Source organism: Liolophura sinensis, chromosome 1 (genome assembly GCF_032854445.1).
Source record: "Liolophura sinensis isolate JHLJ2023 chromosome 1, CUHK_Ljap_v2, whole genome shotgun sequence".
Classification (NCBI taxonomy): Eukaryota; Metazoa; Mollusca; class Polyplacophora; order Chitonida; family Chitonidae; genus Liolophura; species Liolophura sinensis.
Window position 1 is genome coordinate 61,548,492 of NC_088295.1, and position 72,089 is coordinate 61,620,580.

Sequence of the window (72,089 nt, forward strand, 5' to 3'; positions counted from 1 at the left end):
TAGCTGGATATGAACTCATCGCCCGCATTAGTGAGAGGTTCCTGTTTCAGTACGCTTCCAGTTTACTGGAACGGAATTAGGTTAGCTGATAAGAGTTTATTTCATATAAAAACTAAATAATGAAAATATTTCCAATCAATAAAAGTATTTTTAAATGCATTTCCACACATTCTAAAAATTACGTGGAGATGATGGTGTACTCCGTCTTTACAACCACACATGCACGTAGGACTGTATATGAGTGTATCAAGATATTCAATTTTTTTACATACTTCATCGATAGCCCCGTAACAGCTGAACCCCCTAAATAGGTTTGTGTTGCGGGCTATCAAATTATACGTACGTTCTGTAAATTTCGTCCCGATTTGGTCATTCTCATAGTAAAACCGGTCTCCCTGTTTAAGGTAGATGAACTGTATAACCGTGATACAGGCGGCGGTCGGCCCAAACACCCCACCTGCGAGTCGTTTTTCTGACGACATTCCTGTCCAGGCCTCGATGTCATCCGGGTCACTGGAAGCAAAGAATGAATTATACATTTAAGAGGATCATTCTCCCATGCAGCATTTATCACGAATAAACCTTCTGAAAAGCAAGAGCGAGAACATAAACATCTGATGAATGAGTGAAACCTCTTTAACACTACGTCTCCTTCGTGGATACGTATGCAAGAGTTCAGAGGAAAATTAATGACTCTTCTCTTTAATTGAGTCAGAAGGTGTTAATGTTTTAATTACATCTATTTGTGAACCTTATGGTACCAAAATTTTGTTTCTTATAAAACGTGTTTAGGTGCTTTTATATACCCAGACTTTAGATACTGGCAAATACAGCAGTATTTTTCCTAGGTCCTCCATCATGAAAATAAAGTTAACGGAAGACAAATTTAGTCTCAAAACTTATTCTTGTGAACGTAATAAAAATCGTGGCAAAAAGTAAAAGTACCAGATAAGTAAAATTTTCTGTCGATGCCTAACACTACCATATGAAGCCAGATATACATGTAACTTAAAATGACGCTAAAACGAGCTAAAACGCTGTAGAAAATGGGCAATGTTTTTTCTTTAAACACTACCATGCTATGATATCATCCAAGGTTTTATTTTAAACACTATCATGCTCTGATATTATCCATGGTTTTTCTTCAAACGCTACCATTATCTGATGTCATCCATGGTTTTTCTTTAAACACTACCAGGCTCTGATATCATCCAAGGTTTTTCTTTAAACACTACCATGCTATGATATCACCCAAGGTTTTTCTTTAAACACTATCATACTCTGATATCATCATGGTTTTTCTTTAAACACTATCATGCTCTGATATCATCCATGGTTTTTCTTCAAACGCTACCATTATCTGATGTCATCCAAGGTTTTTCTTTAAACACTATCATGCTCTGATATTATCCAAGGTTTTTCTTTAAACACTACCATGCTATGATATCATCCAAGGTTTTTCTTTAAACACTACCATGCTCTGATATTATCCAAGGTTTTTCTTTAAGCACTACCATGCTCTGATATCATCCATGGTTTTTCTTTACACACTACCGTGCAATGTTCATACATGCTTTTTTTTCTTTAAGCATAACCAAGCTATGATATTGTCCAGACTTTTTATTAAACACTACAATACTGTGATATCCATTTTTTCCCTTTAAGCACTACCATGCTACAAAGATTAATAACGTTTTCTTCTTTAGACACTACCATGTTCTGATATAAACCGGTTGAAACTTACGCGTATGCGGAACTCAGTTTCTTTCGCAGCCTCAGCGGTATGATGTTCAAGACCCCATCTGGGACGCTGAGAACGATTTGGCGCGTCGAAACCCACACAATTCGCGCATGTCGTTGTAAGAGGGTAGTCCGTGGTCTCGTCCTCGCTGGATATTTGTGGCGGCCAGGTCCCCACCACTTCCGTCGGAAAACTGAAACAAATGGTTGGTCACCTGATCCGTCTTCAACCTGTCCATCTTCTGTTGCTGGTTTTGGACTAAGTTATTCAAAAAAAAAGTCCACTCCTTGGGACGACTTGTAAATGGCGGCGGGGTTAAAGAAGTGGTTCTTGAGAAATTCACCAGGGGCTAAGCTGCTAGCGATGTTGCTGTGGCCGGACCTGTAGCCTGCCGTCATGAACTCGTTTCCTCACAGCCGCGTTTACAGAGCGATCGTAGCCCTTGTAGTAGCCGCCGTACTTGGGATAAAGTCCTGAGAAAAGCGGTGACCTGAGGTGTTATCAGGGCAGACAGATACTCGCCGTACACGATGTGCTGGTACTCGGCGATCACGATACGTCTGGACTCTTGGTACAGTTTTTCGTCGTCCCAGCTGGGATTGAGGGCTTTCAGCTTTCTGGCCACCCTGTTGTGCTCACGCAAGAAGACCGTGTGTATTGAAATCAACATAGGGTTCTGGTTCACACGGGTATCACCTGCAAAACAAAAATCATCAGTGCAAACTCTCTCTTCATCTCGAGAATACAGAAGATTCCAGGGATCGCTTTCACAAGAACTGTAAGCCAAGTTAATTGTAACCACCATGGCGATACATGTTCAAAGTATATGTTGCCGTGGTACAGTAGTTACCGGTCATCTTAGGCATTGATAACTTTGTGCAAGAGGACAATGCTTTTATATTTCAGTTCAGGTCGCATGTATATCAGGTAATAGTTTCAAACAACAACGCATTCTTCAATAATTTGCAGTTGGTGCCAATATTCATTTATTTTTTTGATTGGAGTTTTACGTCATTTATTTTGTTTGATTTGAGTTTTACGCCGTACTCATGAATACTTCACTTATACGACGGCTGCCAGCATTATGGTGGGAAGATACCGGACAAAGTTCGGGCGACGCCCACAACCATTCACAGGTTGTTGACAGACCTTCCCACCCATTACAAAAGAGGAATTCAGCATGAGCTCGCCTTGAACTCACAGCGATGGAAGTGATGAGATCAGTGCCAATAAACCAGATAACTGTTTTGTGTGATGTCTCAGTGCGCATGTGAGTAAAGTGTCATAGGTGGGATAAACAAAAGCACATGATAATCCGAGCTCTTAACATGTATTTTCTAAATTAAAGCAACCCTCAAACCCATGTAAAATATCAGATGTCACAACAAGTGGAAAAAATTAGACAGATTTTGCTGAACTGTGTGTAACTGTTGAAATGGCGATCGTGCTCACCGGAAACAGCTATCCAGCTTATAGTTAAAAGCAGATATAAAGATTAATTAGAAAGCTTTCACGGCTAATGTAATTCGCGCAGCATGCTGTTCATTCCTGCTTCTGCGATTTTTCTTCTTTTTTTATCATCTTCTTAGGCTAACTGGTAACATATTACGAATCACCATTTCGCAGGAAATGATACCCCAGTATAACCAAAATTTACTTTTTTTCTTTCTTAATTTCTTAATTTGCTTATTTATTTATTTATTTTCTTTTTTGTTCTTTTGTTGGGGTTCTTATCACATTTAAGAATTTTTCGTTTCTGAGATGATATGGCGGCCAGCTTTTTATGGGTGGTGGAAATCGGTGTGCCTGAAGTAAGCTGTAGAACGTTGGTGGTGATAACCATCGAGCTTCATGCAAGACCACTCAAAAGACCGCTGCAGACAAATGGTTGCAATCAAGGCCACATGATTGAAATTTCCTGTCCGAGAATGTATTCTCATTTAACGCACCGGCTTACATACGCCAAACTATCCTAATGCAAGGTGCATTCGTGTGTCGAAGCATTGCTGTTAAGTAATACCCATCGTCTACAGTGTTCACACTCCTAACGAGTGCATTGATAACATAGTACAGCAAAAGTCACCAAAGAGATGCTTCCCAAACAAAACTTGTTACGCAAGTGCAAACAGAACGACAAACACACCTGAAATAAAGCAGAAGTTGGTGCTATTTTGAGGTGTTCGGCATAAAAAGTTTCCTCGGTCAGGGCTCTGAGGCATAAGTTCGCGACCATCCTGTGGAGCTGCTACCGTCTTAAGCAGGCCTGAAGAATCAAAGAAGCGTGATTATGTTACTGCAGACATTTAGTGTAAATAGATCACTCGAAATATTTTCTTGGTAATAAACAACATTTACAAAGGCAAAATATCGTAAGTCAACCACTAATGAAACAAATGCAATTCAGAATAGTGATATTCTAATCTAGGCACAATGACTGGTTATTGTTTGACGTGTTTTCAAAATAAATTTCTTCATCTATTACAGCTATCAGATGGTTTCCTTTTTTCAACGTGTCCACAGCAATTTGCAAATTGTGCCGGATAACGTATACGCGGTGTTAAATTGCAAAAGTCATAAACTAATCCTAAATCAGTGAAAATTTGCAAATAAACATATAAATACAATCCGTTACCATGTGGTAAACGTTTGATTAGGAATCGATTTATTGATGGCAAAGTCATTTTTACCATCGGTGAATGTCCTAATATTCATCGGCTTTGGCTTTATCGCTGGCCATACACCGCAGAGGCGTCCAGGTAGTGCGTCACTCGGTTCCTCTGCTGACGATAAGCTGAAAGGAAAATTTATATATTATTTGATGTTTAATCGTTTAACGCTACACTCAAGATTTTTTCAAAATTCTATTATGGTGGTTAGGTTTTATGGGTGGGGGAAACTGAGTGTTCATTGTAAGCTTGCAAGTTTCTGGCGCAGTTTACGTCTCAGGTTTGACAAATGCAGGATCGATAGCCATATTGGCTGAATATCGGAACGAATATGCATCTGGACAACGAATGGAATGCAGCATAACGAATGGAAGACTGTCAGTGAGACTAACGATACCAAGGTACCATGTATAATATAAATTAGCGTGATGCGAGATAGAATACTAATTAAAACTAATTAGCCAACATCAACTTTTCAAGACTTACACACAAAATTCTTCGAAACCAGTTAACTACATATTAGCTGACTTTTTCAGACTTTGCTCATAGGAAGAATGATTTGTTCAATCAAATATTCATTTATTTGATTGGTGCTTTACGACGTATTCAAAATATTTCACTTATATACGACAGTGGTCAGTATTATCGTCCGGGGGAATTTAAGCCCACGGCGGCAATCCGCAGGTTGCTGGAGGACCAAATACCAAAAAAACCCCAACAATTAAGAAATGAATCTTAGGACAGGCCTTTGTAAACCACATGTAAAAATCGTCTTATTTTGTTGCTGTTCCTTTTTACATTCCATGTATTTGATTTTTTTTTCAACAGAAATATATAAAGCCAAATAAATGATATACTAGGCGGGATTCACGAATCATATTTACTTATAGATGGCTAAGGTAGAGATGGTTTGACTGATAGATATCTTTATTGGCAATACTTACTGTTGTCACAAAGTACATCTGTGGTTGGAGCGGCCCGGGCGAAGTTAATACACATATTGTTGAAAGCCCCGAAAAACGGATCATCTCTGGGGACTGGAATCGCTGCACAGCCCTGACTACAACACAAAACGGGCTAATTTTGGTGGAGTGAACGAAACTGCTTGATTGATTGACTGACTCATTGATTGATCAGTTGTTCATGCATTGATTGATTGAATGATCAAATGATTGGTTAATTAATTAATTTGTGTCACCATCCTCTGGTAAATAGCTAATGAACTTTTTCAAAATGTGACACAAATTTTCGGGCAAATGATCATCAAACGGAACTTCATGTAAGAACACATAAACGGCAACGTGTTCTTATCCACACGTCCCATCGCTATTTGCCACAAAATTGGATGTGCAAGACTGAGTTTGAATCAGCATTTCTTCATGCAAGCGGACACGCAAGTCTTTTCAAATGCACTGTAGGTCTACATAAAATGAGGGTAATGGCTGATGAAGTGATATCAGAGGGTAAGGCCCCAGGGTGGCGAAAGTTTTCTTAGCATTAAGTCATATATAGTCTTAACTTATGGTATTATTACGCAGCTGAGATTTGATTTATTTATTTATTTGATTGGTGTTTGAATTTAAGTGTTAGTTTTCATTTTGTCAAAATGGTCTAAGGCAACTTTTGATACTAAAATAATACTCCTTAAGGTGAGTCAAAATTTTAGCGCTGTAAATTGTTTTGAAGTTACGACTATATCTGATTTAAGTCTCCAAGACAAAATTGTGATAATGGTAGTATGTGGTGTTGGACACCACTGACATAATATGAATAAGGCATCCTACTTAATGTATATGAAATTCAAAGTAAATCCTGTTCAAACCAAAATTTGCAACGTTGCGACACCAAGCCGCACACGGTTTCGTGTCGTCTTACACTCCCGCTCTCTGTTAAGCGAATGTTAAGAGATAGCATGTTCATATTAAAAGATGAAATGTTAAAAAATTAACCGGTCGACATTGGAGGGATAACCTCGTCCACAGGCTAATTAATCACTCCCAAATAAAAAAGAAGGTAGAAAGAAGAAAAAACTTTCATTAAATTCGACACAGAATGTACCACCTCGGTTGATTTGAACGACTTACCAGAAAACGTTTCTCCCTCATATTTGCATATATTCAAAACAATAAAAAAAGTATTATTTATAACGCTATCAGTCAGAAATTGCTTTAATAACTGACAGTTCTGAATATATATTCCGATTTAGTATAACCACTAATGTTGACTTTGACCGAGCATATGCAGCTTTAAACTGAGTATAAATGTAATAATTATAAGGATGTGCCTTCAGGTTTACCCGGCTTTCGACCTAATCGAATTATTTCGACACATTCACATGTACACGGCTGGGTAGGTACAAGTCACAGGATTTACTGACAAGATTCATTTTATGCACATGTCCGGTTTCGGGACAAATGATACTCCACGGCGGACTGAGCCCCCTACATATCCGGCAGGGTACACCGGTGTAGCTGACAAGTGGGCTGAAGGCGTACGCTGTGCAAAGGCTATACACACTTCTGCGATAATACAGACGGTATTCGGTTCCAGAATATAATTAAACCAAAGTATAACTTTTTCATTTTTTGTTGGATATGCGAGGGCTTGACATGTAAATTTTCAAAAAAAATAATTAAACCCAACTAGAGCTTTCTCATTTTTTATTGGATATGCAAGAGCTTGATATAGATTTTCAGAAAAAAATCGAACTAAAGCATTTTTAGAGGATTTTTGCAGTTGCTGGCGATTTTATTCAACTGTTTGATAACTTCCTATCCTGTAACCTGCGGTATAAGCGGATTACCTGAGGTATGTTTAGCGCTTCCTGATTTAGTAGAGATAATTCAGGCGACATAGCGGGGCAAGACGACGGACATGCTGTACACAGCTGGCCTTAAAACCTTAAAATCCTTCATGAAATATAACGTTGTCAGGAATTTCTTATCCCAGCGAACATATATCCGTTTACTTAACTTACCTAATAAGATTAGGATCGTTGTCAACAGTCATGTTACCCGTACAACACCGAAGGATTCTCCCACTGGACGCTAGATGCGGAGACAAAAATGAAGACATGCTCTAATAACACACAGAGATATCATTAACAAGGTGACATTGCTACAGCAAAAGCCCGAGACAAGTCACTAGCAGACTGATATTGAATGTTTATTTATTTATCTGATTGATGTTGCTAAAGAATATTTCACTCATACGAGGGCGGCCAGCATTATGGTGGGTTGAAACCGGGCACAGACCTGAGGAAATTTCCCGGCCATCCACTGGTTGCTTGAGGATCTTCCACTTACAACCGGATCCGCCTCAAAGTTTGGAGAACCGGGATCAAACCCGAGACGGGTCATACCAAAGACTTTAAAAATGGCACTTCTTGCTGCCTCGCCTGGCGCTCAGCACTGAAAGGTTGGAGTAAGGAAGCAGGACTGATTGGCCCGATGTAAATATAACATAACTGGGTGGGGTGTTCTGCCAAAAGAAGACACAGTATATGCCCACACAACTAATGGCTCCTCGTCGTCAAATGATTCGAAAAATTTGAAGTAAGATGTTAAACTCCAAGCATTCATTCATTTTTTAACTTAAAACCAGAGAGGAAGCCAGAATTAGCTGGATTGAGCCGCGCTGGAACGCTAATGGATATAACTCTGATGATATTAATAGTGGTTGTTTTCATCTTTAATTGGAGAAAAAAGTAATAGCATGGTACATTACATGTACACCAAGTAACTTACTGACTTCCGTTTGATAGGTACATGTAGAACTGGAGAAATGTGTGTTAGCATTGTACAGTACACGTAGTTAGATTTAGAGATAGCAAATAGTTAACCGACTTGGATCTGATACGTATATGTAGAATTGGAGAAAAGTGTGTTAGCATAGCACAGTACATGCAGTTAGATTTAGAGATACCAAATGACCTATTGACTTGAGTTTGATAGGTACATGTAGAATTGGAGAAAACAGTGTTAGCATAGCACAGTACATGCAGTTAGATTTGGAGATACCAAATGACCTATTGACTTGAGTTTGATGGGTACATGTAGAATTGGAGAAAAGTGTGTTAGCATAGCACAGTACATGCAGTCAGATTTAGAGATACCAAATGGCTTATTGACTTGAGTTTGATGGGTACATGTAGAATTGGAGAAAAGAGCGTTAGTATAGCACAGTACATGCAGTTATATTTAGAGATACCAAATGGCTTATTGACTTGAGTTTGATGGGTACATGTAGAATTGGAGAAAAGAGCGTTAGTATAGCACAGTACATGCAGTCAGATTTAGAGATACCAAATGGCTTATTGACTTGAGTTTGATGGGTACATGTAGAATTGGAGAAAAGAGCGTTAGTATAGCACAGTACATGCAGTCAGATTTAGAGATACAAAATGGCTTATTGACATGTTAATGTGTTAACATAAGTACAGTATAGTTAAACATAGAGCATTAATAGCTTTTTGACATGGATATTGTAGATACATGTGGTAATGGAGATCCACAACGTGTTAACACAGGTAATTAGTTAGATTAGCGATATTAATGGTATATTGAAGGATATAGTCCAATATTAACTTAATAGGTAGATATGAGATATCAAGCGCGAGTTAATGTTGATAAAGTAGGTCGAGTTAGACTTAGATATCTTCATAGCTTATTGACGGATGAAGTAAGCAGAGATGAGATATCGAAGGCACGTTATCATGGATAAGCATAAAGCAGTTAGATTTAGAGATATTAATAGCTTGTTGACATGAATTCAGAAAGTAGAATTGTAGATATCAAACGGATGTTTACATGGATATTATTTAAAGATACGTCAAGAAGGCATTCAGGTCGACATAGTACAGAAGCCCAACAAGAAATATGAATGACTGTTATTTGCAATGTAAAATATTTTGCGTTTTCCTTATGCAGTCAGTAATTTCGCCTTAACGAAAACATCAAGGTTTAACGCATTTTGTCGTCAGGCTACAAGTTGTGTGAGGACAACTCAATGCGTGAGGACGACAAAATGCGCGAGGACGACTTAATGCGTGAGGGCGACTCATTGCGTAAGGAGGACAAAACGTGTAAGGACGACAAAATGCATGAAGGCGACATGATGCGTTCGGGCGATATAATGCGTTACTGCAAAGCTTATAACTTACATCTCGAAATGGCATTTTGGTTTAGATCATGACTGATGAACTGCCCGAATTCCATTGTGATGAGGTTTACGCCTGTCTGTAAGTTTGCGGCACTGCTGGCTTGGTGGTACTCCGTGCTCAGTACCCGTGGACCAATCAAATTCCCCGATGACTTGTGAGGTGTAACGCGCATGCTCCCCGTACCTGAACATAGCGATTAATTAATTCATTCATTTGGTTGTTTAAGACCATACTCAGAAATATTGCATTATTGGATGGAATAAACTGGTGTGATCAGGGGTAAATATCGACCGTAAGGATATTGCTGATGACTCTTCCCACATATGGCGAGCAGAAAATTTGATGGAAGACCAGCACTAAATGATCATCATGGTGTTTATATGAGGCCATCATCGAAATGTCATTTATACTCCTTAGTCTATCGACCTTCAGTTATTTCTGCAGGCACACCATGTTCTGGTCGTATGACAGACGAAAGATAAAACGAATATAACAATTCGGTGAAAACACCTGCAGACATACGTATATTGAGTGATAAGAAAGGCTCTATGTAAATTTTCACATGATAAATCCACCTTACCTCAAAGTACGTGTACGACATTGAAATTAAACGGTGTTGCACTCAGCCGGATTCCAGAAAGAGAATGCCAGAGTGTCAATAGTTATAAAACTAAGCAACAAAAGCTCATTCAGCGAAGATACACGTTCTCAAGTGAACTTACATCTCAGTATCCGATGTCACCATCATGTGTCAACTATGCGTTCTCTTTTTGTGGACAACATATTTTTAAAAGTTAACGTTAAAATATACAACTCACCGTCTTCATATTTAGGGATAAGAAGACGTTCGAACGGCGTGTCAGCCCGACCCCAGAACGGGTTAGCCAGGTTGTTACAACTTCCGTCAAATGATCTGTACTTGTAGGTGGAGTCACATTTGATGACGTCATCATACGGGCAGTCCGTTTTGCCTGACGTGTCGGTTCCAGCTACTGGAGTACCTGATCCCGTGTTTAAGCTGAAACATTTGAAGCATGGAGCGATTAATTAACCGTTGAATTCACTTCATTGATTATATATCTGGGTGGTAAATAACGCTGTCTAATGAAGCGGGCCTCTCGATATTTATTAGTTATACTCATCTTTATGAAAGCGAGTGTTACCATCTTAAATAGCATTAAGCCTTAGAATGTCTTTTGCAACCCTGTTATGTAAAAACACGAAAAACAAAGAAAAACAGCTGACCATGGCTCACAATGGGAAGAAATTGTGGTGTGTTACGAACGAATATCGTAAAATAACATTTTCAACCTCATGGAACTATGGAATTTATACATTTTGCAATCAATTTTAAAAAGCTTACTATAAGGACCTGCTGCTCTAAACTATGAAACTATGTTTTTGTTTTGTCACATCATAAATAAATATGTATTTGGAACTTGATATCAATTTCGTTGTTTTCTTCATAGGCTTGCCTATAGCGAGCAAAGTGTTACACCAGACAATTGTTTCACGAACATAGAAAAGGGATTTTATTTACTTGAGGCAGCTACCCAACAGAAATCTTTATTTACCCTTTAGACAACTTCTGGATTATTGGTCGCAAGCTCAGATGGTACAACACCTGTGGTGGCACGGTTTCTGATTGGTCAGTGAGTTGGAAGTGCGCCATAATCACAGCTGCTGCTAAACACCAGTGGAACACCGCCATCTTGAAATCCTGTCGTGTTTTCGCAATCGCTGTAGCGGTGAAAATATTGTAGAGATTAATGGTTTATTTTTAAGATCGAGTTATTAATTGATTTTTTCTCGTCATTTCAAGACTGTGCAGATTTTTATTCAATTTAGTGGCGTTTTGGCTGTGTCGGTCCTAAGTTTAATCGTTCTATTCGAGACAAAAATATTTCAGACTGTATGTATCGGGAGAACACGATTGACATATATATATATATATATATATATATATATATATATATATATACAAAGACAAAATCTTTCTATATGACTTAAAAACTCCCTCATACACAAACTCACATGAAATATATCTAACTAAATATTATGTATAACCAGATCTTTTGGAGGTTATATGTATTGCAGAATAAATTGTCTCCATCGACTGCGGCTTTACGCCAGGAAATGTGTCAGGTAACTGGCGATGGGCGATGGTTTTGTCCAGATTGTGCGGGGGCAGGGGCAGTGTTCTTCATGGAAAAATAATGGAAAAATCTTTTATGAGTAAATAAAATATTTTTGATGCGCTGACGTGCCTGATGGAACACCGACCAAAACCAATATAGACTATATTCTTTAGCCAAGATTTAAACACCGCGTAAGACTTCAATCAAATAAATAAATAAATAAGTAAATAATGCCATCATTTAGTTAGGATAAATGCACTGGATCTAGTCCAAATTTAGTGAGAAATCGTTATGTGTAGGTCATGGTGCCTTCAATCCAAAATAAACTTCGACCTTACCTTCCAATGTGTTCAAACTTCAGGATCTTGTTAAAATACCTGGCGGTATTGTTGTCCTAAGCAGGTATATCTGTTTCCGATTATCGCGTCAGTCTCTTTTAAAGCGATTTACAGGATCCATTTTTTGCCCTAATATTCCTGTGCAAAAACAAGTACAGAGAAAATATTTGCAACTAGCAGATTTTCTTTCAAGTGGACTTCATTCTAGTGTCGTGCATATAACAGCCTAAGGGTAAGATGATTGGTGATCGTCGATATCGATCTCTCAGATCCTTATGTATCTACAATTGGAGATAAACTAGCTAGGATATATCCACGCTTACTGAACATATTTTTTATCAACAGCCTAAGTGATTTAGATGTAAACTACGCTTACTAGACATATCTTTTTTTTTCACGCAAGCTGCAATAATTTATTTATTTATTACTATTATAGGCACACTAATTTTTCGCTGAGAACGGATTTGATCAATCTCAAGTGAGGATTTCCTTTTTTTTTAATAACCAAGGACGCCAGACTTTTTCTTTTAGGTTGAATGTCACCGTACTTGTCATCGTCTTGCCACCTAAATCCAACCCGAGACTTCGCGCCTCTAAAACTCTGAATGCAGCACTCGAAAATTAAACTGTTAAATTTAACAGAAAGTCTGTTGTCCGAGTGACGTTGGAATGTATTCTACTATTATAACACAATATTCTGTCATATTCAAACATAATATCCTGTTAGTTTAATAGAACCGTTATGTTGACCTAATAGACTATGTTTTTTTTATATTTAACAGAATAATCTGCTGCAATAAGAGAATAAATTTTAGCATCGTTCAGATTACAGATTTTTCTGTTTTATTAACAGACTTTTTGAGAGTGAGTTGTTGTGTTGTTAAGGGAGTTTCATAGGCACTGGTTGAACCAGTCAAATGTTCTGTGCTACGAGAGTGGTCAAAGATCTGTGCTTACGGCTGAGTCAACCTGGACTACCAAGCGAGACATACATAGGTGAGTGATTGGACCAGCCCCTACGAAGCACCTTAAGACTTGAGTCATCAATTGGCAATGCTTTAAAAAACAAATAAAGCACAAGAAAGGAAATTGTAATGGTTAGCTCCTTTTGCAGTAAAGAATCAGTGAACAAATTTTAAACTTCCGAGAGTAAGTCATTCTAATTTTAACTGTCTTTGAATTTTTGACTTTAGCCTTAAGACGTTTGATAAATGTGGGCCTGGAACTATAAGTATTGAGTTTCAGAGCCATGTCGATTTGAAAAAGGAACGTGTTTAGCTAACACCACTCTAAAACCGAATGTAATTGCCTCATCTTCGTTGTTAAAAAATTGTATATTCCACCTCTCTCAACGTCAGTTTCAGTCTCATCTGTCTTCCACCACTATGGTTTACATATCTGAACCTTACACGTGGGAATGTTCGTCAGCAACAGATCAAAGGTAGTTGGTTTTACCTCCGGTCTTCTCCGGTTTACTCCGCCCATAAATCAGGCCACCACTGTATAAGTGAAACATTCTTAGAATGAGTATGGCATGTAACAGCAATCAAATAAATAAATTTATTGTGAAATAAATAAGTTTTCGGCTATAGCGTAAGTGCAAGAAAAAGAATACTCTCCGATCCAAAACACCAATGATAATTAACCTTACTCGATTGAATGGCTGACTGGCTTGTATCTGACACAACCCCGTTACTTAAATTCGCAGTCGAAACAGCGAGAACAGGATTCGAACTCGCAACTTCACTTGTCAAGGGCCAGCAAAAAGGTAGTTGTTACTGATTGTATGTATTCATTATATATATACTGTACCTGCACACTTTATCATTCCACAAATTCGACAGTTGCTGCTGAGTGTATATCTATTGATTCAACTCTTCATTAGGCACGATATGGCTGAAATATTACCGATGTGATGTTAAGCCACAATCATTCATTCTTCATTTGGTTTTGATATGTGTGAATTCAGCATATTGGCCAGTTGTTATTTATCACAGAATGACTTGTACACGTAGAGTTGTTATTTATCACAGAATGACTTGTACGCGTACAGTTATTATCTATCACAGAATGACTTGTACGCGTACAGTTGTTATTTATCACAGAATGACTTGTACGCGTACAGTTGTTATTTATCACAGAATGACTTGTCCACGTACAGTTGTTATTTATCACAGAATGACTTGTACACGTACAGTTATTATCTATCACAGAATGACTTGTACGCGTACAGTTGTTATTTATCACAGAATGACTTGTCCACGTACAGTTGTTATTTATCACAGAATGACTTGTACACGTACAGTTGTTATTTATCACAGAATGACTTGTACACGTACAGTTGTTATTTATCACAGAATGACCGGGGGACAGGTTTCATAGTTTTTATTGATTATGCAATAATTGTTTGACAGATTCGACCGTATTTCATCTGAACTATGCTTTGAAGGTAATATATTTCTTTAGCATGTTGATACCTACCTATAACACCGATAGCAAGCCAATAAGAGGGTTAATGTTTTTTACAACCGCTGTAAATAGGCCTTTAGTGACCTTGGGCACGCACTACTTTTATGTATGACCTGGTTTCATGTCTGACCTCAAGCCCACGGATATTGTATAGTATCTCGCGTTGACAGCCATTGATTACACAACCGGATTAATTTTCCCTGGGATTTATGTACTAAATTTGTCAACTTCAACTTCAAAAATATTTATCTCCTAACTTTCACGTGATAGATATCAAAAGATCAACATAGACTGGGCAAAGTGTTTTCAATTCAGACAAAAGTCGGATATATTTTAACTATGTTCAAAATAGCAGTGTAGAAATTTACAGTGTATTAATAACCTATGGCACTATTATCCAGTCAGTGCTCCTTCACTCTTCACTTCGGAGGCAAATCTTGGACCCAGTATGTAACTACTCATATATACAGTGCGTATATTTATCTATAAGAAGACGACATACAGTATATAGAATCAAATGTGTGAGGTATTTTATTCAATACGCCAATACTTAAACCCAAATATTCAACAGTTCATGTTAAAATTAAATAAAATATGACCGTATAAGAGAGTTCACACAAGAGATGCTTAACGCTTGTCTTACATGTATCGATTTTAAAAGTTCATGTTTTAGGCTTATTTTGTGAACAAAAAAAAACTTTTTAAGTTTTTCCACTTATACGTCCATAAACGCCATGAAAATGGTATATTAAATTAGACAATGGCAGAGAAGTTTGTAAAATTATAATAAGTATAGCCGTTACCTAGTTAATAACATTTAGCCATTGCCTTCGTTTCTGTGGAGGTGAGAAGAGGCAAATTTTTTCTATCCTTCAGGTCACACCAGCTCATTCATTTAATATTTTGTTAAACGGTATACCTCAAAATGGATGCATCATCACACATTTGACCGGCACTAGGTCAATTCACCTCCAGGCACTCTTTGACCGGCACTAGGTCATTCCACCCCCCAGGCACTCTTCTGTACAACATACCAAAAATTCAACCTAGCATGACAGCCGTTTTTTTTTTCACCTTTTTCTGCATGTCAAGAAATCTCCACGCCAACCCACAAGATCTTGCGTAATAGACCTAAACGAAAAGTCTTCGATCTGCTGTAATCTTATACTGTAAATCTGCATAAACCAGACTTCTTCTTGTGAACTCCGAATACTTCAGTAATGGCCACTTTGCATTGTTTTCATGTTTGTGTTTAGGCTAGATACTTCTAATAAATTGCAATTTATATTTAAATGCTCTATTTTACCCGTAATTCTATATAACACATTGGGCCTAGACAAAGTGTATTTTGCTATTTTTTTAACCATTTGCAAAAACAGTTAAAATAAAGCCCTATCTGAGTTAAACTGACAAGACGCCGATTTTCACCAAAAAATACAGTCGTCAATTTTACTGACCATGCTGTAATGTTTCATGTTCATGTCTTTCCAAAACAAGCGACATTATTATGTATTTTAATCCTATGTGGAATGACAGAAAAGAAATTTTTAATGTATTCCATACCTTAATTCTGCTATAATCTTTCATAAAAATTTGTAGATGCGCATGAGTAACTTCATCAGCTCAGGCTTGACAAAAATTTAAATGCTAACCCATCTTAATCCAGACATGGAGTTAATCAAGACTTTTAGTTAATTAAGTGAAAATATTTATTAACTTATTTATTTGATTGGTGTTCTAAACCGTACTCAAGAATATCTCACATATACGACGGCGGCCAGCATTATGGTGGGAGGAAACCGGGCAAAGCCCGGGAGAAACCCACGATCATCCGCAAGTTGCTGACGGACCTTCCCACGTGTGGCGGGAAAGGAAACCAGCATGAGCTTGACTTGAACTTACAGCGACCGCATTGGTGAGAGGCTCCTAGGTCATTGCGCCGCGCTGGCGTGCTAACCACCTAATGGCCTCCTAAGCGAAAATACAAAAAAAGTGCAGGTCGTTGACACTGGAATAGGTGAAGATTTCTGACTGGGTATTAACGATCGAGTTTAAATACGGTTATTAACAGGTATGGAGATTTTTCGCCTGTGGAAATATCACTGGGTTTCTGTAATGGCAAACCGTATGAGAAGTACATTATAACAGAATACAGCAGAAGCCATGCATGCCATACATCAATCAATCAAACACCAAGACAGATTTCGAACCAATAAATACATTCTTTCTTTCTGATGGAGAAATATGGGCAATGCTTTACAGTACAAGGATTGTTATAATTGTACATAACATGCTATTTCCTTTATTATCGGTTAAACACCAAAAATTAGGAAAAAAATATTTGTTTATTTTCTTTGAAAAGTTCCTGCGTCTGGATCTCGAGTCAGATCACTACCAAAGAATATGCACTAAATTTACTGAATGTATCCTTAGCCTAAGGCCAGTCTGTGCACAAATTTTATAAAATTCCCTGCATAACTTTTATCCGTAAGCTACTGACAGGCAAATACCCAGTCAGACAAAAATACAAATAATCGCGGGGAAAAGCGTAACCTCTTTAGCGGGGGAAAACTAGAAGAGCGCAAACCTCAGTCACACCCAAATATTGAAATTCCCTCATTTCAGACAACAGCACAATAAACCTTTCCACGCTGTCAGTCAAGAATACGCAACTGACCTATCATCAGCAGTATTGTTGCAAATTCATACAAGTTCAACCAGATATCCCACACATTGGTTACAAATGTTCAATTTTCTTGACGTCATGACGTCACCAATGCTTTCACTAGGGATAAAATGAAAAGTAACGCTATCATGAGAAAGGGGTGTGGGATATCGGATGTGTTGGATTCATCTATACTCTGCATTTCTATCCTATTTGTCAGTAGTGAAGAATATAGTTTAAAAAAATTATGGATCTTGATCCCGATCACCGTCAAAATTCAATGGATTTGCCCTCAGCCCAAGGACAGCCCATGTACAAAATCTCCTGACAAATACCTGCATAACTATTTTCCGGAAAGTTGCGGACACACATTCAGACACACACAGTGACAGGCAAATAGACATATGGACAAACCGAGAGGCAGATAAACCGACAGGCTGACAAACTGGCAGGCAAACAAACCGACAGGCAGTCTAATCGATAGGCAAGTAGGCAGACAAACAGACAGACACACGGACAGGCAGGCAAACCCTGGTCTATCACGGTATTTTCCCCTAACGGGAGACGAATGCAGGTTACATGGGTGCTTTGACTTTTTTCCCCAAATAGTCGCGTGATGCTCGGTCATAACAATTTGCATAATTTCGAGGGCAGGCGCTGCGCTATATAGCTTTTAACCTCTTCAAGTTCCGACCATCTGTGTGAGTGTAATTCTACGCCTATATGAATCAATATTTCATGTATACGAGTGACCTAGGATTGTGAGTAGAGGAAACTAGACACAGCCCGGCCGAAACCACAGTTAGGGCTTACTCAACAGATACCTGGCAGCATGCCGTGATCGAGTGTTTAAAGATCCTTGATTTTAGTCCTTTCTAGTCGTATAACAAAACTACTATTGAATATGGTGTTATGAACAAGAATCCGATATATACCAATCTCCACTTTGTGTACAAACTATTATGAGTCGCAGTCGAACCTTCGGGATAGCATGTGTATCAGTCAGCGATATATCGCAGTTATTTTCAGAAATATTGTTATTATATTCAAAGACGCTAGCATCATGATGTAGACAAAAATTAGACCAATTTGATACAAACGGGCACAAAACAACAGCAAACCGTGGTAGAATCTGTGCAAGTTTTATTTTCTTAAACAGGTAAACTTAACAAAAGTAAGACTCTTTTCTTATGCGCGTGTTTTGTTACGCACCTGGTTGAAAGCCTGGTCATTTATAAAATATATAAATATATTATATATCTGAAATTATATGAAAGGATTGGCTATTTTGTCAGAGAATCGTCAAAACTGGTTGAAAATGAACTTAAAATTAATTCAAAAAATAGAATGTCCGCTTTAGTGTAGGGCAATACAGTAGAAAACTTAACAAGTGATGGATATACTAGATAAAACTGGCCACAACTCGTCAGAATGTTCATTAAAGACAGCTAAATAAACAATTATCAGAAAATATTGAAACATTTTAGGACATAGCATTACCCTCAAACCCTCATCCCATCCTACCACTATCAGCAAAGCTGATAGCTCAAAATAACTGAGTACAATACCTTCTTGGATAATAACATTTGCCCATGATTTCTATACGTATGCAAGCCACTATGAATTATCAATTGCTATTCAAGCTGGTAGAGAACAATGTTGTTTACGAGTCATGAAATATGTTTCCCTTTGAAGAGTGTTGGAGAAGGCCATTCTTGTGCAGTGTAGCGGAGGAGGAAGAAGGTCATGTCAAGGCCAACTGGAACACACTTTACTCTTTCCAAGCGTTCAGTTTGACCTTACCAATACCGTTGCAGTTGCGGGGTTTGTTTCTGTCGTAGGAAAATGAAAACAGACTTATGTAATGAATTGAAGCAAAAGTCCAAGAGAGCCACAGCGACTGGATCACAAATTGCAAACGCTTCCAGGACTGATGCGCAATGAAATTTTAACTTTGGTTAGTCCAAAGCACGTGACTCGAAATGGCTGTTGACAAAGTTTCCAAGCGTGTTTTAATCCGATGTGGTCGTTATGTATGTACATACTTCTGACCTCGACCCAACCTACCTTCCCGATTCTCCTGCTATAAAGCATGCGTGCTACATGACTAACGCCTTCCATTATTTAAAACATACAACCAATATAGCTCACAATGAAAATGTTGAAACTGATAAAATTAAGACATGGACAAACAGAGGCTTCTTTGAGTATTTTTTTTAGCAATTCTAGATCAGGGCCGCCTAATACATTACAATTAACATCACTGTATTTTTTTAGCTAAATCTCCTTAAGCCATTGGGCGGGGTCAGTGTAATTTGCTATTATTTAAGCATTTACATAAACATTTAGAATAAAATCCTGACTGAGGTAAATTGATTCATTTATTTATTTCATTGGTGTTTTACGCAGCTCTCAAGAATGTCTCACTTACACGACGGCGGCCAGCATTATGGTAGGAGGAAACCCACGACCATCCGCAAGCTGCTGTCAGACCTTCCTACGTACATTACGCCGTGCTGGCGTGTTAACCAACTTGGCCACGGAGACCCGAAGTAAATTGACAACTCTCAATTATCATTATTTCGTCGACGCCGTCATTTTACTCTCTATGCGATAAGTAGTATCATATTGTAATACTTACCCAGGAAATGTGTCCCAAAAAACGAATTTCTGTATGGAGTTGATACCAGTGTTGTCACAGATAAGGCGAGCCAGGCTTGCTCTACGGAGTTGTTTCAACTGAGCTGAAAAATAACATAATGATATTCTGATTAGGAAGACAACTCGTGGCATACACAACATGTATAGTGCTTTGTACATGTTGTTGTTGGTTTTTCTCTGGGGTAATTTTAAAATCCTTTTGTTATTCTTTATATACACCAAATACTTCAGTACGGCGTAAGACTCCCATCAAGTAAAAATAGAAACTGAGGTAGACTTTACAGTCTAGGAGCATCTGCGGCAGTGATAACTGTGCAGATTGTCAAGTACATATGTATAGCAGTTTTCCCATGCTGTTAATTTTTTTTCTTCTGAATTTTCTATGCGAGTAAAATCAAGAGAAGGATTTTGGAAAGCTATTTGGTTTTTATTTGATAGGAGGGAAAATGTGATAAAAAATGAGACCAGACTCACATATAACATCATCAATATTGTTAAAACATTAAATACCAACGTAGCTATAATCGATATTTTTTCGTACCTGTTGTGAATTTCGTTCCCGGCAGGTCATTTTCATAGTAAAAACGGTCTCCGCGCTTCAGATAATCAAACTGTAAAGCCGTTATACAGGCGGCGGTCGGGCCAAACACCCCTCCCGTTATCCGCATCTCTGACGACATCCCTGTCCAAGCTTCGATGTCATCCGGATCTCTGGAAAAATTCGTACAGTATATGGAACTGAAAAAAATACTACAGTATTGGATTACGCGGAGATAACGCAGAGTAATCCATCACGCCTTCGGGAGTGGTAGATCCAGGGTCAATCCTGGGTCGAGTCACACCTAAGACTTTAAAAGAGGAAATTGTAACTTCCTCGCTTGGCATTCAGCATGAAGTGGATAGTGTTTATTTATTTGATTGGTGTTTTACACCGTACTCAAGAATATTTCACGTATACGACTGCGGCCAGCATTATGGTGGGAGGAAACCGGGCACAGCCCGGGGGAAACCCACGACCAGAAGTGGATAGTGCAACCGCTGGTTGATCCGTATCAGTATCACTTGCGTTCGGTAAGGCGTCTCAGTGAGGCAACACTAGACAAAAGAACGATCGAATTCCGTCCTGCAACAAGGAGGCATTACATGCACTATAAGGATTCCTTCGTCGTCATTTGACTGAAAAATTGTTAAGTACGACGATAAACCCCAAACACTCACTCACTCACTCCATCACACCTTGTCAGGTATATGTAATATATGTATATATGTAATAAACCAGAGGAGCGACGACGGTGTGATAATTGGCAAATGGTCACACACGTACTTAGTGAAATACAGCCTCTTGTCAATTTACTTCAGTTAAGATTTTTTTTTATCTGTTAAGCACTATGGCTTAAGGTGAATTAGGCACAAAAATATATTGTCATGTTATCTGCAATATATTAAACGTCATTGGTCTAGAATTACTCATGCAAAATAAAACTTTTGAGTTAATGTTGCATCCGTACTTATACTTTCGAAGATAGATTCGGGTACGACATCTCATTGGTTAAGCTATCTTTCGGACAACCGAATGGAAACCGTGATCTATAGTTAAATAGACACTAAATTGATGTTGATTGGACAGTGGAGATAAGATTTGCTATAGTCTTTTTCTTTTAGCCAGTCTTCTATTTTCAGCTGCCTGCAAAATCAGTCATACTCGCCACCAAATTTGACTTTACTCAGTGACACGTAACAACAATATCTCTACACATGGACATATTACAAGTTCATATTCTAGCGAAGAAAATGGAGTTATAGAACACCTTTTAGAATTCATAATGCTTAAGTTAGGTTTCGACGGCAGTCACTCATTGCCTCGGGTAACGCCATAATTATTCAAAAGAGATAAAATATATATAGAAATAGAATATAGGTTACAATCTGCAGTATTGATCACGCTTGAATATAAGTGTCATACCTCCAATTCAGCTTAGACCATGGACATAACCTGAATTATCTTCCAAAATCAGCCAATCACTGAGGACTCTGTTTCCTAAATATCCCTATAAAAACGCATTCATTTTTGTACTTACGTGTACAAAGAATTTAGCCGATTGGCAGAGTCGGCTGTGTGGTGTTCCAGCCCTCCAGGCCCAGCGTTGAAGGATGTGGCTCTGGGCAGCCCACACAGTTCGCGCATGTCGTTGTAGGAGGGTAGTCCGTGGTCCCTACCACGCTGGATATTTGTGGCGGCCAGGTCCCCTCCATCACCGTCGGAAAACTGGAACAGATGGTTTGTCACCTGATCCGTTTTCAACCTGTCCATTGTCTGCTGCTGGTTTTGGACCAAGTTACTTACCAAGAAGTCGATTCCTTTAGACGCGTCGTAAATGGTGGATGGTTCAAAGAAATGGTTCTTCAGAAGCTCGCCAGGTGAGATGGTGCTATCTATGGTACTGTGACCAGACCTGTAGGCCGCCGCAACAAACTCGTTTCTCACAGCCGGGTTGACTTCAGGATCGTAGTTATTGTAATAGCCGAAAAACTTCGGCAGGAGTCCCAGAAGAGCAGCAACGGGTATACTTAATAAAGCCGATAGATACTCGCCGTACACGATGTGCTGGTACTCGGCTATCACGATACGTCTGGACTCTTGGTAGAGTCCTTTCGTCGTCCCAGCTGGGATTGAGGGATTTCAGCTCCCTGGCCACCCTGTTGTGCTCACGCAGGAATATGGTATGCATTGAAACCAACATCGGATTCTGGTTCACCCGTCCGTCACCTAAGTTAGAGAAAAAACACGAAGTAACCTTGCAATTTTTTCTTGTAGGTCAAACAGTCAAAAAGGATCGCGCCATGTTACATCAGAAACTGATGGTAATTTCTCTATAAATTTTAAGCCCAAATTTACGAGCTGTAACATTTGTTTGTCTCATACAAAGCTGTAAATTTGCGCTGTTTTCTGTAATAAAAACGACTGATGCATGTTTCGCTGTATCTTTTACCGTTATATATGTTTTGTACGGAAATGTTATCTTTTACAATGGAACATAAAAACCAACACGTTTCAATTAAGTTGGTTGACATTATAACAAAAATGCCAACAACCGCATCTCAAAGAGAACCTGATTGCACAATTTAGTGTGTATCAGACGTATGTGAAGCCTAGCGTTTGTTGAAAACCACTTGTCTTTCACCAATGCGGTGTGAATAGCCGTGCACGTCACACGTTGGAAAGTTTGACAGTAATTTGTCAAAGGGTCAGTGGTTTACTCCACCCGTATAACATGCCGCTATCAAGTAAGTGAGGATTTCGCTAAGCAACAATCAAATAACGGTACATGAAAGAATAGATAGTCGATAAAAACGTGAACTTTGTATTATTGGTGTTTACAATATCAAATGATCTTCATCAAATAGCTTTCTTTCGATTAAGGATTACAGGCATGACAAAACTGGGGTAAAGTCAGTCGCACTATCTAAAATTGTAGCATATTAGTCAGAATAGTACCTGAAATAAAGCAGAATTCGTTGCTGCCTGTAGCAGCTCGGCACACAAAGTTATTTTGCAACGGACTTTGTAACATTAGTTTCACGACCGTCTTGCGGGGCGGAAGCTGTTTGCAGCAAACCTGGGGAAGTAGAGAGAACAATAACAAGTCATAAATGCCTTTCTTCCCTTTTCTTGTCTCTGTTAGACCGAAACATAGCCGAAATATGTGTACATGACATTTTAGTCCCTTAAACGTAGAATCTTCCATATAAAGTGTGTCACGCCACATGTATGTACAAAGTTTCTTGAAACAGTTAAATTTGGCAATTATATTGTAAACAATAACTGTTTCTTTACTGTTTCTTTTTACCTCAACACAGGCGTTATGCGTCGATTATTCCTTTGATTGTAGCAGATGTACACAGCTTGTGGATCAAAGCATTTCTTGGTAATACAATTTCATGGATTGCAGTAACATAGATTAACAAGTGGGCAGTATCTGTGGATGTCTTTGCACATGTACGTTTGCACTGTGATCATTTTTGAAGAAAGAAATGCCGGAGTCCAGCAGAGACAGAAGTGCATAAATAGAGAGAAGTGTGCCCGCTCTGTTTATTTCTTTAAAAGCGCCAGTGCAAATCAACTAAATCAACACCCCCACCCCGCCCACCACTCCCATCCTACCCACCTCGCTCTGTTTATTTGATTCACCATCTAGGTACTCCCAGTGCATTTCTGACATATGAGTTTTAGGTGAACGCGTCACAATGCATTCTGACAAAACAAAACTGACAGAACTTGCTCATCGTGACATGCCAGCTACAAATTATTTCCCATAATTCCACAATATCGCCTTGTGTATTTTGAGTGACATTGAATCAGTGACTTATCAGACCAGAAGGAGTACAGGCATGTAAACTATCATATAACGTAGTGGCAAACTGTTCTCTATGTACTTCTGACAGCGATGAGTCAAACTAGATTTGGACATATTTTTGCCATCAATGAATTTATTTATATATATATATATATATTTATTTATTTATTTATTTATTTATTTATTTGATATTTTGCGCTGTACTCAAGGATATTTCACCTATACGACGGAGGAAAAGGGGTAGAACCCTTGGGAAACCCAGGACCTTACCATCAGAGAAAGTTCTGAGGCTATCCGCTGTGGCCTTATCGCTTCCATACACCGTGGAGGCGTCCAGGAAATGTGTGACTCGGTTCCTCTGTTGTCGATATGCTGATCGAAGAATTAAGACATGAAAACAGGTAAAGGACATGATGTCGTTTTCATATTTATAGTATAAGTATAGTTACAATTTTTTATATGTAAGTCAGGTTTCATTAGAGAAAGTTAAACCAGAAAGTTAGGAAATTCGAGTATGAGTATACGGAGAGGAAGCCAGTATGAGCTGGACTTGGACTCATTGTGACCGCGTGGGTGAGAGCCTCCTGAAACAATATACTGCGCTAACACGCCAACCACCTGGCCACTGAGTCCTCTTTAATAATGTTTTTAGGCAATCCTAGGAATATTTCATTTTATTCGACGTCGGATTGGGGTGAATGATATCGGGCATACATATAGCCCAGGAAAAGAAACCCTGCCTCATCATGAAGTTGACAAATCCCTCAACTTAAGGCAACAGCTGGGGCTGCGAAAGTTGGATTCGAACACGCGCTCTCTTGGGTCAAGGGTTAACATGTTGGGGACACTGGTTTATGTGTTTCGTTCGCCGAATGTCCCGAGTGTGGATGCTGAGGCTTTCTGCAGATTATGTTGTGCAGTGGGTCGACTAAACTAAAAACTGATCCAGGAAAACCAACACGTATAGGATAGAGTTCATTGTGTAACATCTTCACGATTATGACGACGACTGATTGGCTCTTATAGTTAACGCTTCGCCTTTTTACTGCTAGCGCTTTAATCCCACGATGATTTATTGATAGGTATAGAGGTATTGCAGATGTTTGATTGTGTTGATTTCAATCTGACATTTCCCGCGTTAGGATTGCCAGTCAGTATATCCAACGGTTTACTTGGCCCAGCCCAGCATGTGAAGATCTTTTCTACAGGAATACTGTATCAGAAGAAGTTCTTTATTGAATGGTGCTCTGAATTGTATTTAGAACGACCGTACAGGAGAGTGTAGAGTGAAACCAATGCCATCAACAAAACTGATTTAATACATGAAGATTGGACACATACTGAAGTAAAATGCTTAGTAAGATAGGTAGATTAAGGACGGATTGATTGAATCATGGACTGATTGATTGCTGAATGTAATATACAACACTCACTGTCATCACAAAGAATGTCAGTGTCCGGAAGCGCCCTGGCGAAATTGAGACACAGTCTTCCGAATGACCCGAAAAATGGATCAGTCACAGGGACTGGTATGGGTGCACAGCCTACTCTGAAATGTCAGTAAAGCAATGATATACAATATCATGTCGCCACGATATATATAGCTGTAATATTACCGAATACCAATATTAAGCACATCACAGACAAATAGAATGTCCATGATGTGCCAGTACTAGGTTCAGCAAGAAAGTACAACACGTAAGTACTAGTCCAACACGAACAAATAGGCCAATTTTGATGATAAGCTTTATTTTTTTATTTATTTTTTTATTTATTTACTTATTTATTATTTATTTATTTATTTACTTATTTATTATTTATTTATTTATTTACTTATTTATTTATTCATTTGATTAGTGTTTTGGTTGGCTCAAGAACATTTCACTTATGCGACGGCGGCCACCATTATGGTAGGAGAAAACCGGGTAATGCCCTGGGGAAACCACGACTAGGTTGCTGGTAGACCTTGCCACGTAGAGCCGGAGAGGAAGCCAGCATGCGCTGAATTGCACTCACAGCGGCCAGATTGGTGAGAAGCTCTGTGTGGCGCTAGCGCCGTACTCCAGACTATTTCACTTACACGATGGTGGAAAGAAACCGAGCAGAGCCCGGGGAAAACTCTCAATAGTGGTAAGTGCAACACGAACAAATACAATGCTATGATCGCACTACCGTGACAACTATCCAGCACTATAGCCATGTACGTTGCCGTGACCGTTACTAGCCAGTAACATCGAGACGGCTATTTGAATCAGGTCCAAGACTGGCAAACACCAAGCTTCTACGTATTGCCCGATCAAACCACAATCACTTTTTAGAAAGTTTAGAAAGTTTTTACCATTCCCAGTGTTCCAAAAGAAAAACTGCGTAGTTTACTTACGTAGTTGTGTCGAGGGTTCCCGTCATTATTACAACATTGCAGTGGGCCTCCACTGGCAGCTAAAAGTAGATGGAGTTTCAATAAATGTGTTTAAATCGATCTATACTTTCAAGATATGAAGAGTATCTTGTGGGCGTTAAAATAAGCAATGTAATATTTATGTGAAAAAAAACGCAATGTTCTTTTTGTTTTGTGTAATTTATAATTTTGGGACTGTTTCTATTTAATTCAAATGTTATTTGAATACAACTTTTGTGAAAATATGGACAATGGTCATACAAAGTCAGATTTTTCTATTCCTTTTAAAAACTATTCCCGTTCTCAAAGGTTTGCCTGTGAAAAGAAGTGTTCAGCGAGAAAGTTCGAGATACAAATAATTATTTTCGCCAGCTTTTCCTAACAAAACAACATATCACCAAGCTTGCCAATAACCAAAAATGACGCATTATTTGACGCCATTAAACCAAAATAATCTTTAAATCTTTTGTCATAATCTTTAAAGTATACACATTGTCTGAATTTTAATTGTACTTCGTAATTATTTAATACGAAAAATGTGAGTCTATGAGTCGAAAACAGACAACCGTATCTTGTCCGCCAACGGAATGTGGTCATTCCAGGTCAATGTCCGCAAGGTGAATTAACCAGGGTATTTCACAAGATGAATTGGCATCATTATGATATGATAGCCGTGGAATTCCATCATCAGAATCAACACATTAGAATTATTGACAATCATTAGAATGACTGACCCCTAGTTATGGTGTTTCGGTTTACGTCGTGACTGACAAACTGTCCGAACTCCATGGTGATATGATTTACGCCGACCTGCAGGTTGGCCGCAGCACTGGCTTGGTGATACTCGGTGCTGAGTTGTCGTGGACCAATCAAAGTGTCCGAAGATTTGTGTGGTGTCACGCGTATGTCTTCTATACCTGAACAAAAACAAAGATCAAGGCACAGTATTAAGTTGAATTATGTATATGACTGCTACAGATTCGATGTCCCGATGACTTGTTTTTACGTAAAGATTGGGAAACCGTACAATCTACTTTGATGAGTTATAATTCCTAAAAAAAAACCAGGAAACCCGTCACAAGACTAAAGGATCCTGTCCAAAAGAAGCAAATCCTGTTTATAAAAGATAAACGTATGGTTATGGTTAATCAAACACATTTGATTTAAGTGTCACAATTTATGAAACCTTTATATTCTGTATATTTGTTCGTTGGCCAGCTTAAAAACGACTTCTCTAAGTAATTTACTGAGATCGTGAGAAACCAGACAGATCCAAAAAATCCATTGCACTTTGACCACGCACCTGACCAAACTCCCTGGCGTCGTCAGCACCACTGGATTCGTTCTCGTAAACCCCGTGAGTGAATTGTTAAGTATAACATCGCATTACTCAATATTACTCCAATTTTCAAACGATTTAGTAACATGTGTAGGTTCAAGGGTGAAAGGAAAAGTGTCTGTAAGAAACCTTCACGATTCCGATTAAGTTCTCCCTGACAAAGTGATCATCGGTTCGTTGGTTAGAGCTAGAGAGCTCAATTGCCGGCATGTACATTAAAACTACGCTAAAACATTACGATAGCAATCCCACAAGTGTTAAATTAATTTAAAGCAAATTCACAATTATATCCCTATACACACCGGTACGGTATGTAAAATATTTGTACATACTTCGACAGCCGTACTTACCATCCTCGTATTCAGGGGTCAGGAGACGCTCAAAAGGTGTGTCTTTTCTTCCGAAAAACGGGTTATTCAAGTTGTTACAACTACCGTCAAAAGATCTGTATTTATAGGTGGCATCACAGGTAATGACGTCATCGTAGGGACAAGCAGTGGCTGATGTCGCGTCATTCCCCACCACAGGGGTTCCTGTTCCTTGATGCAAACTGAAGAAGTTCATATCGGTTAGTTGTTATTTTATTTTTTATTTTTATTTTTTGGACATTTAGTTCGTGGTCTTCCAGCAACCTGCAGATGGTCGTGGGTTTCCCGAGGCTCTGCCCGGTTTCCACCCACCACAATGCTGGCCGCCGTCGTATAAGTGAAATATTCTTGAGTACGGCGTAAAACACCAATCAAATAAATAAATAAATAAATTTAGTTCGTATCTCAGGAGATTGTAACCTCGTCTGTGTAATGTTGGTAAAGAATTCTATTTTATGAACTTGGATCAGCCATACATATATCTTCATTGCGCGTTGTTTTGTTGGCTCGTTCCGAGTGTAACGTGGGATTTTCTAACATAAAACGCTGCAATATATTCATGAAGTTTTAAAGAGAATGGTGGGGCCTCCGTGGCTGGCGCTTAGCGCGCTAGTGCAGCGTAATGACCCAGGAGCCTCTCACCAATGCGATCGCTGTGAGTTCAAGTCCAACTCATGAACGTCTTTCAGCAACCTGCGGATGGTCGTGGGTTTTCCCCGGGCTCTTCCCGGTTTCCTCCCACCATAATGCTGGCCGCCGTCGTATAAAAGAAATATTCTTGAGAACTGCGTAAAACACCAGTCAAATAAATAAATAAAATGAATGGTAACTAAACACTACCAGGTAAAACTCACAATAGCCTGACATATAGTGGCTAATGCCTTGTCAACAATGTCATGCAGTATACATAGAAAAAGCTTAGTTTGAAAAAAGATAGTTTAGCTTTGCGCCTCCTGAATCATAATAATCATAATAATATAATATAAGCATGGCGATCTCGTTAAAGCTGAACATAATTACACAAAGATATATTCCCTTTTAAACGCGGCGCAGTTTAATTCAAAACGAGGTTTGACGGCTAATATAAAGGCAGCGAGTGAACTGGTAATCCCTGTCAGACAATTTCTCAATTTGACATCAGAATAACCCGCATATAGTCGAAGATACAGGCGCCAGAAATCTTCGGTTAAAATTTACCAATTTAACACTCTTTTTCAAATACTTACCCTTTTGACAAATCATCGAATAAATTCGACATGAACTTTAGGTGAAATAACTCAGTAGGAAGCACTGTGTCAATATTAGCACTAATCTGAGTCATCAGCATACATGCCACAAAACTGAGTGTGCAAATCGTCATCCTTCACAGGGCGTGTTATTAAGATGAAACAAATAACCTGCGGAATTTTAAAAAATGCATTTAGTGATAATGCCAATTTACTAATTGGCAAAGCTAAAGATGTATGCCCGCTCAACCCCACCTCACTCCCATCACTAGTTTGCTCCAGCTATTGCCGCGGCCATCAACAATGTTAACAGTTATGGCAGAAAAAGAAATGATATGGTGTTCCTGTAGACGTGCAGATACCTAATGGAAGTGTGGATACTTGCAGTTTAACGCCACGTTGTCTGTAATTCAGCCAAGTCATCAGGAGAACACAAAAGAACGAGGAAACATGAAAGATATCCTTTCATGTGTGATTTTATTTATTTATTTATTTGATTTGTGTTTTACTCCGAATTAAATAACATTTCACCCTGACGGCAGCAGAAACCTGGATAACCCATGACGATTTGGAGGAGGATTTCAAGTTTGGAGTGCGTTGGGTAACACATCTCTCATCACAACATATTCCAAATATTAACCTGTTAATTTTAACAGAAAGTCTGTTGTCGGAGTTACGGTAGAATGTATTCTGGTATTATAACAGATTGTTTGGTTAAATGTGACACACAGGCTCTATTAATTCAACATAAAGATTCAATTGGACGAAATGGATATTATGTTAAATATTTATAGGTTATTCGTCCGATTTATAGGTTATTCGCCCGAAAGGGACTCGAAAACTCGTCCCTTTCCTGGGTGCCCAGGACTCGTCCATACAGGACCATACAATCCAATAACCTATTTATTATACACCCACTTGTCAAAAACGTAAGTAAATAAACTCGAACGCTAAACAAATTGGGTAAAACCGTGCTTATTATTTCGTATCGCGTAACAATAGCCGATAGCCGGTTGCGGATGAATATGGAATACTGAACGGAGCACTTTCATTGGCTGACGGAAAACTGGGTCAAGCGCACTTGGCCGAAGCGGTATTTTACAAACAGAAGTTTAAAGAAAAGGAATGCAGACGTTTCAGTGAAAATTAAACTCACCGAACAGGCAAGTGTAATCTTTACAGGATGAGGACGAAAGAGAAGTAGAGTTTGCTGACAAAGTTAGCTGATTATCCTTGGGATTCTGTGCGGAAGTTGATGGCATCGGAGTCGTGAAAACTACGTTTGCGTGCACTTGAACGGACCGGCCAGGGAGTGGAAGCGCGGAAGATGGTTGACTGAATTCGCGATTGCCCTGAAGTAAACTTGACATTTGCTTCTGCTTTATGTGATCTAATTTATAATCATACTCCTGGATGCTAGCAAGGGATTTGTGCCCGGTGACCTGCATAATTTTATGTGGAGCGACGCCAGATTTTACAAGGGCTTGGACGGTTGTTTTTCGGACCGAATGATTAGTTTTCCGGCCTTCCAGTCCAGCAGCCTGGGCTACCCTCTTCATTAGCTCTCCCAAACGATGCTCTCCCACTGGAGTGGAGTAATACCACACAGCCGCATCAGGTTTGAGGCGACATTCGGGAATTGGTGTGAGGTAGAACGGATTGTCCGGAGACACAGATTTTTCTGCTTGTTGTGTCGTCTGCTTGTTGACAAACAAAAAATAGTCCGTACGTGTGACGTCACAGTTACAGCTGTCCAATATATTAATAATATTGGACAAAAATTAATGATCCACAAAATGCAAAATAAAAATAATTTTTATAGGACGCCTGTAACTCTTTGTAAATCAAAAAACGTGAGAAAAAAATACCTGAAATTGTACGATTTAGGAAAACTAAACTATAAATATGAGACAAGTTTGAAAATCCTGTACAATAAAACAACGGAGATAAAAGCCAGACATATCATTATATAGTGCCACGGTCAGAAAACGCGTTGAAAAATACGAAACATGTAAAAATAACTATGTCGTGAAGGTGTCAACATATAGCCGTTCAAATTTCAGGCATACGGAAAATGTGACCTCTGTCCTCTCCCTGATTAAGAAGGGGAACAAAAGAAGCTAGGTGTATACATGTATATTTCATCGCACTCAGATATTGGGCTATCCTGTCAGATACCATGTACAAGGGGGTGTAGTTGAGTATAACTGGATCAATTACTTTTCTGCCGCAACACAATAGAGAGATAGAGGGTGGTAGTTTGTGCACTAGTAATAGAGACGTTTTCTCCTTGAGGTCTTTCAACATGATTACTGAAAAAGCCTAGCTGATAAAGGGGAATGGATTATTTGTCTTCGCCAAGATGTTTATTGTAAGTCATATTTCGGCCAACAACTTTTAAAGTGACAAATAACATGAAATAAAAAATCTCACAGGAATCCAGCTAGAGTTGCAGTCTAATACCAGATAACATTGACCAAGGTTAAAAGGGTCTAGCTAGAGAACCCAGTACACCGTGTGGTTAGGTTGGAGGACGGTGTGAAGACAATCACACTAGTTATCTGTAAACTGTAGTCGCCCAGTACCAGACAATTAACAGGTACATGCATGTAGGCTTGAAAGAAAATATTTGATTTTAAAAACGAATGAGTAAATTAGAGTTATAGAGAAGACAAAGAACTACAAAATTCTCCAAAGTTCTTGCGTACCTTTCTAATGGTTCGTAACATAGACGTAACACAATATTAGATATAGGCCCACAATAAAATACATATACATTTGCGAGAGTTTTATAAAATGGATAATGTGGTGCGTATGAGGTAAATAGAGTAAGAGGTTTTACCTGTAACAGCCTGTTCCTATAACCACTAACAGAATTTCTCTTCAGTCTCTTCCAGTCACCCAGCTCGAATGTGCTGTCTGTCACAGTTCCAATTTCTTATATAGCCTCATTTTTCTTTGAGGAAGAGTGAATGTTTTGTTTTGCATTATTCCACTCAAATACTGACAGGACTCACGGGCCATGTAAGGGCTTCAGCTTCAGCAGACTGGGCGGACCTTTCTTAATTCACACTATATAAAAATGACTTTAATAAAATGATAAAAAAATGTATTAGCAATCTTTTCCAAAAATGTAAGATGTTCTGCATTTTGTGTATGGCTATTTGTTCTGAATGCCCTTTTTAGAGCCATCATTCAACAAAACCATCAAATATTAAATAGCAAAACAAAATAGCATACGCCTCACGAGCCGTGGGCATTTCAATCGAATATGCAAAAAGTTATTTATCGTGCATATATAAAACAGATATGGAAGATGAAGATGCACATCCGGTCTTAACAGGACTGCGTGAGAGAAGAGAACTAATTTTATACCTGAATTGCTTGATTAAAAACGTCTTGAACATGCGAAAAACAGATTTTATAGAATCTGGAATGACGCTCACCGGATTTATATTGAAAATTAACTTAGACGACTGTTAAGCCTCCATCTAAATAAATCAATAGCAGGAGGCGGTCATGGGAAAGTGGGTATGAAATCTAAGCGTCAAGTCCGATATTCGTATACAACTCGTAATCCGTAACGGGTGTTCCTAGTCCATAATCGCAAAAGCCATCCCAAAAGAACATAGCATACCAGTTGCCAAGGCAATATGTTACGAGTAATGTACAAATCGTACATAAATCTGGTAACATGTAAGAGAGAAGCAGGCTTCAGTTTTCATTGATAGAGGGAAGATATCCAACTGAAAATTTCAAACTCGTATTCAGTGAATAATTTTCAGGTAAAATAAGTTATGTGAATCTCAATCTCGCTTTGATTGCAACAGTTCATGATTTTTTTTTTTTTTTTTTGATTGGTGTTTTACGCCGTACTCAAGAATATTTCACTTATACGACGGCGGCCAGCATTATGGTGGGTGGAAACCGGGCACAGCCCGGGGGAAACCCACGACCATCCGCAGGTTGCTGGCAGACCTTCCCACTTACGGCCGGAGAGGAAGCCAGCATGAGCTGGACTTGAACTCACAGCGACCGCATTGGTGAGAGGCTCCTGGGTCATTACGCTGCGCTAGCGCGCTAACCGACTGAGCCACGGAGGCCCCGCAACAGTTCATGAAAGTAATAATTGCAACTGTTCATGAAAGTAATAATTGCAACTGTTCATGAAAGTAATAATTGCAACTGTTCATGAAAGTAATAAACATGAATTCTTACACAGTGGGTTCAAGGGCTTTTGACAGAAAATTTGGGGATTCCCCAACAACCCGTGATGCTACAACGGGCAGTAGAGATAAAATTGAGCGATGACCTTGTTGTGGTAATACTGTGCTACACATAATAACGGGGCAAAGAAATGCATGTATGTTTTGGTGTTTCCCCTGGAAATAATGAAGCCTGTGCATAAGGTTTCGTCAAAGTACGTGCAAAGTTTTTCCATAAAGATACTAATTAATTTTCGATCCTCATCGACGTTCGGATCACCACCAAAATGAAATGAATCTGTGTCTGTGTAAAGACAAAGCTATCCACAAAGATTTCTTCAAAATAGGTGCATAGCTTTTCTCTTAAAGCTGTAACATGGCAAATTGATGTCACCAAATGAGTGGCTAGGTACTGACGATACTTGCCATTTATTTTGCTCATAAGCGCTGCAAAATGTTTTGAATATTTTAAAGCATTTCTGGAATACTGCTTTACTAATTAATTCAGATTTGGTGGCTGACGTTGTTTTCAATGTTGCTGACAGATACACATTTGTACAGAAATAGGAAGCAATCGCTTTGTAAACTTCCAGAATCTCTGTTCTGATCTGTACTGGATTGGTGAACGTGCCAAGACCAAGTTGTGTACAGCTTTTGATATAAGTCCATCTTGAACTGTTTCGCGTAAGGTCTCTGAGAGACAGACATCGTGCACTGGTGTTTCAGAACTGAGCATCGTTTGAAGGATGCTGTCATCCGTATTCAGATTGGGAGCACGATCAAAATGTCACGAACTGAAGCTTGGCCTAAGACAAAGCTGTGCACTAAGTTTCATAAATGTCCTTGTATAACTTTTATATGTAAAGTTGACAAACATATAACAATGGTGAAGAATCGTTTGAAATCGTCATTGATCCGTATCCAAAAATGGATCATCGCCAATAATAAAGAGATTGAGGCTTGGTTCAAGGCAGAGGTGTGCGCAAATTTTGTTCATGCTAATGAGGTCATAACTTTCTTTGAAATAATGGCTGACGAAAACACGACCGGGTTGTAGGACGGAGACTGGCAGACAAGTAAAAAAATAAAATGAATTAACAATACTTTTGGTATATAGTTGGACGAGAAAACCTGTGTTTCTGTCCATTCATCCGGGTCTATACAAACTTGGGTCTGCATATCTGTGCGCATGTGTAGGTGACATATGGGAAAGTTTGTCAGTAACTTGCCAAATGTCGATAGCTTACAACAATCCAATAAATATTGTATACTTGTATCCGGACACTGTTGATATCCCTGTGAGCGAGACTGGAGAATATATTTCTCAGGACCGTAGGAGCAAGCACGGGCGAGTAAATTTTCCCTGGAAACACCCTTTAGAAATTCGCAACAGCTACAAGTCAAAGTTTTCTTACATTCAGACTTGTCGTTAAGAGAACGGCCAATGATGAAAGACAGGATGTCAACAATTTGAGCCACCGACAGGACCGACCGATAGACAAGCCGACAGAACTGTGTGTCACAGCTACAAAGAAAAAATGACGTGCGCGTGATTCGGATTCGAACCTGTGTCTACTTGCTTAGGAGGTGGGCCATCTCATTCTCTGTCAAAGCACTGTGATTATACGATAAGGGATTCTAGCCCTCTTTATTAAATTTTATGACAAGGTGTAAGCCTGAACAATTTTGCGATGACCTTGGTTCCCACGACTGTCAACCAGGTAGACAAGCGTGTGAGATATCCGGTAGTCCTTTGTATAATTATATTCTGTTCTGTTCATGCATGAAATCCACACAGCGTCCACAAATTGTTGTCCTTGGCCTTGAAAAATAGGATGTGTCAGATGAAGTCTAGAGGTGGGTTTATTCATGAAATGGGAAGCTGGACGTGGTCTAACGGTTAAATGTGCTTGCCTTTGAATCGCTGGGACACACAGGTTGCAGGTCCAAAACCAGCCTTGGGCAGAAAAATTGCACATTCCCCCTTTCTCGCTGCTTGTGGGGCCTTGGTCACTGTAAGGCTCGAAGACGCTCGTATGGCCACAAGACAACTTGTCTCTCATCAATATGATGATGCGTATCAGTGTGACATCGGCCTGTCACACTGAAACAATATATATATATATATATATATATATATATATATATATATATATATATATATATATATATATATATATATATAGATATATATATATATATATATATATAGATATATAGATATATATAGATATATCTATATCTCTCTCTATATATAGATATATCTATATATATATATATAGATATATCTATATATCTATATATAAATATATACATATATATCTATATCTCTCTCTCTCTCTCTCTCTCTCTCTCTCCTCTCTCTCTCTATATATATATATATATATATATATATATATATATATATATATATATATATATATATATATATATATATATATATATATCTATAGTAATAATGGGGCCTCCGTGGCCAAGAACTCAGCGTGCCAGTTCGGCGCAATAACCCAACAGCCTCTCACCAATGCGGTTGCGGTGAGTTCAAGTTGACCTCATGCTGGGTGACAGCAACCTGCGGATTGTCGTTGGTTTCCCTCGGCTCTGTCCGGTTTCCTTCCGCCATAAAGCCAGCCGCCATCGTATAAGTGAAATAATCTTGAGTACTGCGTAAAACACCAATCAAATAAATAAATCATAACCTCTGTAGTGCAAGTTATGGCTCAGATTATTTTCAAATTCCCAGCACCCCTTTTGAATGAACAACATGTCCAAGAGTAACAGTAAGGTCAAGTCTGAAGAAATCGATAATAATGCGATAGTATGTTTAAACTATGGGTCTGGTCAACACCTTGATGTTCACGCAGTTAATCTGTCGTGCATTGATCTATCATTTCATAGTCCTACTTAATGTTTCAGTTACGCTTGGTTATAACATTGTGGTTCCACTTGTGCTATTCGTTACGTTGTTATTTTTATAGCTATGATGAATATTTTGTCTGATAGAGTTAATCCCCATTAATCCCCCTTAATCTCCCCCTGTGTTGCTATTGAGTTGTTTAAGCGTGTATTAAAAGTTAAGCCGGGCTTAAATCTTAATAGCTGTCGTGCTTTATAATGCAAAAATAACGGACTTTAGTCCTGACTAAAGTTAATACCGGTCTATCTACTAATTCACTTTTGAACAACAGGAACGTGCAGGGATAAAAGATAAATTTTAAAGATACCATGATCAGGTACACGGTGTTTATTTAGTTCAGCAGAGATCAGTATAATATTTTACGTATAAATGTAGAGATCAAAATTAAAAATTCTATGAGAAGCAAACATACTCAGTCTCTTTTTCGAACATACCGAGAAGAAACAAAAAGAAAGAATGAAATCATGTACATTTATTAATAATGATATATGCAAAATAAAATGTAATCTCGTTCTTCTGTAAAGCTTAAATCGTCTGTTTTTTCTAACTGCTACAATTTTCATTGGCCATGGCAATTTGCTATAACTCCTAACTTTCGACTTTGTGAAGTAAGTAAACGATTACACTTGACCTCCACATTCCATCTCTAATCAGATTACTCATGTTCTATGTGACACCACAATGCCCAACCCCCACACCCACACACCACCCTCCGCCCCCTGCACCCTCTCTCCCGCCGACAAGCCGCTCACATCCTTGTAAACCGCCATCTTGTTCTTCTTGTAGACTGAAATTAGACAAGTCACCAGCGCTATTCATCGATGCATTGGGAAACAATGTTGTTAAATTGTGGGTTCATTACGTATTCATTGGTTGTCATTTCACGTAGTGCACAAGAACATTACTATCCTTTTGAGGAAATAGAGAATGTTGAAGAAGGACCGCCGCACTTCTTCAGCTTTTGCTTGATATTACGTTATCATGACAGTTTCATAATAGGAATATAGGGGCCTCTGTGGCTTAGTTGGTTAGCGCGCTAGCGCAGCGTAATGATCCAGGGGCCTCACACCAATGCGGTCGCTGTGAGTCCAGCTTATGCTAGCTTTCACTCCGGCCGTACGTGGGAAGGTCTACCAGCAGCCTGCGGTCAATGTATTATGGGTGGGGGAAACAGGCGCTTAGAATAAACCACCAAAGAATATTTCACTTATACGACTGTGTCCAGAGGCCCCGTGAGAGGAGGAACCGGGCTAAGCCCGAGGGAAACCCACAACCATTCGCAGGTTGCTAGCAAGCCTTCCCACGCCAGTTACATATGTAATACTGGTGAAAAGCCAGTTATCTTCTTTTAAGATTACACAAAAGAGAGCTGCATCTGCATCGTAATTGCCAGCAAGGCGCCAAGAATAATGAAAGCAGGAAAGCCTTGGAAATCCCCTGTAAGAGAATGGCGTTTGATTTCAAGTCTTGAGCATCACTTGTGTTTTACCTTTGATTGAGTTTCCACAACACGCCCACGCACATGGCCAGCACCAGGACAATGATTAGCATGGCCACACACCCAGCCAGAAACACACCTGCCACTTCTGCTTCGTTCAGCATGTACGTTCTGAGATGAAGATTCTGTTGAGCAAACAGATAAAATATTATAAACATAGATGTTTGGAAGTTTTTTGTTTTAACAAAACCTTTATACTCTAAAAGAACTTACATATACATTGAAACCTAAATGCTGTATAACATTTATTGATTCATTAATTTGAGTAACATTTAATTTTTAAACTAATGTTGTCGACGTAGGTAAGGTTAATGGATAGAGTGAGTGAGTGCTTGGGGTTTAACGTCGTACTTAACAATTTTTCAGTCATATGACGGACGAAGGAAACCTGAGCCCGCGATGTGCCTCCCTTGTCGCAGGGACGGATTTCCAGCGCTCTTTATCTAGTGCTGCTTCACTGAGACGGCTTAGCGAAGGCAAGTAAGCCTCCACGCCCGAGCCATAATACTGATACGTATTCTGGCCAAGCAGGGAAGTTACAACTTCCTCTTTTAAGGTTTTAGTGTGACTCGACTCCGGATTGATCCTGGATCTACCTCTCCCGCAGCCGACGCTCTACCAACTGTGCTAGTGGGGCCGGTTTAATAGATAGAGGAAGTAGAAATGCCCGGAGAAAACCACAGTACTTCGGCAGGTATCTTGTGGAGCATCTTGACCTATAGCCACAGTCTATCCAGTGACACCTGACTGTGAGCCTTCGAACTTCGAACTTTTTTCATTTGTATTTGCTGATTTACAGCAGCTTCGCACATTACTTATGGAAACAGCCTGATAGCCTTAACAGAGCATCATAATGTTCTCTAAGCCAATGTTTCGGAAAACGTTTATGTATATAAGCAATCTAGTTGTCTTTTAAGTCTGATATGGCGCTAAAACAAACCTTCAGTGCAAACAGTTATCTCGGCAGATTTCCTCATCATCATGGATGTGTTATAGTGTCTATATTCCACGCGGCACAATACAATGACGTCATCAGAGTTCCATGGCACGTGCCTGTAGCTCAAGATACTCGTCATGTTCGCTTGGCAAACTGTCAGATGATTTGTTCACAGTTGTCCTTGCGTTACCAATATTGTAGATTGTGTTGTTGTTGCTCAGGTACCCACCTAACAGTGTTCCATTCCGCTGGTAAATTAATTTCCACCTTGCATCTGAGGTCAAAGGTTTCCCACCGAAAGCGTACACGTCACAGCGGTCATGAGATTTCATGTGGTGTCCAGGGCAGCGTCTTCCCACCCTTGATGACTGGCGGGTGTGAGAAGGTTTCTGTAAACACATGTATAAACAATGGAAGAAATCTTTGCATGGATGAATGTATGTTTGTCCTGTGGTTTCCACCACAAACATTCATCAGACTAACTTTACACGTCCCAGTTACTTTCCTTGGGAAGCAAGGAAATGCAATTTCCAAGTATTCGAAAAATTGCGTGTTTGCGCAAGTTAGACAATGATGACGTCACTGCACCAACAGTAGTAATATTGAACGGAACTTTTTTTTTTACTGATAATTTTATGTTGAGCGTCAGATGTCAGATATGTCCCCACTCCCAAAAATAGAATAACACACTCGAAAACATTACAGAATTTTCACAATACGGTTGCAAGAAGCCGTCGACGGCGCTCAGTTGTATCGTTTTGCATAGAATTCAGAGGAGACCGCAGTATAATGTATGTCAGATGCGCGAGGGAAAGGTCACCAATAACCTCCTGAATGTCTCCCATGATTTACTCAGGGAACTCCGGTTTCCTATACAGCCATAAATCTCGTCTCCAGACAAGTTTCGTTCGTAGAGCGATAAATAAAACGTAGTCGTAAGATAATAAGTAAAGACATAAACTCAAACATCTGGTAGTCTATCTTGCAGCCTTCTTTGAAATCTTAGACATGGACAACAGTTTAAGGACAACAAACAGGAAGAATTTTGTTGGCAACTACTCGAACGGACGTCATATAGTATCAACTATAAAGCCCAAGAGAAACTTCCCTCGATGGCCGAAAGATATTACTGGTTTTCTACGTAAGATATTACTGGTTTTCTACGTAAGATGAAGGTCCGTGTTGAGTTCAAAGTAAAGTCATGTCTCACACTTCTGAAGAAGAAGGAACAGCCTTGTAGTTCCGCGCTTGTCGCTAGGGGACCAGAGTCAGGGTGACAGGACATCATGTCTGCAAAATCACCACGAAAATTTCATGGATTGGTACTACGCCGAAAACAACCCCAAACAGACAAGCAAATAAACGCCAGTAAAAATCATAACCAACAAGGACGAAGTCTATCCGGCTTACTTACGGGGCTCCGTGATGGTTCCTTGATTGCTATCCGCCGTCCCTTGGTTTCCGGAAGCCACGCAGACAAAAGCCAAGTTATCCTTACAGCTTGTGGATGTGATGGTCAGAGTGATGGCACTCCGACCTTGCTGGACCACTCCAGTGAGGTAAGATCGTTGTCTGTAGTCGTAGTCTCTTCCCCAGGTCTGCAGACCGCTTGCGGAAAGCTCCACCACAGGTTTCATGACGTACCTCTGCGTGATTTGTCCGCCATTGTCGTTCCTCTCTGGTGTTGTGAAGACCATTATGGTTTGTACGGACAACGACCGTATTTGACCAACAGCATATTGATCCTTCCGTTCCTCCGCACAAAATATGGTAGCGGACGGTGTTCCGGATGAAGAGTCTATGCCTCTTTGGATGTCAAGTCTGACACACTCAACTAGAATAAAACAACAGCGAAGGGTTTAACCAAAATGATCTTCAAGTGCAAGTATAGCGTGCCAGAAGACAAAAAGCATGCGTGAATTTTCACGTGATAAATCTGCCTAGGTTAAATAATTAATTAGATACTGTGCCATTTACAGTCAAAATAATTAAAGACATGCAGCATAGAAAGTAAAACCAGAGCAGCGACGACAGTGTGATAGCTGACAAATTTACACACGGTGAAATATGGCCTCTTATCAATTTACCTCAGTCAGGGTTTTATTCTAACTGTTCATGTAAATGGATAAATGGTAGCCATTACACGCCCTTTAGCACCATGGCTTAAGCAGAATCAGGTGAGAAAAATTGCATTGATGTTGACAGCAATTTATTTTACGTCACTGCTTTAGAAGTACTCAAAACGCTGTATTGTCATCACATTTAACATAAGTATGACAATACCACAATGCACAGGGACCAGGCCTCGAAGATGCTTAGTACACCAGCAGAATCCTGGTTTATGCAGGAATACAACATAATTAAAGACGTACAGCACAGGGAGTAAAACCTGAGCAGCGAATATGCGCAGTTACATTCTCAATAATCACAAGAAGTGGAATATACTTAGGTACGGCGTAAAACAACAATCAAATAAATAAATAAATCAATAATCATAAGATAAGAAGAAGCTCATTCATTGATGACACTAGGCCACACGTGGACATTCGTCTCAGCATCAGGGTCAATATTTATCAAACGTTTTAAAACTTAAGTCAAAACTTCAAGCACAGCTGTGATTAATATGTTTTGCCTCAGGAAGTTGAAAATTTGTACACAGATTCTTTATTGTAGAAGAATATGACAACCACAATTTCAGTACTTTAATTTTTTGACTTTAGCTTTTTAAGCTTTTGAAATTTATGACTCAGCCTTAAGTTGTTAAATGCGTGTCGCGTGTGCGTTTCGTTTTCGTGGGAGGATGTATATTAGAAGATGAATTCAAAATTATGTTTGATTTCAATTACTGTTATGTTTAGCAATACGTGTTAAACGGGATTTAATTTTATGCAACTGCGTGTGTCGACAGGGCGGTGCACACAGTTACTAAATAACAACAATATACACTAAAGCGATGTGACTCATGACATCCATGTTTACTACACACGCTCTGTTTATGGCGTGATATTTTGATGTTATGCCGCAATCGTGAAAATGCTGTAAATCTTATACATATATAATTTGGACAGATTGCGAGCGTTACCTCTTGGCCCAAATACAAAAATGGTGACCATGTGGGATTAATGCATGTCATAATGTTATAACTGGGATAATTTGGTGCACGCCTACCGTAATTATACGGATTGCTGGCGTGTTCTGCACGTAGATGTTAAATTTGGTAACTGGGATAGGTTCAGATTGATGCATGTCGGCCTTAAATGTCATAGTTGGGACAATTTGGTTAGTTCTTTTTACCAGTTATGCCAATACGAACAAAGGCTGTGAGCCCAGCGCATCACGCTTGTTTACACGTTATCGAAATACGAACAACGGCCGTGAGCCCATTGAAGCCGTAGATTGAAACAGTTATATAAGTCAGCGTTTGTATGACAGCAACAACAACAACATGAAGTGCAAAGCACATTATTAAAGGCAGATGGAAATACATGCGACTTTTTCTCTACATGAAGCTTGCACAATGCTTGTTAGAGAGATTACATGTGTGTGACGTCACACTATTCCGGAAGGATAAAGGGATGACACGTTACTGTGTGTATGACTCAGAATCTATGCCTACTGTTCTCAGTAGGTAATCCTCAGATAGTTCTGTGTTACCGTGCTGGCTGTGATAATTATTTCCTTATAGACTTTACACATGATTCAGCTTGATGATTTGCCCAGCTAACGGCAATTAAGTGGGTATTTTTTGTTCCTTGTTTTGCTTTGAGTCAGATTTCATGAAGCCGGTTTCATGAAGCCGGTTTCACGAAGCTCACTTATCTAAGTAAGCCCTTAACTATCATGACAACATATATTGTTGAGATATAAAGTGCACTTAGCTAAGGGCGCCTTAACATAAAGTAAACTTCATGAAACCCGCCCCAGGAATGTTGACAGGTACTTGGTGAGTTACGATAGATATTCCCGGGTGTACTTTACTCTGCCAAAACTAAATTATTCATTTTATTTCTGGAGTAGAGGTAAACTCCGACAAGTTAACGTTGATTAATTAATATTCAGATGGATTAAAGTCTATTGTTGTACGGGAATGCAGACATAACCAAGGGAACGATTCATTGTTTTGGCCTACATTTCATATTTCATTCTAGTGTTCCTGTCTATTCTCTTCACGAAACTTGCAGTATTTTAAGTATAGAATTCTGTTATTTGTATCTCAATGCAAAGCTCTAAAACAGAGTGAAACCAGAGAGTAAAACGTCTGATAAAATATTAGCGCTAGATTGTAACCTTTTGTCAGGGGAAATAAATAACGGTATCAGAACAATGTTCTGTTAATTTTAACAGATAGCCTGAGTTTTGATAGAATAAATTCGGTTATTATAACACAATAATCTGTCATGGTCAACGTGATATTATGTTACAATCTTTATGTATATGTGTGCTACATTTAAGTGTACAATCTGGTGCGATAACAGAACAATCTGCTGAAATAAGTACATGTGCATTTTAGCAACACTCAGACATCAGACTTTCTGATCAATTCAACAGATTATTTCTTGGAGATATACATAGGCCTATAATAGAACATTTTGGTGTATATACTTACGCATAAGGCAGATAATTGTCAATTACATGCTTTCAGTAGTATAGTGGAGGTTGATATACATGTATGTAGACACTCACCTATCAGTACATTCGCTACCATAGCAATAACAGCAGTTATCTGAAACAATAAAGGTACATAGAGTATTACGCTCTCATAACTACATGTACAACGCATAAATGTTAGACACATACATGAGTCAGAGTCAGGTTTCAAATTTTATTTAAATAAGAACTGGCTTTGTGAAATCGACCCATGTGTTTCTTTTCGTCATGGTACATATAGGTGCATATGTACTTGTGTGTTTGCTTGGCGTATGGCATCACTTTCAGCATTATTTCGGTCATATCACGACGGTGTCTCCGTGTTTTCAATGTGCCGAATTATTTATAGCGCTGCCTCACAGGAATGCCATGCCAAAGACACGACACCCTACCCAGTCATATTATACAACACCGTGCCTTCCCACAGTTGGCCTACATCGATTTATACTCACCTGGTGACAGAAGATATAGGTATGGCCTCACTCCGGATTGATTTATTTCCATGTATTTATTTGATTGGTGTTGATACCGTGCTCAAAAATATTTCACTTATACGACAGGGGTCAGCATTGTTGTGGGAGGAAACCGGACAGGGTCCCAGGGAAACCCACGACCATCCGCAGTTTACTGTAAGACCTTCCCATGTGCCAACGGAGAGGAAGCCAGCACGAGGTAGACTTGAACTTACAGCGTTTGCATTGGTGAGAGGCTACTTGGATTTAACCCAGGCCTGCTGGATACTTTGTTCTCTCCGCCACTGAAGTGAAGTGATACGAGCGTGTATGCAACGAACGTAACGTGTATGCAACGCGCACGTAACATACAGGTATGTAAGTGCACTCCAACATGATCCCTGACAATTCATTTCTCGTTCACAAACGTGTGCACTCAAAAAATTAATCTGTTAATTTTTATCAGAAAGTCTGTTAGTCTAAACGAATCGTTGAAACTTTTACCAAAAGTGATTGGGTGTCTGCTTGATTGGTTGGTTGATTGATTGATTAAGCGGAACAACTACAAATGTGCTCTTCGCAAAATATATATTTGTTTCACTGACCTTGAAACTTTTATTAAAAGTGATTGGGTGTTTGGTTGATTGATTGATTAAGCGGAACAACAACAAATGTGCTCTTCGCAAAACGTATATTTGTTGAACTAACGTTAAAACTTATATTAAAAGTGATCTGGTGATCAAGCGGAAGAGCTATAAATCTGCTCTTCGTAAAACGAATATTTGTGGATCTGACGTGGAAACGTTCACCAAAAGTAACAGGATGTTTGGTTGATTAAGTGATTAAGGAGAAAAACTATGCACCTGGTCTGTGAAAAACGTGTATTTCTTGAACTTCTTGAAAGTGTTACGTGGTACATATATATGAACTATATACAACGGCTTATTTGAAGAGTACAGTTCTCAGGGTGTTTATAAGTTTAGGTACTAGATGAAAGGATAAAGCCTACTTGTTGACGTTAATGTAAATTTTGGGTCATTGGAAAAAGACGCTTTTGTCCCACATTATAGCTGGAGGACATTAACACTGTATGACGTTAGGAACAAAAAGGAACAACCACGTGGGTTAGGAACAAAAATGAACTTTTGATAGAGGACCTGCCTTAGCAAAAAAGTTGAAAGTAAAATATTATTTTGTTCTGAATACTTAATATGCATACAAATTTCTTAATTTGTGAGTTTTGAAGACTGTACTAAAATGTAAAGAAAAGCGTTTACAGTGTATATCAAAATTTCCACAGAGATGGAGACATATAATTTGTAGTGTCAATCTAATTGCCTAAAATCATTTTTAAAAAATGGCATGTTCTGAATACTTAATTTTCTTCGGAATTTTCTGGTCTTTGGTGTTTTTATATCACTCATTAAAGCAATTGAGATATATACAAACGCACTTGAACAATTTACAATTTCACGAACAAACGCCCTATAGCATAGCGTTTTAATGGAAAGAGCATGACCGACCGACTAAGAATATACGAACTCTCCTGGGAACTGTGCTTCTTGAACACGTGATCATTTGGGTGGCCTGATGGTTGGCGCGTCCGCCATAAAGTCGGGAGACACCGGCATCGAATCCGGGTCGCGGATGTGTGATGACTTCTTCAGTGGCGGCAGCACTTTGGCACATGGACTCGCCCTGACACAAGAGGGCACAGTATACATGAATGGACCTATATCTAATGACTCCTCGTCATCATATGATTGAAATATTGATTAATAGGATGTTAAACCCGAAGCATTCATTCATTCGTTCTAAAACAGGGCCTTTCCGGTGCCTTTTATAAATCATGGCTGAAATGTGATGGAAATAATAAGAGGAAATGATGAACACATGTCCCCAACAGCTAGCTTTTAACGCACTTCATTCGTTTAAAATAAATAAGACAAGGAGACTGCATATCTGGTATCATTATATCCTGCTTAATATTTATTTATATTAAAGAAGTGTTGCACAAAAGGAAAAGGAAAAATCCGGTGTAAATTTGAACACCCTAAGACTGAAAAGTAAGCTAATGTGGACAATACAACGTTTCTAAAACACTAAAACAGGCGTGTAGAAAAATTGTAAAAATATTTGAAAAGTTTTCAAGGATAACGTCTTATGCAGATGTTAGCAGCCAGGCTCATGAATGCAGGGAACGGCACAGAACCAAAGACTCTATGTGTTTTCAGTGTAATTCCAGAAAAGAATATGTTATCACTGCAAAATACATGTCTCATATTATATTGGACAGAATTGTTCTGTTGTTGTAAAAGGCTAATTCTGCTGGTGTGACTGGATATTGTGTTATCTGCAACATAATATTATTTGTTAAGTACGACGTTAAACCCCAAGCATACACAAGCACATAATGTTACACTCCAGTAACATACATGTTGTCATCTATTCTACATCACCCATACTATTATGTTAAAGGAAAAGAACTCTAAAATTCGAAGTAGGCATCACTTAATAGACCACTCAAAACTATGCATAAATATGCTTCCATATATTTTTTCCAGATTTTTGTGAAAAGGGTTAATTGCGCTCAAACATTTGAACTCTAAGGTTACTGATTACTGAAATAATGTTCCCCCAAATTCTTTTATTCTGATGAGAATCAGGAAAGAAGGTGATGTGACGTCAGAGTTCCTAGAAACCGTCAGTGTGACCCATACAGCCCACCATAGTTTTCAAATATTTGAATGCCTTTCAACACTCTTGAAAAAAATTTGAACAAAATAAATGAAAGTATTTTTACGCATACTCAGTAGTTTTCAGTTGTCTGTATGATGAACATTACCTCACATTTTAGCTTTCCTTTACTTTTAATTTGACAGGTTCATTTCAGAGTGCACCAAAGAGAGCTAGATCTCAGCAAATAACTGTGAACAAAGACACATCAACAGCGACGAGAGCGGTGCTTCAGTCCCATAAACCAACTAGAGCTGCAACGAACATGTCCATACGTAACACGCACACGTATATGTTTGCAGCGTATTGCAGTATTGACATTACTGAGAGTGTTGTACGTTCGACAGTGGAGATATGTACACGTAGTAACAACCACTATTACCACTAATGTAGCATTTATATCATGCAGGATGATCATGTTAGCTAGTGAAGCCGGTTATTTCGGGATGATCATGTTAGCCAGTGTAGCTGGTTATATCAGGATGATCATGTTAGCTAGTGAAGCCGGTTATTTCGGAATGATCATGTTAGCCAGTGTAGCTGGTTATTTCGGAATGATCATGTTAGCCAGTGTAGCTGGTTATATCAGGATGATCATGTTAGGTAATGTAGCTGTTTATATAGGGATGACCATGTTAGCTAATGTAGCTGGTTATATCAGGATGATCATGTTAGGCAGTGTACTGGTTATATCAGGGTGGTCATGTTAGGTAGTGTCACTGGTTATATCAGGGTGGGCATGTTAGCTAATGCAGCTGGTTATATCAGGGTGGTCATGTTAGCTTATGTAGCTGGTTATATGAGGATGATCATGTTAGGTAGTGTACTAGTTATATCAGGGTGGTCATGTTAGCTAGTGTCACTGGTTATATCAGGGTGGGCATGTTAGCTAATGCAGCTGGTTATATCAGGGTGGGCATGTTAGCTTATGTAGCTGGTTATATCAGGATGATCATGTTAGCTAGTGTACTGGTTATTTCAGGGTGGTCATGTTAGCCAGTGTAGCTGGTTATATCAGGGTGGGCATGTTAGCTTATGTAGCTGGTTATATCAGGGTGGTCATGTTAGCTAGTGTAGCTGGTTATATCAGGATGATCATGTTAGGTAGTGTACTGGTTATATCAGGGTGGTCATGTTAGCTTATGTAGCTGGTTATATCAGAATGATCATGTTAGGTAGTGTACTGGTTATATCAGGGTGGTCATGTTAGCTAGTGTCACTGGTTATATCAGGGTGGGCATGTTAGCTAATGCAGCTGGTTATATCAGGGTGGGCATGTTAGCTTATGTAGCTGGTTATATCAGGATGATCATGTTAGCTAGTGTACTGGTTATTTCAGGGTGGTCATGTTAGCCAGTGTAGCTGGTTATATCAGGGTGGGCATGTTAGCTTATGTAGCTGGTTATATCAGGGTGGTCATGTTAGCTAGTGTAGCTGGTTATATCAGGATGATCATGTTAGGTAGTGTACTGGTTATATCAGGGTGGTCATGTTAGCTTATGTAGCTGGTTATATCAGAATGATCATGTTGGGTAGTGTACTGGTTATATCAGGGTGGTCATGTTAGCTTATGTAGCTGGTTATATCAGAATGATCATGTTGGGTAGTGTACTGGTTATATCAGGGTGGTCATGTTAGCTTATGTAGCTGGTTATATCAGGGTGGTCATGTTAGGTAGTGTACTGGTTATATCAGGGTGGTCATGTTAGGTAGTGTACTGGTTATATCAGGGTGGTCATGTTAGGTAGTGTACTGGTTATATCAGGGTGGTCATGTTAGGTAGTGTACTGGTTATATCAGGGTGGTCATGTTAGCTAGTGTAACTGGTTATATCAGGATGATCATGTTAGGTAGTGTACTGTTTATATCAGGGTGGTCATGTTAGCTAGTGTAACTGGTTATATCAGGATGATCATGTTAGCTAATGCAGCTGGTTATTCCAGGATAGTCATGTCTTGTGGACATGCAGTTATCCAGTGTGTCCCATAGCTTAGTTCTTCTGTGAATATTTATAATTAGCCTATATGTCGAAGAGGTTATTTATAGGTTTGTAGTACATGTAGGACTATGTGTTTTTGTCCTAGTGGTTCTTTCTTGCTTACAAGTAGATATATGTACATGTAGGAGTATGTCGTTTTGTCTGAGTGGCTCCTTCATGCCTATGCATGTTTTATGTTCTTGCCTGTATACATGCAGGATTATTTCGTTTTGCCCAAGCGGTTCTTTCTTGCCTGTGTAAGCCTAAGCCTTTTTGTCCTACATGCAATGTTTTTTTACCGGACCATCTAGTCAGGCTGTTCGTCCGAGTGATGATGTAGCTTTATCGGACCATGTGGCTCACGTGACTCTTATCTAACATATAGTCGAGCGGTTTCTTTGCAGTCTATTTTCATAAGACCGTTAACTTAATAACCTTTCTATGGCGACCACGTGCACGTGCTATGCTCAGTATCTAATATACATGTACCTAAACCATAGCTATGACCTCACCCTATTGTTTAAGTACAGTTTCTTCTCTAGTTATCTACAGGTATTATACATATACATATATATGGATCTCGCCCAAATTTGTTTTTTTTTTTTAGAAATCTACAGATTCTACAGTACGCAGGGGCGTAGACTGGGGTCTCCCCCACCCCCACCCCCCTTTACGCGAAGCAAAAATGTGTTCCGCTCAAGTCGACGAAAAAAATACTTTAGCCTATATTTCTTACCTAGCTGTTAACATTCATTCCACAGATATTTGCTGTAGCCTATATTTATAGACCAATATTTCAATTTCTTACCACTTTACTAAATAGTATATAGGCCTGTTTAGACATGTTCTGTTATGTGAACCATTCCATATTGTTCCCGGTGGAAGACGACGTGTTTTACAAAATTACCTCTCTTGAATCGTACCGCGCAGGCAGCAGTAACCATTTCCGCCTGGTGGACAAGACAGATGCCGCAGTTTTACTTGCACTGTTTGTAACCCTGGAACCCATGACAATAAATACTATATATACAGGGACAGTCTGTTTTGAACTGTTTTTAAGCTGAATTTGAGTTGTTTTTTGTTTGTTTTTTTTGTTGTTTTTTTTTTTTTGTTTTTTTTAAATGTGAAAATGAATGTGTACACATTGGCCAAATCATTCGAAACACTTCGAAATCACTCAGATTCTCCCTCTGGCGATCTAATATCCCGGAGCTTCTAGGGACTAGGCGGCCCCTGGACTCTCACCTAACAGACTGTGATAGTCGTTCCGCTCTTTTCAAATCCTCACCCTCCCGGTGAAGATCCACGCTACGCCCCTGAGAACGTACGGGCACCCTAAAAAAAACTTTGACTGTTGTTCGTATACTTTCTCCCTTACAGAATACCTTTTAACTCTTGGAATGATCATGAGGTGACCACAAAAAGGCGTAAACTGTGAAGTATGTTTCTTACCTTCATTGTAGAATCGTATGACCTTGTACTTTTGGGGTGAATACAGCTTAACTGTTTTCTACTATACATTGGGTTATTAAACTCCTCGTGATGACGCAGAGGAAAAGGGAGCCTATTTCCCCACAATGCGAACCTCTTCAGTACAGAACTGTATATTCCCGATCAAGATTTAAAAGTGAACAAAACAGCGGATATTAATTAAAACATTCGGAATAATGCGTAGCAGGGTTTAGCTTCATGTTTTGTGGGATATTAAAACCTCACTGTACTCATGTACATTGTGATAATTGTCTGGTATACCACCGCAGAAATGTCCTGCTTTCTTTCCACCTGTCGAAAAAAATAAACACAAACAAAAGAAACAATACTCCCTGAAAATATAATATTGCGGAACAAGAGGGAGGGAAGATTGAATCCGCACGACACGCGATAATGTTATGCTCCGATGACTCGAGGAGTGGTCTTTGTACAGCATTGTCACTGTAATAAGACATACAACAGCATCGCTCTAGCTGGTATAGGCTTATGTACGCATCATACGTATACATACACAAAAACTCAGGACGGGAAGATAGGGTTCAAATCTCAGTATAGTCAAAGTATACAAACTGTTCCAATGTCTCGGATGAAGGTAAATACATGTACGTGTTCCTTTATTTGTTTATTTATTTATTTATTTGTTTATTTATTTTATTTATTTTTGAAACATGTGAATGTCCACCATATTGGTAAGAAAACAGGTTATCCTCAACGAACGTACATGTCAGACTTCGTTAACGGCCACACAAGTGTGATCGGTGGCTTTAAATGAACAACACCGTAGCCTCAGTGGGAGCAAGAGAGTTTATACACATTTAAGTCCTGGTGTAGCTGAGCGACAGGAAGAATTTTGTTTCAGCGATGAAAAAAATAAGCAAGTATTTAGCGTATGTAGGCGTATATATAAATGCGAAGAAAGTGTGAGTCAGCTATCGACATGTGTCACGTTCGACCAGACACAGTATCTATCATCCTGTAGAGATATCAGTCAGCTCAGTCAGCCAATCAGCACAGCCACTGTCAGCCGCCGCGTGTCGCCCATAATTAGCGAGTTCACAGGTTCAAATCCAGGCCTCGTTAGTTCTTTAAGTCTCGAGGTTTGTCAGGTAACATCAGTTCAATCTCTGCTTTATCAGGAGCAGTCTTGTTCCACTAGCTATAGACAAAACCGCCAACGAACGGCGACAATACCCAATGAAAGAGAGAAAATAATAAATATACAACCGAATAGTTCATGAAACTGTTGCTTCGGCTAAAGTATGACTGGTGTATAGGCCTACTCGCATGGTATCTGTTTTATACAGAACTGGAAATATAGACTAATCTCATGTGTGACTATATATACATGTATATCTATGCCATTTATTAGAAATTGATTTCATCGTTGTTAATTCTTAGATGTTAACAACGTATATATGCATGTATATGCAGGTCAAGGTCGACTTTTTATTTATGAATTTTATTCGTATTTTACACGGTAATCAAGAATATTTCACATATACGACGGCGGCCAACATTATGGTGGGAGGAAATCGGACACAGGGGGACACCCACGACCATCCGCAGGTTGCTGAAAGACCTTCCCACGCACGGCTGGAGTGGAAGCCAGCATGAGCTGGACACGAACTTAAGCGACCGTATTGGTGAGAGGCCCTGGATCATTGCGCTTGGCGCTGGCGCGCTAACCCCCACGCTCATGTAGTCCTCCTCAGGCTCGACTTTTTCACCTCAAGTATTATGTACTTTTGTCAGACTCGTTATTAAACAGACTATACAAGAGATTCTTTGCGAAAAAATCAATTTCCATATTACTAAATCCAATGGAATTTTGCAGTTCTGTTAAAATATCCCAAGAAATTACATAGGCCTACATGTATAAATTCACAAAATATCAGCCTCGTCTCTACACGTGTTACCGTCCAAAAATCGATAATAAAATTCCTAAGAATTATAAAGCGGGTAGCATCATTCTAATACTATACACTACAGATAGCAGTCTGATGCTGTATTTACTGAAAGGAAGTAATTTTAGCTATTCTTGGTAATATTCTACCGTATATGGAGAGCAACTTTGATTTGATTACACAATATTGATTTTTGTCAAAACTCTCCAGTATGGCCTCTTTAAATGAAGGCTGCCAACCATATATTACACACGCGTATAAATACATAAGGATGTTTTACATCGGCAAAGTACACGTAACCAGATACATTTGTATAAGTAGACCTAAATGACAAACCCAATACCCCAATACACAGGTAACAATTATTACGGAATAAGTAATATTTTTATGATATTTTTGTGGATGTGTAGGACATTTATGCCATAAAAGCGTCATAAATGAGAAAAGAACGCGCCATGCCCCAATTTTACACCGAATTATATATGGCTTACTATACTTGACGATGGCAAAATATCACAAAAGTGATACAAATATATTCTGGGGTATACACACATCTATCAATGCACATTGGGCCTATGTGTACTGTGCGTATACCGGCGATTTAGTTCTATATTGATTCCTAAAATATTTAGCTGTCATGATAAATTTACGCCAAGCAAAGCAGTTAAAAACGTTTACCGGTATAACAGGCTTCGGATCATTGTAGGATACACGAAATGCGGGTTCAACCCCGGTCTCGGACATGGAATTTGTGGATTACAGCTTTCCCTATTCGTGGGGCCTTATGTGTGGATCAGTCGACAACGAACGTCTAGCCGTTTCCATGGTTGAACTGTGAGAATATAAGAATAGAATAAGTTATACACATATAAATAAGTTTTCACATTGCAAGATATGGCTAATGATTCAACACCGACACCTCTTTGAACGTCCGCACTTTTTGACCGTGATCTTCTTACATTTGTACTTTTTTTTTAAAGCCACTATGTTTAAAGTAAAAGGAAGCCATTAGTATAAAGTAAGGTACCTCATACAGACAAATGAAAACCATGCGTAAAAACACTGTCATTTATACTTCTGTATGTTTTAAAGATTGCATTTTAAAGACATTCAAATGTTGGGATTCTATGGCGAGCCTTATCGTCCATATTCTGGCGGTGTTTTATGAGAAGTCTGACGTCACATTATCTGACTTTTTACGTTTTACATCTTACGTTTACGAGAATTAAGAGAGGAGGTTTTGAGAACATTATTTCGGTAATCTTTTAATCATGTGGAAAAAGATCTATTCCAACATTTAATATCGTCTTTGCAGTAGGCCTACTTTAAAAACAACTCCCTGTGACGTCAGTATTACTACGCACTGGTAATATGGTCCATAATTATAGTCCATGTTAGAATTCAAACTTTTGAATGCCTCTCTTGAAAAAAAATATAAAATATACAAAAAAAAATTGATAAATAAATAAAAAATAAATAAATTGAATTTTTTTCTGCATAGTTTTAAGTGGTCTATCTAATGATGTCTACTTTCTTTTTTAGCAGTCTTCCCATTTCATTAATCGATACAGGCCTGTAGTGTAGGCTATCACATCACTGTTACATACCGCTCAACCAGTGTCACCAATATTTCTCCGATGCCCAGTAGGCTACATATATCTTATAGGCCTACCTGTAGGCTATATAAGTCTGTATTGAAACAGACATGCTACCGCATAACACAATATATGATCTATCGATCAAAGTTATGTACCATGCGAGCTCAATCCACAAGAACTTTATTTAGACTGATCGTTACATTTTCTCTTTTTATCTGTTTTTCTGGGCCTATTTAACTTAAAGCATTCTCCAACACGATCAAAGGACGACCAAAGATTAGAACGGGCGACTAATCGATATATACATGTGCATTGCGTCAAATATGGGTAGGTCTATGTAAATGTATACATGTAGGCCTACTACGCCTACGGTGTATATACACGAACATTGCACGTAGGCATTTACATGCATATATGTATTTGATAGAAATACTTATCTAAAAGCTATGCAGCGCTTGAGAATATTTCAAGTTGGAAAACGGCAAATTTAAATATATTTGTACAATGGAAATACGTGCAATGTTCAATAAAATTTGAACAAATGTCAGATTTGTATTTTTTAACTAATCAGATAGTCTATTAGTTGCCTGCAGTGAGAAAATCACATTCATTTACAATTCAGCATTTCTGTTCATTATCATATACGTCCCTGTATAGATACACTATTTGTCTTCCGTTGGTTATATTGACTTTAACTTTTTCATAATTAAGCCTCTTCATTTTATTAGCTAGATGTACACCCACTACTGTGCAATTATGTGTGAGATTTTAACCGACCTCTTTAGGCTGCTTGCTGAAGACAGTGGTTGCATACAGCAGAAAGTGTCCTATATTTCTTGCTGATGTTCGGAGTTAGTTTGCGTTCGTTTTCATATTTAGTCTTAGTTTTGCCAGTGCTCGTGTAGAGGCGCGTACCTGTACTTGCTGGTCACTTTCATAATTGTCATTTAAATCTAAGCAGTTAGAGTGAGCTTTTTGACAGCTTTTTAATGGTAAACAGGTTTTTCTCCATCGTAGGCGAGCGATCAGATTACTTTACAAATAACTTGGTTAGTTTTTAACCACCGACTGGTAGCTGAAAAGGTTGCTGCTGTTGTTGTTGTTGCTGTGTTGTGTGCGATTTAATGTTTGTCAGCATACCGTTATCGTTGTAATGTATAAAATAAATCAACCGCAAGAGAACGCACTCTGCATCGGAAATGTCTATAACCGTACGTCTAACTTCGTTAATCATAAGCCTGTGTATTTCAACAGCAACAGCTGCATAGCAAGAGTAAGCAATATATCACAATTCATCTGCTCACAAGGTCCCTTTTCAGTTTAGCCGTGTCATTGTCAGCCTAAATTTTAAAAGCCGGTCTGCCCCGTCTGGCAAAGGGCATTTTTTCGGAAGTTCTGAAGTTCAGGGTTCTGCTGCCTTTATCTGTGGTCAACCAAGCCCACTTCAAGAGTGAAGCTGACACCACATTTAACACTTAACATAACGTAGGCCTACCATTTGTAATGGCGTATTGACCGACATGTTAGTGCATCTTTAGATCAATTGAAAATCACTCAGACTTCTAATCCTCTATCACTGAATCAAAACAGCGCCCTAAAACTTACAGCTTCTCTAGGCTTGTTTGATATTTGGAATACACCAAGCAAAATACATGCACCATACATAGCTGCAGAATCTGGATTGCTTTGGGCTAGAGAGAATATAGTCAATACACTGACTGACTGGCCAAGGCAAGGCTATAGAGTAACTCCTCTCTGAAATTGCTAAAATTTTAATTTCAACTGCAAAAACTATGTACTGTATATCATAATGCTGAGGTTTTTTTTCAGTTAGTACACTGTAGTGTACTCACTTTTGTTTCTGTATTTCACCTAAAGTTTGGTATGTAGAAATGCAACTTCAACAGTAGGCCTATATAAATGCTTTATATTGACACTTTTGATAAGAAATGTATCTCAGAAGTGGCACTATAATGTGAATGTATCAATCAGAACCATGCTAGCAAATTGTGTGACTTGAAAAATTGTAAACTTTACTGAAATATAGTATATACTATATATACATTTACACTTCTAATAATATACAGCATGCATGAAATTATTTGCTTCTGTTTCCAAAGTATTTTTTTATACATAGATGACGTAAATCAGCCCTAACAGACTCAGGAGAATGGCAATGACTTTAGGAATTCCCAGAGTATTTTTATCTAGATATCGCTTGACGAGGTTATGTGGAGCGTATATTCAGTTGAGACGGCAACTCTGCATGAAACACACAACAAAAAACATCCCACCAGGACTGCAGCAAGTTTTGTTATATCCAAGAAACACTAATCATGTGCTGACAAGAAGATTTAATTCAGCAGTGGCATGTTCTGTGCATAAACTTTTATCCCGTGGAGCTTTTAAAGTAGAGGGAAAAGATTCCAGTGATTTTTTACAAGGCCTGATAACGAGCAACATGAAATGGGTGGAAGTGCCCAGATCAGCAATGTATGCAATGATGCTAAACGCTCAGGTAAGTAAACTGGGCACAGGTTCTTAAAATGAACAAACTGTAATTCTTCAACCTTTTCGCTTGTTTGCATTGTGTTTATTCAAGCATATTCTGAAGGCATTGTTCTGTATAAACTGGTAAAATTTCATGTTTTGTGAAGCCCTGAAATTGACCATATCCAACCAATGTAGTTTTGTCTCCAAAATATACTTCAAAATGTATATAAATTGCACTGAAAGGTGATTTAACGAAAGTAAGGAGACCAGTGGTCATTCAGTCATGAGTCAGGTGAAGTATATACTTGTAGCTTGTAGGCGTATCTTATTGATCACAGAAAACTTGAGATCTTGAGTTCTCTTATTCTGACTGTTTCAAATATTAGACATCAATGTGCAAAAAAGTGTGACATTATATCATTTCTATGATAAAGGCCGTTATGTAACCTTTTTCACTTAAACACATTTTTTAAATGTCTTTCTGGACTTTTTTTTTTCAGATGACTTGAAAACAGTCTGAAACAATTAGATCTGGTTAATATTTATATTATGTGAAATATGTTCATAGTTATGTTTATTTTGAAATATTGTTAATACATTAATGTCCATTATATTAAATATTGTATGTATTTTGTACATGTTGGTCTCCTAGAGCACGGTCATATCTTGGTTAACCACTGACTAGTAATAGGAAAGTTGAGAGGTTTCACAAATACACATATCACCAACACACAGTGCTGATTGCAAATTGTTATTGGTTTTCGTGATGAACAACTGGGCACAAATTGTGTGTCAGTGAGCAAATCAGAACTCACTGAAATCATCAGTATTGCATCATTAAGTTTTTAACACTTTGGCTCATTTTACCAATGACAAATGACAGTATGAGGTTTTACGAAAGACTTGTAATAATTAGTTTAATGGCTTAAAATGTACTCAACCTAAAGTTTAGTACCTTTTTTGGTAACAACGCACTTTCAGGCTTAAAATGATACTCTTGACACCAACACTTACGCTCTTCTGATAACAGATAAATTAAACAACACAGAAAAACTTTGAAGTGGATGAATCATTTAAAATCAACCAAATGTGTCATTTGAAAAATGATAAACTTTAGCCTAGGTGAATTACTTTAAGCATAATACAAACTTAAAATGATTTGTTCACCATCTGTTTCAGGGTCGGGTGATGTATGATCTTCTTGTCTACAACATTTCAGCCAGTTCAGATAGGCCCTGTTTCCTGATAGAGTGTGACAGGACTGCTACGGATAGTCTTATCAAGGATATAAAAAAATATAAACTCCGTAAAAAGGTCAGATATTGATTTATAACTACATGTACATGTATGATGAAGAACGTCTGCTTTAACATTTGATTTTGGTAACAAATTTCTTGCATAAAGTATGGATTATGGAACTGCCAGCCCAAGCTGTGATAGAAATCTTTGTAAACAGAACTACCTGCCTCATAAAGCAAATAAGGGTTAACATGTCTTTACATGTTGATTTCTTGTCTTGATCATGATATTGCATGTAAGCAACAATGAAATAAAGAAATAAATCTGACAAGTGAATTTCATTTTAGCAATTTTGATGTTGAGAAAAGAGAAAACATGTACATGTATCCATTTGGTTACATGTATATTATTACTGTAATTCTTTAGCCTTTTCGCATATTTGCAAAGTGTTCATTCAAGCGTATTCTGAAGGCATTATTTTGTGTACATTGATAAAATTAGACTTTTTGTGAAGCCCTGAGATTGGTTAATCCAACCAATGTAGTTTTGTCTACATTTAATCAACTTTAAAATGTGCATAAATTGCACAGAAATTTGCACTTTAATATATGAAAAGGTTAGGGAATTGGGGCAGTATGTTACAAAACACTTTTTCCGCAGTGCAGTCTCAATAACACTGTTAGCGTTGTAGGTTCTAGCCTGAGTATCATATCACAGATCTTCAGTACATTCAGAAAATATATTAGCTGTTTCTTAGCTGGAATTAAATGATTTGCAATGAATTGTTCTGTGTTTTTTGCAGATAGACATTGTCAATATGACAGACAGTGTGTGTTTGTCAGCAGTTCTCCCCCCTGATACACCTGAGAGCTTACAGGAGTTATCTGTCCCTGACTCAGATTGTTTGATTTTCGCACAAGATCCTCGTGTCAAGGATTTTGGCTGGCGATTAATTACTACAGCTGACAACAGTAACATGGGTTAGACAGGTTTAATATTATGGTTGTGTTTGAACTTAAAATTCTAATCCTATGAAATTATGCTGTTTTATAGCAGTATATACATTCAATATTGAACTCTGTGGTGTAGTTTATTTACTTTTTTGATTGGTGCTTTACGCCGTACTCAAGAATATCTCACTTATACGACGACTGGGCAGAACCATGGGGAAACCCACCATCGTCCACATATTTGATGTAGTTTTACCTAGGTGCATTATGTACTAGTTAATTTTAGTGAACAAGACTATCTGGGCCCATGTATTGAAAACTATATAAAGATTTAAGGCTGGCATTACCTGTATTAAAAATACTAAAATCTCACGGGATCATTATAAGAATGATTTTCCTTTGACTAATCGTCTGGTACTTCTGGCACTGTGGTTTCCTCCACCCATCAACCTGATCACAGTCATATTCTTGAGTTTGGCTTTATATACCAGTAAATAAAATAAGTAAATTTGACTACCCTAATTCCTCAACCTTTTTGCATACAAAAGAGCAACTTTCAGTGCAATTTATGCATTTTTTCAAATTCATTTTCGGAGACAAAACAGGATAGTTAGATGTGCTAGTAGAGGAGTTTCAAGGTGGAACTATTTTATCAGTAAAGGTAGAAAAAGTCCAACTGTATCATGGAACCTGTCAAAAATGTTAGGCAACTATTTCTCATCACATTTACTATAACATGAAAAAAGTTTCACAAAAAACAATTTAGAGTTGACAAATGATGGAGAAAATTGAGGAGCTGAATGTTTGTGAATTTGAGAAGTTCCTATAGGAAATAGGTGTAATTTGTGCCTCTGGAACAGAGTGAGACACATGATTAGTAAATTAATGTCAAGAAAGTTTGCCTTACATTTTTCACAATTCTCTTGATACAGGTGGACCATTTTTACCTAACGACAAAAGATTTCCAACTCGAAACTCCGCTATTTGAAGGCTTCACGAAAAGTATAACCAAACTTGCAAAAAGGCTGAAAAATGATGTTAGTCAGATTTAATGCAGAGATACAACAATTCACAAGGGAGGCCTTCGATTGAGTACACCTCAAGCTCACTGTCACATTTTATGGCAAATATCCATCACTGGTACATGCAATAATTGAACTTTCATTTCTTTTTCTTTAGATTCTGTGTCCAAACTGGGAGTTTCCTCCCCTGAGCAGGACTATCATATACGTCGCTACCGGTGGGGAATTAGTGAGGGCTGTATAGACCTACCCCCTGGTAACTGTTTTCCTCTGGAGTCTAATCTGGTTTATCTAAATGGGGGTGAGTAAATGGCATTGTTATCGCCAAACAGACCATTCAAGGCTGTTATTAGACTTACATGTACATTCTTTGTTTGCTCTTGCCTTCTTTGTAAGATTGTTTTCCCTGTTTAAATGTGTTACTTGTACCATTATTCATAAAGGATCTGCTTTTTTTGTTAAATTTGTTTGTTTGGAGTCTAACATATGACAGCAGTAGTGATACCTTGAAACAGACTAGTCTCAATGTCAACATGGGAGTTTCCTCCAAATGTAATGCTGGTAACCGTTGTATAAGTGAAATATGCTTGAGATGATGTAAAACACTAATCAAATAAATACCAAAATCATTGTCAACTTTTTACATGTTGTGCTGCCTCACTGCAGCAACATGTCAGACATCTGGGATGACATCCCTCTCTTTTCATTATAGGACAAATTTATGATAATTTTTTTTCTTCTTGCACATATACTCTTAGGGAATAAATGTCCCCTTGTGTAGTGCAAATATCAGTTAATGTAATTTTAGTAGGTCACCAATGAATAGACCTCTGAATTACATGATAAACTGTGACAATGATATTGGGATGCCTTGTTTACTCGACACACTTTGGGATACGTCGGTTGCACCTAAAATAACGCCGTACATTCAATTCCAGATAAGCAGACATATGTTACAACCAGACAAGCTAGAACAAACCTTTTCCCCACCCAACCCGCACTGCTCTGTTTAAAATTATACCCTTGCCCAGCTTTTCTAAGGTTTATAGTTTGCTGAGTGACTGATGTTACAGTAATAGTTTAGCCTCAATTCAAAGGTCGTTTCTACAAAATGAATAAGCAGTAAGCATCTTTTGCTTTTTCAAAAAGTTCTGTGATTATCACTTTCATTTATCACTAATCAACAGACAATTTCTTCTGTTGTTTCCACATGTAATGTGTGTGCTTGTTTTTTTCTCTCTATGTTTTCAGCTTGTTTTCAAAAAGGTTGCTACATCGGTCAGGAACTAACTGCCAGAACTTATCACACGGGGGTAACAAGGAAACGTTTAATGCCGCTGATATTTGAAAAGTAAGTTTTAAGGCTAATCTAGTAACATTTTAAGTACCAGTAGGCTTACTTCAGACGACACCTATTTTATTTTGTTTCTTAAGGGGCAAGTCAACCAAAAAAAGTCAATAAAAATAAATATGAAAATCCAAACTTATAGTTGGGGTTGGGGGGGGTGAATTTCCTGTTTTCAGGGCATTTCTTGTGGGAGAGAAGCTTAGCCGGCTCATTTAGTTGTTTAGAAAGCATTGTTCTTGATGCAGTTGATTGTCCCCTCACCAATTAGGTCGCTGGTTCAAATCCAGCTCTTATCAGTGGAACCTATTATTTATTTTTTTGATGGGTGTTACGCCTGTTTGGATCGTAACGACGCCATACTCAAGAATATTTCACTTATCCGATGGCGGCAGTTGAACCATAGCCTCAAACAAGGACAAGGTCCGGTATCTATTGAAAAACAGTAATTTACACAAAGCACTCCAGTTTCCTTTGCCCACAAATCTGAGCACAGCCATTGAAGTGAATAATCTCAGATTAGGGCTTGAAACAGCAGTCAAATAAACAAATACATGTAAATGTGATACCAAAATTGACAATGCAGGCATGTAATGGTTCACAAAATGTTTATAAGGTGTAACTAAACACTAAGACTGAAGTGCTACTAGTATTGCAGGGGTTTTTATTTATCTTTCACAACTGGTTTTTGTAATATTTCTCCCAGCAGTATTTAACTCCCAGAAGTAGTCAGTCCACAGAATTTGATGGGTTCTTATTTTCAGATTACCAGAAAATATTTCCCCCGGAACAGACATTAAGACAGAGGACAACAAACAGGCAGGGAAGTACCGTCATTCTGTCGGTCATTATGGTCTGGGTTTGATGAGATTGGCAGAAATTGACAAACAACTTGTGATAAAAAACGAAGACAATCAGGCCTTCCCTGTCTCCACCGTACGACCAAGATGGTGGCCAGATGAGGCAGAGGATGCTCAGGGGCTGAAGTTAACTTAACAGGCTTCCATCGAGGGACAGCAGAGGAAGAGATTAAAAAAAGTTTTTCACAAACACAGCACAAACTGTATCAAAAAAAAAAAAAATACATTGGCTTATTTCTTCAAATTTTCTAGAATAGAATTAAATGAGTTTATATATTAAATAATTCATGCGGTTAATGGATCATATTGGTTTGTGATAGTGCAAGTTACATTATTTTCTTCACAAAAAGTAGACAAGCGTAAACTTATAAAAACTGACAGAGAAATGATTAGACACTCAACAATATAGATATTGCCCATATGCATAAAAATCAAATTCTAATATTTAGGTTTAAGAAATTTGGAAGTGAAGTGGAGTGTTTTTAGATACAGTTTTGTTTACTTGATGATAGTTTGTTTATTTTGTCCTTCCTTTGAAGAAATGGATATACGTTATCTTTCCATTTTAAGGGAAAATTGCAATAAAAGATATCAAGCATGCCAGAGGAGTGGGTCATATTAATCAGAGGCCTATATTACCTAAAATTTTGTTCGACAAAGTGCATTTTAAAGGCATATACCCAAGTGTCACAAAATCTTAGTTTTAGTGGTGAAACTTACTATTTTTTTTTATTTCAGCTTCTGTACAGTTTTGTCTTTTCTTCAATCAGATGATTCTGAATTTCTCATAAAATTTATCAGCTCTTGAGCATGGTGTTAAATTCTAATCAAAAAAATAAATAATTTCAGAAAGCTATGATCCCTAACTTCCTGTCAGTTTGCTGCCAAACCCCAGATGAGGTATAAGAATTTCTTCTAAATATAACTTGCTAACAGTTAAAACCAGTTAAATGGGTCTTCTATTGCCTAAACAAGATGCACAAGCTTCATTTTCACCTGAGAAAAAATAATTTGTCTACATGTTAACTCTTTATGTCAAAAAGAATCCTTGGAATGTCCTGAAAAATTGTGATAATTTGGACATCAACTATACTGGCTTTCGTTGATTTTCAGTGTATTGATAAGGAATATTAAGACAAGATGGTGATAACAGAAAATAAATACTGAGATTAAAGTATACTCCATTGTTTATATCTGGTCCTTTCTTGCATTAATTGCATCTGAGTACTATTCTACTTCGTTTAAACTATTATTTGTTGAACTGGTGCTCTATTGGCTTGCTCGGCAAGGATATTTCTGTCTACACAGTTAATCGTGTCATGGAATGCAGAGACCCAGGAAAACCACTGCAACTTGTCAAATGCCTGACCATTGGAATGCAACCAAGCATTTACAACACACCAATGAACTCCAGAAACAGCAGAAATGCTTGAAAGCTGACTGCCTTTTTGTCAGTTGCATTACCCAAAGTATTAGGAATATTGTTCGTGTAATGTGAAATTTAACTTCTCAATGTGAATTTAATTAAAAATGATAGGGACAGACACGTGAACATGGGTCTGTTAAGATAATCTGCATATCTCGCTTTTTTTGTGCGATTTTGCCTTACATTATTGATAAGCCCAATATTATCTTTGCATGGGTGGAAGGCAGAAAGTACTTGTAAAGTCTGGAGGATTATTACAGTTTGTACTTACTTAGTGTTCCAGGACGGCCCATTTTGTCAAGAATATTTGATTGGTGTTTTTACACCATACTGAAGAATATTTCACTTATACTACTGTGTCCAGCATTATGGTGGAAGAGATTGGTTAGAGTTTAACATATTATTTTCGTTCATAATGTTTCAGTCATATGACGACCAAGGAGTCCATGAGTGTGTGTAGGCGTTTGGGCCTCCTTGTTGCAAGACAAATTTTCACCACTCTTTTATCTAGTGCTGCTTCAATAAGACAACATGCTGAAGGCAATTAAGCCACCCTGCCAGCCCCCACCAGCCATCTATCCTTTAAATGCTGAACACCAAGCGAGGAAGCTACAACTTCCTCTTTTAAGGTCTTAGGCGTGACTTGACCCAGGATTGACACTGGATATACCACCCCTAAAGTGGACATTCTGCAAACATTAGGGCCGGTCATGAAGGTGGGAGGAAACCTGGCTCAACCCACGACCATCCACTGCCAGATGTTTCCATGTGCAACAGAGTAGAACAGTGCTGTGGCTTACTGGTGGAGGAAACAAACATCTAGCCAAGGGAAAACCACAGCACCTCGCCAATTCAGATAAAATTCCTGTCATAAAGCCAAAGTTGTTGAAATTGTGAACTAAGTGGTCAAGCATTATTTATCTGATAGTTACTGAATGCCATACTGGGAAATTTTTTTCAATGTAAGACGGCAAGAACAGAGTGCCTGGCATAAACCACTTACTTTTGGCAAGTTACTGACATAACACACAAATATGCACCCCATCAAGGTAGGCAAATGTTAGACTGCATAAATGGCCACATAAGCGTCAGTGATGTCTTACTGTCACCAAAGCCTGCAACCCAGTCTTTTTATTTATTTTTTTGATTGGTGTTTTACGCCATACTCAACAGTATTTCCCTTGCACGATAGCGGCCAGCATTATGGTCGGAAGAAACCAGGCCATCCATGACAATCTGCAGGTTGCTAGCATCTTTTTGGACAAGCCATTAGAGATCAAGAATCCCACCAATAAGAAGTTAACTAATGCTCTGAAGCTGTTTTCAGTCTAAAATGGCACTGAATTTTATCACTGGACTTTATCGAATTGTTCTACCATTAACTAACCCTCCCTGTACCAGTTCCTACACTTGAAATGTAAACAACGACACATAAGGCCTATTTTTTTTTAGAGGAATTACAAATGTATTTGTTTTGTGACATCAAAATGACTGTTTCATTCAAGATATATACTTTTTCATACTCGACACATTTAAAGATTTCTATCCACAACAATTACATACTGAAAACTACTTGCATGTTTGTATTAAGCATTAGGGAAAAAATGTGTTAACTGCACACATACATCAATGTAAAACAAAACTACTTCAGAGTTGAGAAGTACATATGTTGTTGGTGAGGTACCTTGGGTGAAATGTAAAACACTGGGTTATCTCCCCCTAATACATACAGCCTTTCTCCCATGCTGTCATTGTTGAGGCATCGTTCAGCAAACCTTGGCTGGTGAATGATATATGATCTGAAGGGTGGTTTATTTACACAGACACAAATGAGAGAGAAATAAGATGAGAGATAATGTTCACTGGGTAAGAGTTCAAATCTCAGGTGGCTGGCTCCTGGACTTGCTGTATCAGAGTTATGTTATCTCCCTTTAACAAAATTCGACCTGGAGAAGAAAAGAAATATTATCATCATCCTGGAAAAAAAATACTAAATAACTGTACATTGCAATTTAATGTTCACATCAACAGATTGGTAAAATATTGTGGAAGTAAGAAAGTGTACTCAAGACTATTTCACTTATATGACAGCTGCCAGCATTACAATGGGGCCAAACCAGGCAAACTGTAGGCCACATGCAGGTTGCTGGCAGACCTTCCCACGTAAGGCTGGTGAGGAAGCCATAACGAGCTGGACTTGAACTCATAGCCACCGCACTGTTGAGAAGCTCCTGGGTCATTGCACCATGCTGGCACACTTACCACCTTGACCACGGAGGTTCCCAAGTATGCAAGTAAGAACAATCGTTGACAGCTGCTTGTAACAATTTATTCCCTGGCAAATACTAAATACATCAGGTTGTCATTATCAAGATAAATATGATAATTTTTTCAGTTGTTAAAGAAACTAATGAAATTCACCTGCTCCTTTCTCCTTGAACCGACCGAACCAAAAAATTGTATTTTCATAATACCATGTGCACAGTATAAATGCTAGCTATGAAACTGAAAATGACACTTAGTTGTCAGTAAGTTTTATTCACAAAATCTAAAGGCAATCATTTGAATCTGTTGCTTACCCAAGGACTTCCTTGTCTTTGTTTTTAAGTGGACTTCTTCTCCTTCGTCTAACACCAGGTTCATGTATTCATCAAAACCCTAAAAAGAAACAAATGTAAATGATTAAGCTTAAATTCTCACAGTCCACAATGATAGTGTCCTGGCGTGCAATGTACATACAGTATGATTGAAATGAGATCACCACGTCCTCAGTCATATACCAGAATTGCAGTTATCCACTACTTAAACAAAGACATACATTTTTTTCCTGATGTTTATGACAAGAAATAAGACACAAAATATACTTTTTGTGTACATACTGGAATGAAAGTATGTGTGTATCGTTGAGGTTTTACGTTGCACTTAACAATTTTTCATATGACAAGGAGTCGTTCAATTCAGTGTGACAGTGTATATTTATTTATTTATTTATTTGATTGGTATTTTACGCGGGTGGAAACCGGGCAGAGCCCGGGGGAAATCCACGACCATCCACAGGTTGCTGGTAGACCTTCCCACATACAGCTGGAGAGGAAGCCAGCATGAGCTGGACTTGAACTCACAGCGACAGCATTGGTGAGAGACTCCTGGGTCATTACGCTGCGCTAGTGCGCTAACCAACTGAGCCACGGAGGCCCCCGACAGTGTGTAAGTTTACTGTGTCTTCTGGTCATGCTTGTGGCAGGGCGAGTCCATGCCAATCCTGATGTATCAGGCCAAAGACACAAGATAGGACACCCGATCCAGTCACACAACACTGACACTGGGCTAACCAATTCTGTTCCTTGCTCTAAGCTCTCAGTGCTAAGTACATGTAAGGCAGAAACTAATGCTGTGTTTAAAGCTTTTGGTATGACCATGCCCAGGTTTAAAATTTCTGTTGGAATGTTGAACACCAACAATGGTGATCAGGGGGCTGTTTCTCAAAGCAGTTGTAACATTACACCGGTCGCAAATACCACAGTGGTGTATGCCATCTGTTTGCGATGTCTCCGTGATAAGGGCCGCGTATCATTATGACCCCTTTGAGAAACCCTGGTTTATATGAGCAGGAAAAGTGAATCAATGGCAGTAAAGTCCGACGGGACTACTGGGCACTCAATCCATAGATTGAAACAATAAATTGAATACATAATATAAAAGCCTTGGTGTTGTCCCATGAAGAAAACTGATCATCTCAGTGTGATACTCCTACATTTAGACAGTTCATGAAAGCATGAAAGTCATCCAGTATGAGCTAGAGCTGTGAAATATACTAGATTCCGTACACATACAGATCCATAAAGATTGTGTCAATCACTCAGTTCACCATATTCTTTATGGAATTTGACCACGCATATCTAGTGTACCACTAGGTCAATACTCACCACAATACACCCTTCTATCCTCATGTTCGTTTGCTCGTATAACCAAACTTGAATTTTAGAGCGCTGAAAAAGAAAAGAGCAATATAAGACTAAATAGTTAGTTAACATGTACATGTATATTGCAGTTTACAGAATACACAAAAAAGAGAAAAAGCACTAAATGCTTCTCTAGTGTGAACAATTAACGTCCAAGAATTAAAATGAACTGGGTATAAAGCTGGGTTGAATTATTTTGGTTATATTGCATTATTTCCTTTAGCAGGGAAGTCCCTATGTTCACCTAAGAGTCATAAAACTCTCCATTGATGATGTCAACCAATCAAATATCTCAAATGATATTGACTATTCAGGCTGACTATGTATTACCTGGGGGCCAAGGAAGAATTTAGATTGATTATCTTTTATGTCTTAGATATGACCAAACAAGGCTATGAACCCAGACCTCTAGCATACAAAGCAGGCACAATGGCTTCATTACCGCTTGAGTACCATGAAAGTAGCAGTCTGGAGAATCCAATATTAGAGTAGTGACCTCAGTTAAAAGTAACTTCAACCATATTTTAGCCTGAAATAAAGTACGAACACTATGGAGCAATAGATTATTGTTTGCACATTGTGTTTATAATTAGAAGAAAGGGATACTTACATTCTGAAGATATCTGAAAATCAGGTTCTGAGAAGATCATTAAGGAAAATTTTTCTATCATGACCCATTGTAAAAAAAAAAAGCATTAAATGATTCAAATATTTTACATATCATTTTCAAATTCATGAAATTGTAAAATGTCAACTTTTTGTCACAAAAATGTAAAATGGTGTATTCTCAACTACTCACATATTTGGACTTTTTCATTTTGTTGATTGACAAGGCAAGACAGTGCTTTTAGGATTTCGGAATCCTAAATGCCCAGTGTAATTGTCTAACTTCAAGTTGGCTTTCGCACATTGCACTGGAAAGCTTTCCAACATGGAACGTATTATTTATCGACGGATAAAAAGACATTTTGGCATGAGTATTAGCCCATTTCTTTTCTGAAAACAAGAGAAACGATCCATGACAACCACACAAATTCATAAAACAAGTTCATTTTTCAGACACCAACCCCAGTGCTGCAAGCCGTTCGAACCCATTTCGATCAACTGTGAGAACAAACGAGATGCACGTAAATAGTGTAAGGTCATGAACTGTGCCAACCTCATTTTGATGGGCGCCTAAACTTACTGATGTTACCATAATAATTGACAGATGGATAATCTCCCCTGAATGGCCTACTTTTTTTCAGCGCTTTAGCATCAATCACAAGACTTATGCGTGATTATCAGAATGAGATGACAGCCACAAACATGACAAAGGGGTAATGTAGATCCAGTTGTCATGGACCGCTTTTGGTTCGGCAAGACTCATAACTGGTTTGTTGACTATGGGTGTAACAACTGCTCCCTACAGTTAGCATCCATGTAACCAAGCAATGACTGCTCCCTTGGCCAGCAGTACAACCTCATGTAGTAATGTCCTGCAAAGCTTGATCCACTTTCTGCTCTCCTTTATTCACATAACGACACAATGGGGACCACTCAGTCATGATGGTCGTGGTGAGTGTAAACAATCTCGCCTCACGTGTTTGGAGAGTTCCCACTGAAGCCACCTTAACGTAATTCATTTTGAAACCTACACTCTTCCACTGACACAGGTGAAAACTACTTGCCAAAAAACTGGTCCACCTCTGTGGTCAGAAGTCACTAATTCATTTCTGCAAAATCTTAAACAGAGCAAAATGCTAAGAAAGTCACTAGTCATTGCTTACATACGGGATGCAGACGCCAGTAGGTCTACAGGTTGGTATTATTTTAACATAGGGTGATAATCTTCCAGGCCAACAATCTAATAAAGGAATGAAGGTGAGCCCGCCGAAATTGTAGCCCTCATATTTGTGTTGGTCTGTGCCTTCACAGGAGATATGAGAAATGTGCCTGAGGTGCGAGTTAGCTGAACTCTGGCGCTACTCCAAGAAAATAAAATAGCACATTGTGAAGCTCTACCCAGTAGTGTTAGCGGTGGTTTTGAGGTAAGTAAAGCTAAGTAAATATAAGCCATCATTAGACCAGATTTTTTGGCCAGTAAGACCAATAGATCTTGTAAGAGCATTCAACCCAACAAAATAAAAATTCACCTACAGACAGCAATTTCCATCTACTGTTTCGCCGAGTACAGCGATTACTTCGAAGTGTACACCCCATGTCGTTGTTGTTGCAAAACATTTCACGTTATTTTAAGTTCTATCGATACATAAAAGGATACAATGGGTTGTACCATAACCTTCTGCACTTTTTGTCCCTTATACGCCATCCTGTGTGTCAATATTCGTTGATAGCAGTTTGAAATATATAAATACACCCCTCGATGCACACAATGCCGGTGAAATTATACCTTCGAACCACGCGTGCATAAAGCGGAAATGGCGGTTTCGGAGACGTTGGGTGGTCGTCATTCGATGTGTATATTTTCTCTTATTTCTCCACAGAAAATAATTAGATAGCATTTATCCATGATTAAACGCAGGAAATTTTATTGTTTTCGCAAATTTATTTCGGAAAAAAATCATCATTCAACGAGTTGATATGAGCTCGTACTGTGCTTACTCACAGCCCGTACAATCCCTGCCAAATTACGCGGCCATTATTGAACGATTTGGCAGAGGAGCGTCTCAAATGTTGTCACCAACCAGGATCGTTATCTCCCTTGTTGCATTTGTTAAAATGAGACTTTTTTTTCATCTAGAAGGTCTGTTCATTTGTACTGTGTCACAAACATGTATAGAATCTGACATCTAGATTGTATCCTGCATCAGATTGGTGGGTTAAAAGCCAACTGATTGAGACTTTTTTTTTCGCATCAACAAACGTAAATGTACATGTACGTCATGTATATATATATATAGCCCTATCCTTATATACATGTATAAGCCTGTGTAATTGACTCACTGTGTGGTTTAAGGAGCACATCTTGCACGGGGTATGTGTGGGTTGAAACATGTTCCAATTGACATTTTTATGCTGCTTCTAATATATTTTAAATTCTACATATTTTCATTTCTGTCTCCAAGGCGATGAATTAAGAAATAGTTTTTGGTTACTTTCTGTTTATTCTGTCTTGATTTGCAATCATGATTGGTGGGTGACCTGTCAGTCCAGACCAAGTATTGACGTGCAGTGCTCAGTCCAGCTTGGACCTGATCAATCATGTCATCATTTTGTATAATACCGTACCCCATTACACTGCCAACGTTTCTCCCATTATCATCAGAAGGGCCCATTCAGAAATACATGTTAATGTGGGAGCTATAAGCTGGGAACATGGCCAACCGATCTCACAGCTAAACACATATAAATGTTATCAATACCTCCCGTGAAGATTCATGCAAATTCATAATATGTGAAATTTCAGAAATGTATCTAACGACTTCGTACATGAGGACAAAATGATGTGAATGAAAACTGATAACATGGTGAATAGTGTGAGCATACATTTTTTTATCTGAAGATACAAACAGTGTGAGCAGTTTGATGGTCCGCGCACCTTCGGGAAGTGTACGAGTTCATCAGCCCTTTTCAAGATGGCGACGTAAACAATAAAAGCATTCCACTGATACCGGTTCTTCGACAAATTGCATGTCTTCTACTCTCTCTTGTAAGTGAATACATCCCAGTAGCGGTAAATGCAGTTTGGGTCAAGCGATATTTAATTAAGGGTGACAACTTGAAATGAACCACTAGACAGCGCCGAGAAGTTACCAGACTTCTTCGCGCGGTTGTAGTTCGCTGTTAAGAAATGCAGACACAGTGCATCTTAATTTATTTGATTGGTGTTTTATGTCGTACTCAAGAATATTTCACTTATGTGACCGTGGCCAACATTATGGTGGGAGGAGACCGGACAGATCCCGGAAAATCCATGATCATCCACAGGTTGATGCCAGACCTTGCTACACACCAGCCCTGAAAGACTCCAACTCCTTTTCTTATATTGGCCTAGCGTCGTTGGAGTCACGATGCTAACTGTATTAATTTCGTACTCAATGAAGGTCTAGAGCGGTTCTCTTTATTGTCAAACAAGTCTCGTGCAAATAAAAGACACCAACCTAAATACTTGCTTTTTTGCACCCACCAAACCGCAACCATATGCTCGCTTTAGAATAGATTTATTAAAGCCATGAAGGCATCCATGGCAAATGCTCCTCGGCTGTGGCTGCCATCTTCCTACTGTTCCACTATGGGGCAGGACGTGCACGTAGGCCTACATGTAGCTGCTCAACATGGCAGCCACGTCCGAGGAGCATGTATTGTAAAAGCCTTCATGGCTGTAATAAATCTGTTCTAATTAATTTATTTATTTATTTGATTGGTGTTTTACGCCGTACTCAAGAATATTTCACTTATATGAGGGCGGCCAGCATTATGGTTGGTGGAAACCGAGAAGAGTCCGTGGGAAACCCACGACCATCTGCAGGTTGCTGACAGACCTTCCCACATACGTCCGGAGAGGAAGCCAGCATGAGCTGGACTTGAACTCACAGTGACCGCATTGGTGAGAGGCTTCACAGATTGGTGCAAGGAATATGAAGAATATTAGGAATTCAATAAAGGGTGACTTCAAATGTACAAATAACTTCTGGTTTTGGATTTAAACAAAATATTACTCTCAATCTAAAACATATTCTTTACATACCTGAATGTGAAATTAACACTTGTATGTCCTAATTCTTTCAAAGATATAATTAAAAGTTAATACATGTACTTAAATTGTTTTTGTGCTTAAGTAATTTAGGGTAAGAACTGTTGTAAATAATAAACAAGTGATTGTTACTTTGCAGGACATCACTTATCATCATTCCAGCCAATCCATATGGACTTCACGTTACAGGGATCACCCACCCCCAGAA

At 38.6% G+C, this 72,089-nt stretch overlaps 4 protein-coding genes across 4 annotated transcripts in view; 2 read left to right on the forward strand and 2 right to left on the reverse strand.

The window, feature by feature from the left end:
- Window positions 1-15,473: 15,473 nt before the first annotated feature.
- LOC135463035 (chorion peroxidase-like) lies at window positions 15,474-28,495 on the reverse strand. The gene is given in 10 exon segments (XM_064740358.1): window positions 15,474-15,534; window positions 19,820-19,922; window positions 20,381-20,550; window positions 21,918-22,498; window positions 22,500-22,606; window positions 24,465-24,566; window positions 25,628-25,743; window positions 26,575-26,633; window positions 27,403-27,509; window positions 28,282-28,495. Coding segments are annotated over 10 exon segments (1,620 nt in total).
- Window positions 28,496-54,798: 26,303 nt separating this feature from the next.
- On the forward strand, window positions 54,799-62,110 carry LOC135482370 (putative transferase CAF17 homolog, mitochondrial). The gene is made up of 7 exons (XM_064762320.1): window positions 54,799-54,937; window positions 56,026-56,406; window positions 57,561-57,695; window positions 58,423-58,600; window positions 59,750-59,893; window positions 60,844-60,943; window positions 61,702-62,110. Exons 2-7 carry the CDS (start codon window positions 56,059-56,061, stop codon window positions 61,931-61,933), a joined length of 1,137 nt encoding a protein of 378 aa, XP_064618390.1. The 5' UTR covers window positions 54,799-54,937; window positions 56,026-56,058; the 3' UTR covers window positions 61,934-62,110.
- Window positions 62,111-64,671: 2,561 nt separating this feature from the next.
- LOC135461294 (small nuclear ribonucleoprotein E-like) lies at window positions 64,672-69,607 on the reverse strand. The gene is made up of 5 exons (XM_064738311.1): window positions 69,449-69,607; window positions 67,796-67,822; window positions 67,150-67,212; window positions 65,803-65,881; window positions 64,672-65,169 (listed from the first exon to the last, which is right to left on the reverse strand). The coding sequence occupies exons 1-5, from the start codon at window positions 69,494-69,496 to the stop codon at window positions 65,105-65,107; spliced, it is 282 nt and encodes a 93-aa protein (XP_064594381.1). The 5' UTR covers window positions 69,497-69,607; the 3' UTR covers window positions 64,672-65,104.
- Window positions 69,608-70,767: 1,160 nt separating this feature from the next.
- LOC135463045 (uncharacterized) overlaps window positions 70,768-72,089 on the forward strand; it is a 4,963-nt gene continuing 3,641 nt past the window's right edge. Inside the window, exons 1-2 of the mRNA XM_064740368.1 lie at window positions 70,768-70,837; window positions 72,021-72,089. The exon at window positions 72,021-72,089 is cut by the window's right edge and continues 83 nt beyond it. Of these exons, the coding sequence (XP_064596438.1) occupies window positions 72,053-72,089 (37 nt within the window). The 5' untranslated portion in view covers window positions 70,768-70,837; window positions 72,021-72,052. The remainder of the gene's footprint in view (window positions 70,838-72,020) is intronic.

Coding starts and splice junctions, on each gene's coding strand:
- LOC135482370 (XM_064762320.1), top strand. CDS start 56,059: ATGGCAATGACTTTAGGAATTCCCAGAGTATTTTTATCTAGATATCGC. Junction 56,407..57,560: donor CAATGATGCTAAACGCTCAG/GTAAGTAAACTG, acceptor CATCTGTTTCAG/GGTCGGGTGATGTATGATCT. Junction 58,601..59,749: donor AGCTGACAACAGTAACATGG/GTTAGACAGGTT, acceptor CTTTTTCTTTAG/ATTCTGTGTCCAAACTGGGA.
- LOC135461294 (XM_064738311.1), bottom strand. CDS start 69,496: ATGGCGTATAAGGGACAAAAAGTGCAGAAGGTTATGGTACAACCCATT. Junction 67,823..69,448: donor AGGTTATGGTACAACCCATT/GTATCCTTTTAT, acceptor TGATCTTCTCAG/AACCTGATTTTCAGATATCT. Junction 67,213..67,795: donor TTTTCAGATATCTTCAGAAT/GTAAGTATCCCT, acceptor TTTCTTTTTCAG/CGCTCTAAAATTCAAGTTTG.